General features: G+C 30.1%; 2 protein-coding genes and 1 long non-coding RNA gene across 3 annotated transcripts; all 3 read right to left on the reverse strand.

The window, feature by feature from the left end:
* Positions 1–18,581: 18,581 nt before the first annotated feature.
* LOC126735168 (uncharacterized) lies at positions 18,582–27,622 on the reverse strand. The gene is made up of 3 exons (XR_007660340.1): positions 27,499–27,622; positions 25,158–25,243; positions 18,582–18,724 (listed from the first exon to the last, which is right to left on the reverse strand). It is a non-coding gene; the product is annotated as an uncharacterized LOC126735168 (long non-coding RNA).
* A 16,430-nt stretch (positions 27,623–44,052) lies between these two features.
* LOC126735156 (uncharacterized) lies at positions 44,053–49,114 on the reverse strand. Its single transcript, XM_050439101.1, has 8 exons — positions 48,606–49,114; positions 46,827–46,996; positions 46,512–46,709; positions 46,220–46,353; positions 45,332–45,734; positions 45,100–45,232; positions 44,864–44,994; positions 44,053–44,427 (listed from the first exon to the last, which is right to left on the reverse strand). Exons 1-8 carry the CDS (start codon positions 48,664–48,666, stop codon positions 44,095–44,097), a joined length of 1,563 nt encoding a protein of 520 aa, XP_050295058.1. The 5' UTR covers positions 48,667–49,114; the 3' UTR covers positions 44,053–44,094.
* A 12,779-nt stretch (positions 49,115–61,893) lies between these two features.
* Positions 61,894–67,470, reverse strand: LOC126735199 (uncharacterized). The gene has a single exon (XM_050439151.1). It carries the CDS (start codon positions 67,468–67,470, stop codon positions 61,894–61,896), a length of 5,577 nt encoding a protein of 1,858 aa, XP_050295108.1.
* Between the last annotated feature and the right edge of the window lie 4,619 nt (positions 67,471–72,089).

A 72,089-nucleotide genomic window follows, 5' to 3' on the forward strand; every position in this document is an offset into this window, starting at 1 on the left:
TTCCTTACTTCAACCACTTTAGGAATTTTTTAAAAGTCCTTAGAATTTTTAAAACTATTGACATTTTTTAAACGCCTTTATTTTCCTTATAGAAATATTTTATTTATAACTTACCTATAAATTCTTTAAATTTTCTCTTTATAACATGTCAAAAATTTAAATCAGGATTTGTTTAATTTTTAAAACTAAATTTATAAAAGTTAATGAAAATTAAGATTTTTAGTTCGGGTCTCAATTTTTTTATTTTTATTTTGTAATTTTAATAAAACTCTACATTTGTTTAATTTTTTCATTAGTTTAAAATTATTTTAAGCAAAGTTAATAAAGCTGATGAATTTTAGATTTTTTCTTAACAGCTTAATTATTGAATTAATTATAAATTGATCAAATTTTGTGTACTTGATAAGTCAAGTATTATTTTGTTTAATTTTTTAAATTTACAACTAAATCTATAAAAGTTAATAATAATGCACAATTTTTACTTGAAATTTTAATTCGCAAAAATCTCCTTTCAGGTCAAGGATTTAAAACAAAATTTGTTTAATTTTTTTTTTAAATTAAAATTATTAAGAATTTTGAAATTTTAAATCGGGATTTAATTTTTTTTTTTAACTTTTTTTCGAGCTTTTGAAAAATTATTAAAGCCTTTAGTATTTTATAATTTTTATGCAATTGGTAAGTTTTTGATAAAAAATTTCCAAATTTTTACGCAAAATTAAAAAAAAAATATATATTTAACACCCTTTTATTTATATAAAATAAAAAAAGGAATAAATCCTCTCTTTTAAAATATTTCATTGATTATAAAATCTCTTTTCCCTCTGAAGAAACCATTAACAAAAATGACACTCAAGAGCACATATTTTTTCTCGTTGGCTTTCTCATATCTATTAGCAGAATCCAATAAGCATAAACTCGTCTTAGTTACCCTTAAGGTCTCACTTAAAAATTGAATAAAGTTTAGTTCAACTTAAACGGGTGAACAGTGTATCGAATATAAAGTCAGGCAGACAAGTAAAAGAGAGCACAGAGGGTGGTATCATCATCTTAAAGTGGAGAGAGAGCTCGAGCACCGAAGGAAGTCGGGACAATGAGGGGGTAATCAATAGCTCATTAGGGTTGCTAATAACGTGGCACTTAGCTGCCGGGCTGACATCGTGCCTTTATGCCCTTTAAAGGGCTGTTTTTCGGTTAAGCCCGTTCCCAGCCCTAAGAGCAGCCCATGGTTGTTAATAATAAATTTGCAATTTGTTTGCCGGAGGACGACGGAAAAAGTTTATTCAACGAGGTGTACCGAAAGGGGCGGATGTGTATTGGATATCGGCTTTTTCTTATAGTAATAAGCAAATAATGAATTAATTATTTTGGGGTTTTTGGGGATCTATTGAGTGTGGATCTTGAGATGGAGTAAAGTTAATACCTAAGTGTATTAGATAGACAAAAAAAGATAGCTTATAAAATAAACATAACTTTGTTATGATATGAGTTACAAGGCCTAAAAATGTTATTTTTTTATTTCTCAATTATAGGCTAAATTATATTAAAAGTACAGTTTTCTCATGTAATTTACTACAGTAAAAGTTTTTAAATTATTAACTTTTTTACAACTTGAGTCTATGAGTAATCTGTGAATTACATGTGAAAAATCAGAAATTAACAATATAATTAATTTTTAAAATTCACTTTATCGCTACCAAATTTTTTACCTTTTTATACTTACTATATCTTTTTTTTAAACAAGACCACTAAAAATATTAGTAAAATGAAAACATATTGCTAAAAATAGATAAACATAAAAATCCGATTTATAAAATTACATTAATTTTGAAAAATTGCACAAATCATACAACATAAAGTAATAAAATGAAAATAAGATAACACTCAAGATAAGAAAACATTCAACCAAAGTCAAAAAAGCATTAACCAAGCCCATTTTTGCTACACAATGGCAAAAGGCTATCCAAGTTGTTAGCAAAAGTTACCGATCACCAACACTAATACTCTGCAAAATTTTAGCTAATCATCAAATGACAAAAATGTCGAAATGTCATTGAAAAGCAAATGTATGTCTACCCTGAGGAAAAAAAAAACCAAAAAAAAATGAACTTTAAGGCCAATTTACCACTGAGTCTGAAAACCCACAGACAATAACGTCTCAAATAAAACTTTTTGACAAACCTGATTAAATGATTCAGAAAAGTCAGTATATATGGTATTTACTTGCCTACGTTCTTCCATTAGGAGTAAGAAATTAGATAAATAACTGCATGAAAATTTAATAAAAACATATCATACATTTTTTCCAAGAGACCCTAAGATGAGATCGTGACTTTGTGTTTTTACGTTTGTTTAATTGCATGAAAACTTCTCTAGAATACTACTAATATAACTCTAAAATTTGTTCTTGGACTGGTTTATAAAAGTTGTGGGTATCAGTGAATCTCTCTCAAGATTCAGAACGAAAAGCCTTTACTAATTTCTGTTTCCTTAAAAAAGGCCTAATATAGGCCGAAAAGGCTTGAAGTTTTATTTGGCTTGATATCTAACTGAATAAAAAAAAAATATTTCATTATGGTAGTCTATGATTAATGACTCATGTTGCACATTTCCGTTGTAAGATAAGGCATCAGACCAAAAAGTGAGCAAATAATCGATTTTTTGAGTTTCAACCGCATTTTCTTTTGATATACATGCTCAATCGCCTCGAAGTGCTATTTCTTTACCAACTGGAAATTTATATTTGTTTTTTATAATTTATTTAATCTTTTATAATTAATTATTCTAATAATATATATAACTATAAATAAGAGAAGTTTTTTATGAGACATACAAATTACCTTGGGAAATACAAATAAATGTATAGAAAATTTGACTCTAAAAGACGTCAGAAATATGATAGGAGTACACGAGACATTTAAAGTATTTTAGCAATATACCGTGAATAATATTTTTTAAATATCCTGGGGAAAACTAATTTTTGGAAGTTCTCGAACTGTTTTATATACAAAGTGACCCGAGATTACATCGCAATATTTTACTAGCCGCATATTTGCCTTAAAATAAGACAAAAACTTCATATATAGGGATCTTGAAAAGTGAATCGTTTTCATGCTTATTCCTATAATTCCCATTTAAGATGGTTTTTTGTTAATATTTTCGAAATACTTGGTCGTTATTTTTTAAAATTTTTATCGTATATAACTGTTAGTGTTACTAACTGATTTTATAACATTTTATGGTAAACTATATACAGGGTCGTTTAAAATTAGTGGTCAGCAAAGATAAAAATGTCATAATTTTTTTTCTAGTTACTTTTTAATTATTTGGATAGTAAAATTAAAAAGAACCAGTATTTTTACATAAAAGAGTACTCTTGTCTTATTTCGTTAGAAGCCTCTGGTTTCAAGAAATTTTTCGTTTGTCTGTTTTGTTTGGTATTTTCAATTTTTTTTTCTTAGCTAATGAATTATCTTTAATAGCAAAAAAGTTATGGCTAATTACCGAAATCGACTACATTCAAGAAACGCCCCCTAGCGACCAAACAGTTTGACATAGTAAAATTTTGACAACCCTAAATTATTTTTTACAAAATTTGAACTCATGACATCTAAGTCAATTTTTTTCTATCTGTTCGAAAAATACGAGTTTTCTGTTAAAACAGTCGAAATCGCACCACCCTGTACAAATTTAATGATCTTATACATATAAACTTATATTAAAAAAAAATGAAATTAAAAAAAATCTACTAACCAATAATCTTCGATATTTTTATAAAAGTAAATAAGAAAATTGATTTTTTCTTTCCACTTTTTTCACATTTGTTTTCTCTATTACTATTTTTTGTATTTGAAAATATAATTCACTTCATTACACACAATAAAATCGCATTTAGTTAAGTTGTTTATACAATGTGGTCGTTTTCTTATTCTCAGACCTGATAACCTATGGTTTGAGAATAAGAAAACGATTGATTCAAAAGTACTTGCCTCCTTCATTCTTCTATTACTATCTAAATCTTCTAAGAACTTTATTATTAAGTATTTTAATTTTCTACATAAGATAAATATCATTTAGTCATGATTTGCTATACAACTTGAAAACAAAATTAAAATTGCCTACAAAATTGAAAATAGAGAAATTATATTAATTTTTAAATTATGATTGGAGAAAATAGTGTTTCGGATGAACTTCGTGTTGTTTAGACTCTAGACGTCTCTACATCATCTACCTCCAAATATTCCCTCAATGATTTTACATTAAAAGAACTACAAGTATACCCTGATCTCTTTATTATCCTTTCCTGATTTAGGCTTGTTACATATACAGTAGCGGCCAAAAGTAGAGAAACTTTTGATTATTTTTAAAAAAATATTGATAGATTACTTTTTAAAAATATATTTTATTGTTTTAGGTGGAACACAAATACAACATAAAAAATAAATAACTAGTGTATAAGAAAATTATTTATAAACCCACAAAAAATTTTTTTTTTATTTTTTAAGCGGTCAAAAGTAGAGAAACTTAAGCAAAATATTACAAATACTTAAAATAAACCTAATATTTGGTAGCAAAACCTTTGTTTTTAATAACTTCTGCACATCTTCTGGGCATCGACTCCAACAATTTTACAATTTTTTCTTCTGGTATTTCCTGCCAGGCCTGCGATAATGCGCAAAACAGTTCTTCTTTGTTTTTAAATTTTTCGGGATATTTACGCCTAACATCTAACTCCAATTGTTCCCATAGGTTTTCAATGGGATTTAAGTCGGGGCTTTGTGGAGGCCAGGCTAAAACGTTGAGCTGTTCCTCCGCAAAAAAATCTTTAACAATTTTAGCTGTATGTTTAGGATCATTATCCTGTTGAAATTTCCAAATTAGTGGAAGGTTTTCTTCGGCGTAAGGTATCATATGATTCTTGAGGATCTGTAAATATTGATATCTGTCCATAATACCCTCAACTTTTATTAGCGGACCTAGTCCATGCCCAGAAAAAGAACCCCATACCATGACATTACCTCCACCATGTTTTATGGTTGGCCTAGTGTATTTAGGATTGAATCTTTGATGTGGGGGACGCCTTACATACTTTATTCCATCCGACCCAAATAAATTAAATTTACTTTCATCGGACCAAAGTATGTTTTTCCATTGGTTATAAGTCCAAGTGGAATGTTCTCTAGCAAATTTTAAACGAGCATGCCGATTTTTCTTGGAAATGAATGGTTTCTTTGCCGGTCGTCTGGCTTGGAGGTTTCCTTCGCCTAAGCGTCTTCTTATGGAACGGATGGATAGTGAAATGGAAGGGTTTCCTTTCTTAATATCCACGGCAGTAAAGAAAGGATTTTTTTGGGAACATCTTCTTATTACTTTATCATCTGAAGGAGTAGTCTTTCGCGGCCTTCCGGTCTTAGGTTTAATTAAAGAACCTCCACGTTCTTTGTACATCTTGATTTGTTTAGATATAACACTTTTATTAAGCTTTAAATCAATTGCAATTTGATTTTGTTTCAATCCATCTTGATATTTTTTTATAATTAGTTCTCTTAACTGAACTGACAAATGAATACCTCGTGGCATCTTACTCGACTAATACTAACACACGACTAAAATATTATTCTCTTTATTCAAAAACTGTTTGTTTAGGAATGATCGGAAAAAAAGTTTCTCTACTTATGGCCGCAAAAAAATGAAAATTATTTTGGTATTTTCGTCATGTGTTAAAGAATGTGTTTATTTTTATATCATTATAAGTAACTTAAGGTACCCAATGATTTAGTGATGAAATTAAAACTTTTTATTTAACCTATTAATTAATTTTTTAAAAAATTAAAAGTTTCTCTACATTTGGCCGCTACTGTATGTTAACCTCGAATTAATAGATAAATTAGAATTTCTATTAATCAAATATTTTTGCAAAATATTCTTTGGATAACGAATGTTTCAAGAGCGGAGAATTGGCCATTATTACTAACGATACAAAAAGGCTCCATAGCCGGTTACGGTTCTAAAATGAATAGCTCCTTATCTCCAAGTTCTTCTTACGTTACTGATGCTCTACTAAATCAGTGCTACGTTAATGACATTCTTACGGGGTGCAATGAAATATTCTGAAGTCCAGAGTCTTTATAATGTCCTAACGACTCTGTTAAACCCAGATTTTAAATGATACAAATGGTGCACAAACAATTTAAACTTTTCAATTTAGACAAAAAATTTCGCCAAATTCTCATCCGGAAAAAAAATTCAAAATTGTCGTAATAAAATATATATAGACTTATTTTGGAATCCAAATAAAGATAATTTTTTGATAACAATGCTTAATATTACACTTAATTTAACTATTACAAAGAGAAAAAAAATATCCATTTTAGCTCAAATGTTTGACCCTCTGGGGTCATTGGTAATTCTCATTTTACTTTTAAACAGTTAAGTACAGCCCTTACTCAGAATAAACCCATAATTACCTCTCGACCCCTCTGTCCCATTTCTAGTGAATGATCCGTAGGATCTTTCGTACTTAACTCTAGGTCATCTATTTATTGGAAAAAGTCTAACAGCATATTCCAAGTCTGATTCCTGTCAGCACCTGACTCAAATTCAATAATTATTTTGCAGGAAATGCCCTTATATTATAAACCCAGTTAAAACCTACCTTTATAAGAATAAATGTCTGTAGTTATGAGTTCGGGCGTCTTGTGTTGATGTTTAAAGTACCTAATCCATTGTGATTAAATTATCAGTACCATTGTTCCTGGTTAGTAAGAAGTAAGTGAAACTACTTGCTGCAAGACTGAGTATAAATAAGGCTTAATTAGGTAAACATAAAGACAGGAAAGACAATCCATAATTTACATCTGCCTTACTGAACAACTGTTCGATTTTCCTACCTTTGGACTAAATAAATTGTTTTATCAAAAATTACAGTAGTACAAATAAATGCTCAATAAATTGCTCTTACAAAGAATCTTTTATTAAATATCCTATTTACAGCACCACACCTTAATTTTCTAATATCGCTTTTCCTCTTATATAAGATATTTAACAATTAAAAAAAAACAATCTATTACACAGCTCCTTCCATAATTACGTTTTCTCTTTGGTAATTAAATCCGTAACACTAAACCAGGCGTAGAATCAATACCCACAAGATTTCATTTATTCCCAAGAAAACAATACGTAAATGCGTCAAAGCCACGTGACTTCACGCTGCTTATGATTACACAACCGCTATTTATTAAAACAAAAGTTCTCGATTACCTAGTGGGGTAGAAGGGGAAGCATGTAAGCTAACCGAGGATATTCCACCACCCCCAGGTGGTTACATAAAGTTACCTTTTTCACCGATTGACGTCAATCGGAACAAGTAAAAAAAAAAACACCGTTCAGAATCCGAGCAGTTTACGTGAACGTTTTCTTTGTTATTTTCACACAGGAAAATCTCGTCTCTTTCTTTCGCGCTACTATAGCGTCTTAATTCTAAAATTTGATGACCAGGCATATTTCGTCGCAAGGCTTTCGAACAATAGGGGATTATTCGAGATCTTGCTTTAGTCTGTAAAGTAGATGGCACACTTGCCTTTTGTGTTCCCATTGTGTGTATGTTCCTTTTAGAAACATTAAATAAGTCTAAATAATCCTCTGCTTAATGGACGTGCTTATTTTTGTGATATTTTTGAAATATACATATGCATAACTTAAATGCACCTAACCCACTTTATTTTATTGCATTAAAAACTTTAAACTTTTGTAAATTAGTCTTTATTGGGAGTGCTGTATGAAAAACAGCGATAGAAAAAAGTTATTCAAGATGGCACTGGGTGATGTTGAGTTCCCGATCTTATCATAATGCGTTTGCACGATGAATCACAGGGCAAACAATTACCAGTAAAAGTAACTGCCTAGTATTATGCCCCATATGTAAATTAACAAATGGTAAACATAGAAACAAAACTACTGGTAAAGCATAAGAATTCAAATTTTGTAAATACAGAGATGACAAAGCAATTGAGGGTTACAGGTCAAGACAGTAACATTTTACATTTAACTCGTTAAGGAAAAAATTGAAGATCCTAGTATTGAGTTATTTAATCACAAGTTTGACATTCCACGACAGGTTTCTTAAACGTAACGGACATACAAAATAACGAACATTTTTTCCATGCTATTTCTAATTCCTGTTGTAGGATTCTTAGTCAAACATTGCAACTCCTCGTTATCAAGAAAATCCGCAACCTCGTTTACATAATCTGTGCGTTATATAATAACTAGACGAAAATCCTAGGAAGAACTCCCTTAGGGGGAGCCATTTTTATTGGACCCCTTTTTTTAAATAATATTTCTAAGAATATTGATAAGAAATAATTGAAATATGCTTGTGAGGGATTTTCTGTAAGAAAGAGAATTTCTTAATAAAGAATTTCAAATACGAACGTTTTTTATAGCTAAAGACTTTAGTAGATATGATATTAACATTTTTAAATTAAATATTCTTGTTTTAGTATAAAAATTGTAAAAATAATACGGTTTAACAAGGTCAAGGAAATTTAATAAAAAAAATCATTATATGCATAACTCTACTGGATATGATACACATAAAGATTCTTAAAATGAGCGGTAGTAGTCTAAGATTCTAATAAAAAAAACTTTCATTAAATGCATAACTTTAATGGATATGATACCTGTTAATAAATTAAATATTCAAGTTTTATTATTATTACAATTGAGGCGTTCAGTTGCAAAACTGCTTAAATCCATTTTTATTCAAAAATGACATATGTGTGGCGCTGTCTTCTTTAAGACGTTTGACATAAGGTGTCAAAGTTATTTGGCCACAAAACTTGATAAATCCCAAAGAAATTGCCTTCGAAAAAGTAGTAACGGTAGCAAAACTTTTTTAATCCTATGTAAATAATATTTCAAAAGTATTTTAATCCATTAATCTGCAACGTTTTCAAAACTCTTTTCTTCCATTTACACTTATACCACAGTAATAATACGCGGAATCAAAACTGTTTTGTTCCGCGAGATCTTACAGGCATGTATTCCACAAATAATATTTTTATAGTTTAGTTTTGTTTTGACTGCGGTATAAATAGGTACGTTGATTTTGTTTGTGCAGTGCTTGAAAGTTAATTTGTGCTGTTTTTGTTAAAAATTTGTTAATATAAAGAGTCTTACACATATTGTGATATGGAAGACTCATTTTGTCTTGCTACACCTGGTAAAGGCTGAAAGAAATTGCGTAATTCATCAAACTGGAAGAAAGCAAAAGATAAAGTTCAAAGGTAATATTTTAAATACATTTTTAATAGTTAGGTAGGTAGGTATTTAAAATATTTTTTTTGTTGCAGGTATAAGCCTAAAACTCTTCCTAGACACCCCAAAGGTCATCATAAAAAAAGTACTTTTACCTCTGAAAACTTGTCTATGCAAGATATTCGAAGATTTCATGAAAAATTCTATGAAAATACTACGAAAATTGCGCAAGATAACTTTATTCTTAAACCTACAGAACCAAATGTTCCAAAAAGGCACCGTCCAATGAAATGAACTCGAGATAATTCCGTTTCGTTAAAACATTTTATTAGAACTAAAGATGGCACTTTCCAGATTTGCAGTAAAGCCTTTTTATCTATCTTGGACATTTCAAGGTTTCGGGTGCAAAATATAGCTAAAAATTATTTGATTGACACTATACCACCCAAAGAGAATAGAGGAGGGAAAAAGGATAAGTACAAAATATGCCAAAAGAAGAGAAAATGTAAAAGCATTTATTTTATTGAAACTACACTAGGAATAAATCTCAACGACAGTATATGCCAAGTGATCTATCCTTAAGGCAGTTGTGGAAAATATACTGTGATGAAAACAGCAGATTGGCTGTAAAATATGACTATTTCCGGGAAGTATTTACAAGGGATTTTAATATTAGCTTCAAGAGTCCTGCCACCGATGCTTGCTCGGAATATATAAGACTTAAAAGCTTAATAACTGCCGAAAATAACAGGGATAAGGCAAAGCTAATATGCATGCTACGTGTTCATAATCTAAAAGCAAAGGCATTTTATGAAGCACTTGGAAAAAACCTGAGGAAAATACTTTAAAGTTATCCTTCGACTGTCAAAAAAATATGGTGTTGCCCCGAGTCCCGGATCAATCAGATTACTATTCCAGGCAGCTCTATCTATACAATTCTTCAAGTATGTGAAGGAAATTCCAATGAAAAACAGACTAAGGAAAGTATCACTTCATACAGCTGGACCGAGAATGTGTGCGCTAAGGGCTCAAATGAAATCTCTTCACTAGTTAATCATAAACTTTCTATGGTAGACTTGACTGATGTTACCTCAATCAAACTTTTTTGCGATGGGTGTCCTGGCCAGAACAAAAACGTAACAATGATGGGTATGCTTATGTATTGGCTGTATCACTCTAACTCTACAGTGACTGAAATTATTGTGACATTTCCTGTGGTTGGTCACTCTTTTTTATCGGCGGATCGTGTTTTCGAACGAATTGCAAAAAGAGTTAAAAAAAAGGAAGTTATAGTTCATCCTGATGAATATAGGAAATTTTTTTCAACAAGAGTTTTCAACTGTGGTTGATATCGAAAAAGATTGTCAACTTTTTAACTGAAAAAAAGCTATAGAATCGGTTATAAAGCCACCTAAGCAGTGGCATTTTAAGTTTGCTCCATGTAAAAGAAATGGAATTCAAAAGGAACTCAAGCAGTGTTCATAAAGGGGGAAGTAAATTATAAAAGCGATTTTGGGTTATACAAATCCGTTTTGAAAAAAGGAAAAACCTTGGCTACCTTAAATTTGGAGCCTCTTCCTAAGGAATGGGCAGTAAAACCAGCCAAGCTTAAGGATGAGGACGCTTTATTAAAAAAAATAGTTCCATGGTGCGGTAGCAAAACTTGTTATATCCCTATTATTTTTGTCCATAACTACTTCTTTTAAACAAAAATTTACTACTTAGTAACAAGTATTTAAATAAACAGTTGTCATAAATGTGTATTTTCATTTTAAACCACAAAAATATGTTCTTACAAGAAATCCGAAGTTTTTCTCTTCTCCTGTAAAATTGGTTAGCACGGATCTAAAAAGTTTTGGAATTAGGCGCCTCATTTTTTTTTAATAATTTAGATTTGTGACGAATTAATAATTATTTACTTATTTTGTTGGCCATTAGGTCACTATTTCAATAAATATTAATTTAGAAAATACTGTTTTATACGCTTAAATATTTTAAAGAAGAATAAAATAGAATTTTTTACGTATTAAAAAGAAATCTAATTATCGAACACAATAATTTACTCGAGGATAGTAGTAATAGATTTTTTCTGTATATACCCAGAAGCTGAGGTTTCATCTATCGACCTCAGCTCTTTTCTTTTCAATACAACGTAACTTAATTTTTTATTGAAATTAAAAAGAACAAGAAATTTACTTATTATATAAAAAAACTTTATTTGAATCAATGATGTGGTATTTAAATAATATTATATATATATATATATAATATATATATAATATAATAATAATATATAATATATATATAATATATATATATATAAAATATATATATATATATATATATATAAGTAAAATGATTTATCCAATTTTCAATCAATTTAAAAAATACGCAATTCTATCTCTCCATAAGATCAACGTAGCATGGTAAAAAAAATATTATGCATAACTTTATTGTATATGACAAACACATATTTTTCGTATTAAATAACTTTGTACACAGATTTTTTAAATGACCAGTTTGACGCAGTCTAGTCTAATAAAAAATTCTTATTTTATGCATAACATTAATGGATACGGCACTCAGTATATTTTTAAAATTAAATATTCTTATTTTTCTAAAAAAATTGTAAAAATAACCCACTTTATCGTGACTTAAAAGTGTAATAAAAGGATTCTCTTTGAACTCGCTAACTAAATTTCAAAGCATGTTCGGAATATCACCGAAAAATATCGAACGAAGATAAAAGTCGCATTAAAATTATTGGCAATATCACGTAAGGTAGGGTTAGCTTTATCGAGCTACACTGCAGAATACCAGAGAAAAGGAGTTATATACGTACTGCGACAGAGTATATAAAAGATTTTTGTGGAGTTTTGCAAAAGAATTTTTATTTTCTCTTTATATATAATTTATAAGGACTTAAAATTTATGCCAACTAAACAATAAATGTTTTAAGGGTTTGTTGTTACGTTATATATAATTTATAGCCTAGAAACGATTTCAATATGGAAAAATATATACTTTTTTTAATTTATGTTTTGGGCATTATATTTGTGAAGCCATTCACTTGATATTATAGATATTACGTTTATTTATATATCACTATATAATTTATCTATTTCTAACTGCATCATGCAATAAATTGGTTAAATTAAATTCCTATTCTTAATAACTATTTTGTATACTTTTATAGAAAAGTATAACTTAAATTTAATAGTGTCAATTAAAAGCAAAATATTTGTAATCATTTTTAATATATTATTATGAAAAACACGAAAATGATTCACCTAGTTTTTGTACTATTTTCTTTGTATTTTGTACATAAAAGTTTAACTTATGTTTAGCTTAATATTTGTCTAGTTTTTAAGTAGTTCATCTTGTTTATGGGCTCCATTTTGATCCTAATTTAGGTTATATTGTTGTAAATCTTTGTATTTTACATTTTCTAGAATTCGGATACTTGCTTGCTTTGACTGTCAGTATTCTCTTGAAACAATGAAGAAAATTTTAAATATTTCCTTTTACCTTGGAAACAATGAAACGACAACGCGAGTTGGATAAGAATTTTTAACGTGTTATCAATAAAAGTGTGTTCCTGAATTTTGTTATAATATTCCTAATAAAAAAGCTATAAAGTATTTTCTGCGAAAACTCTCCACTTAAAAACATCAAATCCCCGCTCTAAAAAAAAATTTATAAAAGATCCCGGGCTTTTTGCCAGGTGCCGTTGCCGTATTCCCCAAGTTCTGTACCGAGATTATTAATAGGTGTTTCAATCGCTTGTGCTCTCCCTGTTTGTAACAGTATTTCCATGTTTGGAAGTCGATAAAACGTTTTCTCCGAAACAGGTTAAAGTGTTTTCTTACTGGCGTCTTTTTAATGTTAAAAAGGCTAAAAGAAAATCCGAAATTTAATATTAAAAACGGTTCGAATTTGTCGTTGAACAGTAAAAAATATTTATTCTTTAGAATAAAGTGCATAACGCTCATTAAAGTTATGCATATGCAATGTTTGAAAATAATAGAGTTTGGAACCATGCAAAGCAAACGTACCTCAGTTCGAAATATTTATTCATTATTTTAAATAGACTTAGATATATAACAAGGAGGATATTAAACTTAAATTGAAAGTCTCATAAATGCAGCGTCTATTTGTTGGGTTACACGTTTCTCCTAAATAATAATCAGGTACAAAAAAAAACCACATATGGAAACATATAGTTAAATTAGCAATTATATATACAGTATCGTGTATAACACTTAATATTACTAAAAACCGATGCATTGTTAATATACTTATTTCTTCAACGTTTATAAACTTTAAGTGCAAAAGTTATACAAGAGCTTCTACTACAGCGGTGAAAAAAGCTCGAACTATTTGAATCAAAGAAAAAATAAAAAATCATTATAAGAATTATTAGAATCATTATAAAAGATTATAATTAAGTTTCTGTATTTAACTCTAACCTCTGTAATATCTCTTTAAGAATCTTGTGTTTTACATAACTTAAGAAATGAGGTAGAGTCATTTGAATGTAAACTTTTAAGAGAGTAGCTAAAAATTTATCCATTTTTAAATCGACTAAGTTGACACAATTAAAACAAAGTAATTTACTGAGTTTCGACGGTACCTTGGCTGTAATTTTAATTTTTTAACCCATGAAGAAAATCTTTTGAATCACAACTTAAAATTAAATTTTTCGTATAAAATTGATTTAAAAATTAGAGAAATCCTGATCGTCAAAGTTGAAAATTTTCTCCAAACTATAGATATATTCAACAAAAATAACCTTGGAGCTAGACCTATTTATTTTTTAAATTCTAGATTGGACCAGAATATGACTTTGAATTATAATGCTAAAAAATGTAAGTACTTAAAACCTAAAAGAATGAAATAAGAAATACGAGTATCACCACTAAAATTATGCACTTTAGAACTTTAGGTCATATCAAATAGGACCATTTTAAAAATCTTTGTACTAAAAAAATATTTGATATAGAAATTATGAGGGTCATATCCAAGATTGTTATGCCCAAAATAGGAGTCCTTTTATTAAATTTTTGTCGAATATAAATACAAGTACAATATCTACTTAAATTAGGTACGAAATTAACTTCTTCTAATAAGCTACAAGTTCTTTTAACAGAACGTTAAGAGATAAAGACAAGGACATCTTATTTAAAGACATCATCATATCGGATAAATCGGGTTGACAGTTGGGTTTTTAATTCCAAAACGTTTGCTCTACAGTCTGCGGAAAATAAAGGAAATGAAAGGCGGACTCTTTTTAGAGTTAATCGGCGAGATCCCTTTTAAAAACTACGGCTTTTAACATGATATGACAGCACCCGGTTTAGCGAATATAGAGCAAAAAGTGCACACTCGGTTCAGTCCTCGAGATGTTCCCGAAGATTCGCTCGGATTGGTGGAAAAAACAATTTGGATTTTTATCTCTTTTTTTTTCTTCTGAGGAGGAGGCATCGTTAAGAAATATGAGAGGGTTAGAGGGATATCATGTTAATTTCTAGGATGTTTCTGGAAAGTTCAACGAGAAAAATCATCAAAATATTCCAAGATCTCTTTAAAGTATTTTTAGAATAAGAGTAAAGTTACATTATTTTGTGCTTAACATTTCGTTTAAATTTTAAAGGAAGTCTGAATATTTCAAGAGAAATTGGGAAAAAAAGCCAAAATTAAAACAAAAGTAGCAATGTTTCAAAAATCCCGAAATTTTTATCTTTATTAAGAAGAATGATAAACATTTCAATTCAATATTATTTTCGATGTAAAATTTAATAATTGCTTATAATTGATTTTTAAATTATTGGTGCCTGACAATAGAAAATTATTTTAATTTAAATAATTTAAATTTTAATAATATACCTTGTACATGAATAAAATCCGAAATAATTAAACTATTATATAATTAAACTGTAGAGTGATAAAGCTTTAGCTTAATTATTGATAATTGTATAATAAAAAAGAGATATACGATAAAATTCTGTAGTATGCTGGAATATTGTGGTAAACTCTGTAAAATAAAAAAAAAGATTTTTGGAAAATATCTTAGCTAAGAATTTAAATTAGGGATCAAGGGTTTTTTAGAGTAAAATAAATAGGAATTTGATTTTTTTTATATTGTATAAGACGTATAATAATAATATTTATTTATTAAAAAAAATCGCATCCAAAGGTTAAAAATAATGTACAAGCAATAGATAATAAAATTGAAAATAAAAAAATATAAAAGTACAAAAAAGACTAACTATCAAGGGAGCAACATATACATCGAATAAAAGATAAAATTGATAAACAGATCAAAAGCAGGACAAATAACTCAAAAGTCATCGATTATTTCAACTCAACTGTACCAGTCAAAAATGATTGATGAAAAAATAAGTACATTTATTATCAAAGCAATACAATTTAAAATGTCAACTCTGCAGAAATACCTGAAATCATTATTCATAAAATACGCATGGCATTATAACGTATAAAAAATCGTCATTGCCTAGGAGAAGATCGAATAACAGCAGAATAGTTAAAAATGGGTGATGACTTATTACTTAAAATCCTTTAAATACTATTCAATTAAGGTATTATTAAAGGAAAAACAACATCAAAGCGAAAAATAGCGAAGTTATAATATATTATTTAAAAAAGGCGATACTTCTGGCATAAAGAACTATAGATTAATCAGTCTATTATGACACCTAGCAACAACTCACTAGCAAATCAGACTTTTACATTAATAATTTTATAAGACTTTTTATTTAATAATGAAAATATGTGGTGTTTTATCTGTAAAATTAATTTTGCAATAATAAATACATGATTTATGGTTTAGGCTTTTAATAAAGTACATTTTTTTTCGATTTTGTCTTTCGGCATATAAATGATATTTATGGGAGAAATTAAAATGTAGTAAAGTTCTGTAACTTTTTGCTTTCTACAGAAAGTTGAAGTAATTGAACTGAACTTCTATCATTTCTAGTAAGAAAAATATATTGGTTCGGCGCCACATACGAAAAAAAGGTAAGAGAAGAATTTTGTAACAAATTGAACGAGGAAGTCAAAAATTATTTTTAATTTAAAATATCTCGGTGGCGTACAATTTTTTTCTTTAAAAAAACTGAGATCATTACCCGTATGCATGCCAATAGTAAACATTAAATTCTTAAGTGCATGTCAAAAAATGCGCGATAACTACCTCTTAAAACCCTTCAAATTTTATTTGAATTTCTCGAAAAACGAAGCATTTACGAACATACGTTTATATAGCAAACGAGTCATTATTTTTCCAGGCAGAATCACCCCCTGAAGTTTCTCGCACTTATTTACTAACACCTTGTATAGCAGCGTGTAGATGTGTGAGGATTTTGATAGATAGACAAATCAAAATAGAAATAGAAATAGATATATAGAAATTATCTAACTAAGTTTGGTTTTGTTTAACGTTGGAAGGTTATTGCCAAGTTTGACTTGTCCTATTGAGTCACTTTAAAGATTCCAAAACAGGTATTTGCAAAATATTGCAAAAGCGTTTAAAAATAAAATTTTACTAGCTTCAATTATCCAGTAAACCACTGCATTTTTTAGTTTTTCAAATGTATCAAAAACATTGACACAAGCTGTGGAAAGTAAACAGGACATGAAGAAGCATTTCACAACTTACATCAGAAATGTTTGGTTCAACAGTGTTTGAATTTGTTTTATTTTGAGAATGAAAATGATGCTGTTGTGACAAGAAATGTTTGCTTTTATTTGTTTGAGTCACATTTGGGATATAGTATATGCATTCTCTGCCTTACTATTTTATTATGTATTTGTTCTGCAGAAGAGAGCAGTAAAATATATTTACAAACCGTCCATTTTTTATCACTGGTAAAATTCTGATATTGGCATCTATTTTTATAATGAAAAACGTCTGCTTATTGCATCAAAAATATTACTCCGCTATCTATTCTACCAATGTTTCTAGATATGGTACATCTCACCTCGATAGGTTTGCCAATCCCGCACTATGCGTTAACAGATAAGTCTTTTTTCAAAAAAGTAGTCCATTTTTTTCGAAGAGACCTCTTAATAATAAAAATTCAGCGATTGGAGGGATACAAAGCTAATGGTCTCAGATTATGTTAATTTTCTTTAAAAACTATTACACGTGTTTCACCCTAAGGCACCATCAGATCGGTAAAGCTATTCGTTTAACACCACAAACATTTAAGTTAAAATAAAAAATAAATACATAAAAAATATTGCTGACGATCACATTATAAGTCTTTTTTGTTCAACACTAAAAGGATTTTTCATCATTTGCCACTTATCTTAAGAAGACTTAGAAACTACAGGAGGGTCAATTGTTATATTTTTTTTTAATTTCATTTGATTTGTACAGTATTAAGAAATATTTAGGACACAGATTTTGACCAATTTTAGTAATTACTATTTAAAGGGTTTTTACTATGCTTTGTTAAGTGACATTTAAATATTTAAGTGATAACTATTTTTTTCACAGCTGCCATTTTAGCTACTCTATATTTAATTCAGCTTTGTCAACAACATTTTATGTTATATATTAATAAATCATATCTGATTCGGTTAAGAAAATAAGCACTTTTTTTAACATCGAGGAACGCGAACTTGAGCATAGATTTTGAGCAACTATTAAACAACCAAGGGTCTTAGTCACGACCCTGATTCGAGACAAAATAATTAAATTTCATAAGCATGAAGAAAGCCGGACGGCCTCTTTCGCCATCCTCAAAATAATTAAATTTCACTAAAGTCATACCAATATTGACTTTGAATTTTAGCTTATGTCAACAAATTTGAGCGCCGCGCTTGCCTCCTCACTCGAAAAATTAAAAACTAATCTTGAAGGGTCCGAAGTTTTCGCGTGGCGTTTTAATTACGGCCCCAAAAATTAATAAGTTTTTCTTTGCTTGCGACCCCCTTTGGGCCTCCCCCTTTACCACCACACTTTAGCCACGAATCGTTTCGAAGCATCACCCGAATTTTTGAAGTTTTAATTAACTTGTTTTTTAACCGTTGTTTACGCGCGTCCGCGGTTTTATTATGGCAAACTTCGTGACAATGTCTTTTTGTTTTGATAAATTTCATTATTTTGGAGGCGTTTTCTTGGGACATATTAAAACCGAATTATAAAAAACAAATAGTTATTAATACGAGGAATAAAATATATTCATATCCATGAATATTATGCATTCGCCAATTTACTATTGTAACTTCTAGGCTGGAAACCGATCAAAATCAGCGAATATTACGAGGCATAACTTTCACAGGCAACTTAGAGGTGTACATCTGCATCTAACACACGGAGTCGCAAAATGGAGGCGGAAGGCCCACTTTAGGGAAATAGAATCCGTTGCACCCGAGAATAACTGTATTACCCTTTCATCCTGTCAGACCCCTCTCTGTGAGTGTGTGTTGCTGACAGCAGTTTCTGGAAACAACAAAATGCACGAATCGAATGTTAAATATAATCATTTTTAAAGAAGGGAATTAAAAACCTTTACAAAATTTGTAAAAAAAACCTAATAAAAGATCGTGTCCATTTAAGTTATGCATTTTTAACCAGTATTTGATGCATTTTTTCTCAAATAGCGAAAATTAACTTGTTGCTGGGAGATATATTAAATAATAGTTTTTCTTAAAAGATATATCATTTTTAGATTCTTGTATGTTATGCTACTTAATATATATGTAATTTTTTTATATAAAACATGCATAACTTATGTGTATACAATTAACTTTCATAGCAAAACTTCAAAGCTAATAAAGGGTTTTTATATAAATTTAAAATAAAACTGTGCGTCGAAAGTGCTTTCCATCATGCAGCTTGTTTGACCCGTGACTGCAGCGAACAAATACCACCGACAAACTGACAAACAGTATCTTTGGCGCAAATTTAATTTCGAGATCAAAAAGAATCCGTAAGTGGATATGCCGCCAAATATACATCAGAGCGGCGTGTTAAGCTGACGAGTACGGGTTTTTTTTGAGGTTATGAGTAGTGTGTTTAATGGCTAAAAAATGATTTTTTTTTGGGGGAGGGTTAGGTGTAGTATTCATGATAAAAGTTATACTTTCTATTAAGTCATCGTCAGTGACGTTTTTTTTAACTGTGTAAAAAATTCTTCGTTTGCCATAAAAAATTGAGATTTTAATACATTTAATTAAAAAAATATATATCTCGTTGCTTAAACAAATTGTAAAGCTTATAGGGATTTCTTAGTTACCTGTTTTGTTGGATATCACGTTACAATTTCAGTAAATATCAACTTACTCTCTCATACGCTCAATTATTGAAAAAAATACGAAAAAAGAATTATTCACTTTACTTCTTTTCCTAAAGAGAGAGGTAGAACAGAACATTCTTAATAATAATTTAATATTGGAAGTATATTTTATTCATGTATATCGGTATCACACCTTTTAATATAAAAAAGTCATATTTTCATTTTCTTTGCTACTCAAAACAGTACATCAATGTGAAACAAGTGTTAATGAAAAAAATCTTTGATTGAGTGTTTTTAAAAAAAATCAAAGAGATGCAAAAAAGATAAGCCATTTTATAATTTAATTTAATTTTCTTTTATTTACTTTCATAACGGTGGCATAAGGTACAGTTTTCTTTTTCAATAAATAGGTTTTTCGTTCTTTTCAATTAAAAAATAGAAAAGTGAGGTACGATATTAAAAAGAAGATACGAGTTCAGAGGTCAATAGATAAAACCTCAGCTCCTGGGTATTTAAAAAATCTGTTATACTTGTATTAATTGAATTTAAGAATTATTGGAATGATATTACTAAAGTTTTAATTTCAAATTTTTTCGAAATACGTATATAAATCTATTTTTTTTTATAATTAAAAGTTTGAGAGTATTTTCTAAATTAATATAACTAATTATGAATTCATCACAACAATATATCTTTTACGTTGCTTATTCCATAATAAAAAAATTATTTTCTCCGTAAAAAAAAAGTTGATTTTTCTTCAATTTCCTCCGAAAAATAGAAGCTTCTAATATATGCCAGGGCAGTTAGGTCAAAAAATGGCCTTTAGGAGAAGTTTTTGCAATCAAGCCGAATTTTTCACACATGGTAGTACCCATCAATAGTACTTTGTAAAAAAAAGTTACACCTTCTAGGAGGCTTGCTTTTTCTGCCATGTTGAATTAAAGATGGCGGATGGTACTATTTTTTAAAATATCGTAACTTTCTTATTTATTAACCGATTTTTGTCAAGTAAAAATCATTATATTTGCTTCTCACTAAAGAATAAAATAAAAATATAAAACTATTTTGACATGTTATATTTCTGTTAAAAAAAGTTTAAAAAAAAATGTACACTTTTCTTTTATCATCTTATTTTACGGGCTCAAAATTTTTCTCCAAAAATTGAGGTGGCAAAAAACTATAGCAAAATACAAAGTAAGTAATAGGAAAACTTAAACTGTACGATAAATAAATTATCGCCTTTTTGCCGCACCGCTCCTGCCGCCCAATCTATTAGTGAAAAGTCCACCAAGGAGGAGGAACATTGTAGACGTCAATCAAAAATTACGCCTAGGGTTGAGTTTCAGGAAAACACATCGCTGGTCTTCTCGCAAGCAGACTTCCTATCAAATTCTTCGAGCAAAGAAAGGTTTATTTCTTGCCTAGCCGAGAAGTTGAAAGAAAAGGGTATACAAGTCACACATACGAAATCTGATTGTGACAGAGTTCTTGCCTTAACCGCAATAACAGAATATCAATCGCAAGATGTAGTAGTCTTTGATAATGATACAGATCTAATTGTAATTTTAATTTCCTTAGCAAATAAGTCTAACCACCAGCTATATGTTTGGGCACCCAGCACGAGTAAAGCTCTTGATAAATTTCTAAATATTTTTAAAATTTAAACTTTGCTCTCAGAACAGATCCGTGAAAACCTTTTATTCATTCATGCATTTACAGGATGTGATACTATCTCGTATCCATATAAAATGGGCAAAAAAAGAATATTTGACGTATTAAAAAATAATCCTGAAATGTATGATTTTATCAAAAGTTTTAATGCCCCTTATATGAATAAGACTGTCCTAAGTGAAGTTGGACAAAAACTTATATTAAAATTTTTTCCCGTCCAAAACTGTTAAAATCTTAATCAGTCAAGACTTCGTTGCTATCAACAAATCACCTCTACACAAGGTTTAGGATCTAATTTTGATTTGGCAAATCTTCCTCCTACAGAAAACTCCTGTAAGCAACATGTATTTAGAGTGTATTTACAGTTACAAAGCTGGAGAGGAAACGAGTTGGACCCACTTGAGTGGGGGTGGTTTTCCAATGGCAATGAGCTTTTTCCAGTAATATACACAAAACCCCTGGGGCCCGAACACCTAATGGCTACTTTTTTTGCAAATGCAAAGATCTATGCACAGCAAACTGTATTTGTGCTTCGTGTAATCGAAAATGCGACATTTTATATAAAAAATGCAATTTAGCTTGTATGAATGCACCCAGAATTGATTTGGATAAAGTGGAAATAGATGATGAAGTTTAAGTAAAATGTAACCAAATAAGTCGTTATAACTTTTAACGATAAATAGTTATATATTATTGTTAGGCAAACGTTTTTCTAAAAAAGAATATCTACCAATATATAATGTTCCTTATTATTAAGAACAACAATGTTTTTTTTTTTTTTTTAAATGTTTATATTTCTTTTATAAGTTAAAACGTTAAAACCAAACTGTTTTTGTTATAAACATATTTTTGTTTTTTGTGTATTTGTTACAAAATATTTTGGTACATAAATCAAACAAGAAGTAAAGTTACATCCTGCATAAATTTTATTATTTTTTTTTTTGGTATTTTGTAAGCGCTTTTTAACTCTATCTCCTAAAGTACCTATCATAAATTTGGCGACTGTTTTAAAATTAAAACAAAAACGCATAAAAGACTCCACATATTTTAACTTTCTTTGGTAAAGAGTACGGTTGGCTTAAAGTTGAAGAAAAGCTTTTCGATTTTTTTATTTTCTTATTTTGGCAGAAATATGACCTGTCAAAGTAGTTTTATATTTTTGTCTTATTCTCTAGTTAAAAATAAAGATAATGTTTTTTACTTGACGAAAATCTGGTAAGAAATAAGAAAGTTACGATTTTTTTAAGAATAGCACCAGCCGCCATCTTTAATTTAACATGGCGGAAAAAGCAAGCCTCCGAGAAGATGTAACTTTTTTTTACAAAGTACTTTTGATGTAGCACGTAGTACTAGCACCTGTAAAAAATTCAGCTTGATTGCAATTCTCCTATTTTTGCTAACTGCCCTGGCGTAATAGAAGCATTTGATTAATCGTATAATTTTAACAAAAAAAAATGATTATGAAAATTTTTGATTGCTGCATAGTATATGGTTTCGTAAACTCAATTAAAAAACTAGAAAAGGATAGAAATAAAGTGAAATTTTTCTTTTATAATTAGACCAACTAAACAATATTAATAAGACTGCAGACAATATGAATAAAATGAAACCATGATATGGAAAATAGGAGAAAAAGTTCAATTCTCATTTACATATCCTTATCTCAGTCCGTTAATTAGCAGAGGATGGGAATAAAGTGATATCTTTTAGGTATAATTAAACACTTTACGCCAGAAAAACTGCATTATCAGTCAATCCAAACACGGATCTATTGGAATATTCTCGCCTAAAATATGTCAATTTAATTGTTCAGAAATACCTGCTAAAATGTTAATGCTAAAATTTATAAAAAAAAGGAAACCGGGCTTGGATTTGTAAAAAAGTTGAATATAAAAGATGATCAAAAGTTACTTTAAGTCATTATTTCATTTGACCGGTTTAATTTAAGATTCAAGCTTAATTTTCTTTTTTTTTTAAGTTTTTGCAGCATTTAAACTGGCGTTTCTGTACAATTAAACTAAGATATTTTAAAAATAGTGCCTTAAATCAAAATTTTGCAGGAGTAACTTTTTTTTCCGAATTAAATGGAAAATCTAACAGTTAACTTTTTATAAAAAAATATCCTGTCTCACTTTGAAAATTAAAAGAGGATAAGAATAAAGTGATATTTTTCTTGTATAATTGGACCAACTAAGCCCGAAAAATACAATTTTCAGACGACTTAGACTCTCTTAATAAAATAAAGCCATGGTATATAAAATAAGGGAAACATTTCAATTCTCATTTACATATCCCTCTCTCAGTTTGAAAATTAGAAGAGGATAGGAATAAAGTGATATTTTTCTTGTATAATTAAACCGACTTAACCCGAAAAATACTATTTTCGGACGATTTAGACTTTATTAATAAAATGAAACCATGATATTTATGAGCAGCTTTAGTTGGATATCGCCACCCATTTGTGTTTTTTAGCTTTATACAAAGTTTACTTTATTGATAAATGAATAAAGCCATTTGTTATTATCATATGAAAAATAGATTCGTAAATGCTAAGGTTCATCCAGGTAGCGCATAATTCGTTTTTATAGAATAAGTAGCCCGTTAATCTTTAAGAATATAAAGATGCGATATGCCAACATAATGTGAATATCTGCATGAACATATTTCATAACCATATCTCTAATATTAACCGGCTTATAAAAATTGCATTTCACTTAATACTCTACAGTTAAACTTAAAAACATTGTGTTAGAATTCGTTTTGATTTGTTTTCGGTTTTTATGTTAAATTCAATTGTTAAGAGCGCTTTGGGGGAAGAAATCATGTTATCTGCAAATTTTAAGTTACACTGCTTCAAATTTTTCGAGGTAAATCAAGAGACCAATTATGCCAAATTAAAATGAGAAATTTGTGGATATTATATTTCCCCTTTTTACTGCATCTTTAATTTTTCCTTTTAATAGAAATGGGTCATCTGCGAAACGACATAAATTAGTAAACTTGAATCCTTTCCTCCATATAAACGAATCACAGAAAATTCTTTTTATATGCTTTCTACAAACTTTCAAAAATTTCTTAATATTTCCAAAAAAAATCAAACTTATTTAAAACAAAAATTGCCTTAGTAAAACAAACTCGCATTATATGCCGCTGGCCAAATATAAAGTACCAACGATATTACCGCTCTAGGACGTCTTTATGCTCTTCGTAAATTTCATCTAAACGTCTTTATTTCGCATTGTTGCCAACTATAGGATGCCTTATGCTTTATTTACAATTTCATTACTATGTCAAGGTTTTTAGCCTGCTAAATATGCCTTTTAAAATAATAAAAATCTCGAGGCATAAGGGGGTCGGTTCCGTTAGACGGTGTTAAAACATTTCGGCAACTAAAATAATAACTGTAGTGGCAATAACCTGCGAAAAATAAACGTTATGTTAGAAAATAAAACGGTAGTTATCAAAGTAACGATCTTTCCGAGCTGAAAAATGCTTTTGAGTGTTATTTTAGGAATAGAGGGCTTTCTTTTCGCCCCTGTTCGCCTCTTATATTTATAGAATAGTGTGAGTGGGTATTTTTCATCTTTATTGATATGAAGTCTGTTGCAGGGAGTAAATACGTACAGCAATAAACGGATGTAATAAATTGTTTTTAGCAAAATCTAGCGTTGGGATCCTTATTTTTATTTTCTTGGGTATTTTAGAGTTACTAGGCAATAGTTTTTCTAATAGATAAATCTATAGTAGGTGTATATGTCATGTATTAGAGATCAATTTGATACGACTGTTAAACCCATTTTTTAAAAATTACATTTTTATTTAAAATCTGATTCTTTCATTAGTTTCAAATAATTTCTTGAAAAATAAATAAAAAATTATCATTCGAAACACTTACTGCTATAACGTCAAATAAATTCTTTAATCGCCTGCATATGTACTTTATACATAAATGCAGGTATTTCTTACCTGAAAAGAGGTTAAAACTGCCAATATTGTAATATCTGAAAAGTAGGCTGTCACTTTTGCATATTCTTCAGGATCAACTTGCATGCCTATAAAACAAAAAAATAAAAATAGAAAACCTTCATTTAACATGGAGTTATCCAGACACTCTCTTATTACTATTTTATTAATATAAAGTGTACTACTGAGAATTTTCTTTGTGCTCATGTATAAGCCATACCTCTAACTATTAGCCCTTATTATCTCCCACTTATTTAAATAATTTTTATTGAATTTATTTAGCCCATAATGTTTCCCTATATTTTACCACATTGTTGCAAGCCTGTAAAGTCCTTCTGGTTAAAATAGTTTTTTTTATATAAAAATTAAATGCATATTTCTAAAAGAGTCTTCATCTCAAAATTATGAAGGCTTGTCCTTTTTTTACTGCTTAGTCATCACCTCCAATCCAAGACTAAATTTGTGGAGAAAAAGCTAAAGCTAAAAAGTTATTATAAATTAAATAAAATAAAACTATTGATTATTCCAGAGAGTCAAGTGCTACTTCCAAATTACTTGGGTTTATTTTCAAATCTAATGGAACCAATATATTTCTTTAAAAGATTGATTTCAGTAAATTGGTTCTACTTGGTAGGTAGGAGAAAAAAATATTAAATGATTATTAACTGTTCATCAGACCAAATTTTGATGAATACTTATGATTCCATTTTCTAACTAAGATAATTCCAGAAAAAATTTAGAACCCGTAAAGAGGACTTATTCGTCGGCAGAAATACATTGAATTTGCTTGGTATTTAAAACTACTGCAGCAGTTTAGAAATTAAGTAACTATCTACACCATTTAAATCGATAACTGAAGAATTACAACCTAAAAAAGGAGCTGTAAGGAAATACCTCTTACGTATGTACTAGAAATACTTCAAAAATACATTTATTAGATTTTTGTCCGCCCTTTTATAACATAAAATGTTCCTACACTCTTATTTTGATCAACTTGTATTTCTGCTTCAAATGAACCTATTATATTCAGAGGTGTTTTACTGCCATATGCTAAGAATACCTTTACCTGGATTCTTAACTTGGATAAATACATTATACATTTCTATTTCTACCGCACCTAAAATACATGGAATCTGAGTATCATCATCGATTTAAAAAACATATACATATATCTTTTTAACGTAACTAATTATTTCGTTAATCCTAATTTTATAGTTTATAAGTTATTTGATTCATTTAACTTAATTGTTGTAGTAGGACATAATTAGTTTTGAAATTAGTAAATTAGAGGGTAAGGTGTAGGTTAGTTCATTACTTTTGTAGTTTTATTCTATACTTTGTAATAAATTCATATTAGTTCTTTTAGACATGTTAGAAAAACAGTTAGCAATAATTAATAATTAGAAATTAATTTCGTAGATTAATCATTAGATTATAATTTTGGACCTTTAGGCTCTTATGGTTACGGTTAGTTATTCATATATATGTTTTACTAGTAAAATTATTTATTGTTTTGACTATAAGTTTATAAGGTAATTTACATTAAATCTAATTATTATTATTTACCTATTAACAATTAAATATCTTAAATTATGTATTTTTTTACAAAATTTATACTTATAATATGTTAAATTACATAAAATATCAAATAATTTAAATAAATAATACCTATTTTTTAATACTTGATTAATCTGTTTTTGTTCACAAAATGATCTAAAAACAAACTATATTTTGCTTTTATTATCTAACATTGAGTCCACAGCCAACCCATCCAAATAAAAAGTGTCCCAGACAAAATAAAAAAATACTACTGGGGACGTACTGAAGATACTACCATTTTTGTCAATAAGGTTGTCTGTTTTATTTTTCACGTGTGTAAATTTCAAAAATGTAATTATAGCGGTACAAAGCGATAAAAAATCGTATAGATTTACAATTTTAGTTCCCAAAGTTTCAGCGTTACTCAAATATATATATTTTTTAATTTTAGAAAAATTAAGAGCTAAAAAACCTTGTGCAAGCCGGCAATATTTACGTATTTAACATATGTAGAAAAAGAGTCTTGTATTTTTGCCAACCATCGCCATTTTTTTATTAATATTTTGACCATATTCAATATTCTTTGTATAAATTTTCAAAAAAGAAATCGGTTTTTACACGTACCTTTAATTTTACCGGACCCATAATCCCAAGTAATGGATACGTACACACATGTATATAGAATCTTATTCTATGCCCACACCGAAAAATATAACTACTATTATTATAAATTTAGTTTTGGTGATTGAGCAATTTAAGACCCAACGATTTTTAGATTTTTTTGTGGTATGTTTAGGAAGCTTACCTTAAATGTTATTGGTTAAGACATAAATATTTTTGGATGAGCCATTTTTTAGCAAAAAAAAATTATGCTATAGATGGACTACGATTTTCCATGTTTCTATTTTGGACACAAATATTAAAGGTATACTAGAGTGTTATTACTTTTAAAAAAATATAATGATTAAAAACACAACACTTTTTTTAAGATATTTACCAAATTGCCTCCTTTAATTTAGAAACGTTTTTTTGACGTGTATAAATAAATCTCAAATTATTGACATTTGACATACAACTTATTTAGAAGAATTAAACTAGTCATTACAGCGTTGCCGGATTGAGTTGGGTTGGGTTGGTTTTGGTTAAGTTGGGTTAAACATATACCAGTCCTTACACTCTTAAATTTTATATATCAAATGAGAGCTCCCTACCAATTAATTTTAAAAATTATGATACGATGAAAATATTTTAAATAAAAAAAATATATAAACAGATGTTTCATGCTAAAATATAAACATTGAACAATAGAAAATTAAATTACAACTTGTAAGTTTTCCAATTGAAAATCGAAATTTATTCCTTCCATTAACTCTGTTAATAACTGCCGAATTTTATCTAAACTTTATGGACTTCTGTCCAGTATGGCAGCACTGCCTCATGTCCTCTTGCAAAATTAACGTATTGGAGAGTTTTCGCATGTTTTAAAAATGATGTCATTTAGTATGATGTTTTTTTGATTTTTTAGTCAAAATATTGTTAATCTAAAATTTTTTTTGTTTTAAAATATTCTATAAACCGTACCCTTTCTACTAAGTAAAAAATCTTGTGCAAAATCGTTGGGTCTTAATTTGCTCAAGCACCTTTAGTTTTTTTTATGGTATTTTATTGGGTACATACCTTTACTGTTACCCAAATTAGGTGAAAATACCCAAACTGCCTAGCTAATGGTGCAGTGATTTTTATTTACGGAACACCGTAAATTCCATAATTTCATTAAAATGTACTATGTTAAAACCTTCAAATAAACGTAACTACTTCTGCTTTCGCATACGGAGGCCAGAAACCGAAAGTATATCATTTTTATGCGAACATAAAACCGAGTTTATTTTAATTATTTATCGGTGACTGACTCCCTATTCCTTTATTCATAAATCATCAATAATATACATATACTTTACTTACTTCTAAACTTTAAGCAATATATTATTATGAAATTGCAAACTACATATAAATATCTTCTCTTACTCATACACAACCACCCTGATTGAACAAAAGCTTGACTGGCATGTTGATATTTGCGAATACCATATATAAAGCGAACACAAGAATTTTGTAATTTCTGTATTCGGCTCGATACAGCTCTAGTTAGACAGAGTGCGTAAACAATATCACAGTAGTTCAAATGTGATAACATTGGAACAAGGAATCGCATAACAAAATTTTAAATTTTATTGATAATATGCCATTGCGGGTAAAGTAATTTTAAACTGAAATATACTTTAGAGGCTGATTAACATATTCAACACTACGAAGTTCATGATCCATAGGAAAGCCTAAGTTTCTCGGTAATTTTGTTTATTTACAAGGTGTTATTTACTTATTTAATTAACTTACAAGGTAAAAAGGCTTCAGGCAGCTTAGATACATATAAATTAAATAGAAGTCGACCAAATGTGGACCTCTGCGGAATATACAGTTACCTCCAAAAGTATTTCGACAAAATTTATTTTTAACAATAATCTTACCTTACAATATAATAAATAACATATGCTACCTGATAATAATCTTAAATATTTCTTAAATACTACTGAACAATCCTATACTATTATTTATTAAAAAAAAAACAAAAACTAATAACTAAAATTTTTAGAACGAATTTTATATCTCAAAATTATTTGGACAAATAGAAAATTAAATATATACAATAAAATAAATACCACACAATTATAAATTAATACTTAGGAGGAAAACCCTTCGATTCTATGACACATCTAAGTCTGAACAAGTTTACTAGTGACATATACAGAGATTTTATTCCATTCATTTAAAACTTGGTCAATTAGATCTTGCCTATTTTTATATTATGTACTAGAGCCTTAGATTTCAATGCCTGCCATAAGTTTTCAATAGGATTAATGTCCGGTGATTGAGGGGGAAAATCCAAAACTTTAGGTACTTTATAGACTAGCCACAATCTAACTATTACCGATTTATGTTTTAGGTCGTTGTCTTGAAGAAAAGCATAATTTCTAAACCTAAGTTCAAAGCACTTTGGCGTAAATTGGTTTTTAAAATATCCAAATATTTGTGTTTGTCCATAATTCCATCAATTGGGCAGATATTTCCTACTCCACTAGCTGCAAAACATTACGGAACCCCTTCCATGTTTCACGGTGGGACAAATATTTTGAGATTGCCTGGTTTACGCCACACTATTTTTTTTGCCATCTGATAAGAAAAGGTTTATTTTTATTTCATCCAAAAAAACCACGCGATTCCAAAACTCAGGGGGCTCATTTATGTATTTTTTTGCGAAAGCTACACGTTTCTGTCTGTTGATTTTACTAACATGTTGCTTCTTCCTCGCTATTCTGCCATGAAAATTATTTTTTCTTATAACTCTCCTAACTGTCTCAGATCCAACTTCTTTTCCTAAACTTTTTTGTAGTTCCGAAACAATTTTCGGGGCACTAATAAAGAGGTGTTTTTTTATCTCTCTCATTGTAAAGTGTTCATCACGAAGAGTCAGCTTCCTTGGACGACCAGATCGATGTTTAATTCCCACTAAATTTTTATCTTTAAACTTTTCACAATATATCCAATGGTAGAGCATGATTTATTTACAGTTTCGGCTATTTTCCGATAAGGTTGGCCCTTTTTAAACAAATTGATTATAACTTCACGCTCAGCAATAGTTATTTCTCTCGATTTCATTTTTGTGTATGAATGCGCACGTTATTGCATATTTTTCTATACTACTCGACATGTTGCCTTAAATGTAAACGAAGATGCATACTGATTTTTACTTACATTTCACCTTTTTATTAAAAGAATTTATACACTGTCCAAATACTTTTGAAAGATTGCATATTTTATTAATTTTGTATATACATACAAAATTAATAAAATATGTATAAAAAAAATTATTAATATATATACATTTGCAATACTGTTTGACTATGCACATCTTTTTCATACTAAATATATCGTAATTATATAAAAAATATTCATAATTATTATTGGGTTGCAGATTTTATTTATTATAATTATAATATAAGAATATTATTGAAAATACTTGTCCATATACTTTTGGGAGTAACTGTAGCTCGTAACAGATTGAAAACAATACAATTTGCTTTGTTGAAAACTGCTTGACTAGATGTTCAGATAATAGTTGTACAGCATTTTTTGTTAGACCAGCATAACGTAAAAGAACTATGACATAGCCGTATCAAATGCCTTGCTAAGGACTAGTAAACTAAGCTTTCCGCTATCCTTCTGACCCAAAAAATAATCTGTGATACTCAAGAGAGCCGTACAGTAACTATGACCTTTCGAAAACTCAGACTTAAGCTTGTAGATACTGACTTTATAGTACCTTTTCCAAAATTTTTCATAGAATGCAGTTGCGTGATATTTTCAATAGAACTACCTTTTAGTAGTGGTACAATGTGGTCGGACAAACACATTCTGTAATGACATAGTTATTACAGAATATGTGTTAAGTAGAGTAGGATAAATAGGATGCATAATATACTTCAGTGGCTGTAGTTTTAATCTGCGATAGAATATTATGTAGTTTAATATCATTTACAGAACGAAAAATAAAACTTTGTAAACTTACTTCCAAAGTAATTAAAAGCGTCACTTGAAAGTAACTAAATCTGTCACTATTTACCAAAAAAAAAACATAAATCTAATAATATATCCGACAACTTTAGGGAAGAATACTGATTCAATTTAGGTATAACGGCAACATTTTCATCCATTTTTACAACACTAAACCCCCGCGCGGAGCACAGTAAATTATATAATTTATGTCGAAAGGAGATAATTAAAATGTTATGAGCCATTACTTGACATTTACTGCAATTAAGGTCGGAATGACGTCATTAAACTCATAACGGCTCCGGCGAAAATGATAATTTCGTGTTTCGGTATAAGACGTCGGACCCTTTTTCTTTTCGGGGTATAAGATGCTGTATAGAAAATTGCCCCGTTGAGGGATTTTACGGGGATGAAAATAACCCGTTTCGGGGTCCAGATGAAATAAGCGGTTTGATATTGGGTTTCGGGGAGAAAATATAAAAATTGTTTTAAATTGGTTTATATTTTGAAAATGTTTATTATGGTATAATAGACTGGTTATTAATGGATTTGAGGCCTAAATAGGCTATTCTGAAGCACAATAAGCAGATTATTGATAAGCTGATTTACTTATTTTAGTATTATTCTTAAGCGGATGTCTGGGGATAATTTATTGCTTTTAATTTATGTCAATAAAATTATTAAATACATTTATTTTATTTTTTTTTTAAATGAAGAAATTATAGTCCCTAAAAAAAGGATTTAGGAACTAGTTATTTTTCTGCATTGTGTTGACTAAAATCTTGGAACATAAACCTGATTAACTTTTAAATCATACCTGGTGTTTATTTTAAGAAAGGCATATACTACTCTGATGGAAATTTATCGGACCATCCTAAGACTTCCCAGTAGCTTTTTGGTTATGAAGAACCTAACACCTCCCACTGACTCATGTTCTTCTCCATAGTAGTAAAATAAATGACAAGATTTTAGGGTCTTAAGACCAAGACACCTTGCCTTCTGACCTCACTAACTCCGCCAATATCCGATCTTATATTTTCTAAGTCACTTTCTATTTCAGTAAACCTTTTGTCTGAAAGTAGAGTTCTAGAGTCAATTACAATTCTGAGAACTGTTTGTCTCTTTTCTTTGAAAGTCAGTTACAATTTTGAGAACTGTTTGTTTCTTTGAACGTAATTTTACGTGTGTTCCCTCTTCGCCAGAATCCTAAGGAAAGATAAATCAGTGTAAAAGTGCCTACTCATCTGGGATAGTTTCTATTTAATTTTCTTTTTAATATGAAATAAAAACAATTCCAGGTGCTGAAAAAATAAATAATTTCACATTTATGTATGCAAACGTTATTATGCATTTTATAGGGTTTTATTTAATAAAGGAAAAAAAATTAAAAAAGCTAGACTTGGAAACAAGAATCAGCCAAAACAATAGAAATACAAGGCGAAAAAAAGAAAGTGAAGGGACGACTATCTAAATTTACTGTAGAATCCTGAAAATTAGTTAAATATAATTCGAAACATTAACAAAAAACATTTTTTTTTTCAGCATTTGACCATTTTAGACACAAATCACTTGAAACGTTGAAGTTATTCCAAAATGTCTAAAATACCTATTTTTTTATAAAATCAAATTATCTTGCATTTTTGTTCCAAAAACAGATATAAAAAGACCTATTTTTTTAATCTATTTTTGAGTCAAAAATTACAGAATTTTTTTCTAGATACAACAAGCAAAATATTTAAGAATTTTTTATAAAAAATATTTTTCTTGCTTTTGTTAAAAAATAGCTAACAAATTTAAAAGCTAAATAAAAACTTAAAAGTAAGTTTTAGTGCACTTTTATAATTTAATTGTGCAGTATAGATGTCAATGTAATGAAAAAGCCAAATTTGTGAATTTTGGACAATGTTGAAATCGCATTTGTCGAAACTTATATGATCATAAACTTTTCCAGAAATATTGTTTTTTTTTTGTCAAAACTACGAAAATTGTATTTTACATAAAAATAGATTATTTAAACCAAATATATATATATATATATATATATATATATATATATATATATAAAAGTTTCTTCTCGGAAGTAAGGATGATTCGTAATTTAATATTTAATTTATATAGTTTTTGGCAATTAATTATATTTCTTATGCATAATGCATAATCTAAAAGTATGTGGCACACGTTTTCAAAAGAAATATGAAAAGACTAACTTAACTTGATTAACTATACTCTTTCATTTTCCGCTCGACATTTGACTACGAAAATATAGAAACTTTTTATTAATATTTTGGTTTAAAATTGAAAAAGTTTAAGTTTAGCTTCCGATATTAAGCTAAACCAAGCATAACAACTTAGTTACTGGAAATTAAATTTTGTATACAAAGATAATTTTAATTACTGTCTGTATAAATTTTCAGGGATCTTTTTTTTTTTAATTTTGGGTTTGTAGGTCCCTTTAAGTTATCTGACACCTTGTTAAAATAGCTATAGATCTGGTAACTAAGTATTATTTTATAAAATCGTGTGTTATACTGAGGTGGTGGAATTAATTATATGTGCGTTAAATCTAAAATATTTTTGATACAAATACCTTGATCGCGCCTTAAAAATTATTTTATTATATAACAGTAGACTATGAGGTAGTCTTCTTTTATACATCAAAAGCTATCCGAATTCTTTAATCTTTGCAGTTACAACAAGTATTATACATATTTCCTTATACCACCCATTAAACTAATACAGTCTTTTTGTATACATTGAGTGCGCATCTAGTTTTAATATATTATATTACAACATTTAAATTACGCCAAACTTGCGTTTGATTTCTAGTAAACGACTTCCTTTCTTATGCAGTTACTTATATGCGATGATATTCTCAAATCAACATCTATATCCAAATTCAAGTTCCTAGAAATATTGGAATAACATTGGAAAATACTTTCTTAAAAGAAAGTCTTTTCTCCACAAAATAAAATGCTAATCTTGTTTTAAGAGCGATGTATTTTGTTGCGATATATCATCATTATTATCGGAGGCAAAATTTAGTTTCATAATTAAAAACAATCAAAACCTGTTCTGAATTGCGAAACTAAATGTTGTGTTTGATGATTATATTTTATCTCATGGAAATGTATAATTTTTAAAAAAAGATTGACATTTTACTTTACGCAGAAAAGACTTAAGATAGTATCTTTCTTATTAGCCATTCACCCCACTTCCAAAATGGACGTCTTCACTAAAATAAATATTGGCATGTTCAACTTTTTCTGTATCCATAACAATATTAAGCTGATTTAATTTACTGCTTAAATTTTCTATAAGTACGCCCGAATAGGATAACCTGATATTTTTTCGGACCTTGGATGCTTTTCAGAAGCACTAAAATTTGATATCTTCGTTCATCTTATTATTAGCTTCCAAGATTTCTTTAAGTAAAAACGAAAGATAAATTGTAAGTCATCAGCATAAAGATAAATACAAGTGCAAGTAAGTACACAGATATGAAGTGTATAGGGTGAAAAGAAGAGGTTAAGGATTAACCCTTGTAGAAGCTCATTAAGATTATACATTGTATTAGATTCTTCCCATTTTATTGAGTTTTACAGACTGTGGCCATCCCGAAAGATATCTACCCATCAAAAGACAATCATCAGCGCTGAACGTTAAATATTCCAGAGTTGCTAAAAGTAACCCTTGATTAAGCTGGTCAAAGGCTTTGAATAGACAATCATAGTAAGCTTACCATGATCAGCAGCCTCCAGAATATCATCTGTGACTTAAGGTAAGAAGGGCAGTAGTACAGCTATGACCTTGGCTGAATCCTGACTGTATAGGTGAAAATGTATGGTGTGCTTCGGCATAACTACGTGTTTGAAAGCTCAAAACCCTCTCTACGATCATTATCATGGTTGGCAGAATGCTTATGAACAAAAGATACTTGAGTTCTTCAGGATTTGATGGTTTTGGAATCGAGAGTAAAAACAAACTTTTTCATAGGTCAGGTAACATGTGTTTCAATACAGAAATTAACTAAGTGTAGAATTATTGGCAATATATTTGGACAAAAGTAGTTGAACATTTTAATTCCAATACCATCAGTACCAATTTTCTTAGATTTTATGGAGATTAATATTTTTTTAATGTTATCGATGTTAACTAAAGAGAAATTAAAGTCACTTGCAGTTCTTTCTTTATTTTGCTGGTAAGAAATTAAGCTATCTGGATCAGTTTCCACTGCAATTGTAATCTGGTTCCCTAATACTTTATACGCAGCGCAATCATTAAGAGTTGAATAGAAGTCCATATTTTGTTGGAGAATGTGTATATATAGATTTCTAAATGGGGAAGTCTTTATCTCCAAGAAAAAATCCATCTAGATCATTTAGTTAAATGGATTATGCATTTCGGCTGTGTAAACAGCCATCCTCAGATACAAAACATATGCCGAAATGCATAATCCATTTAACTAAATGATCTACATGCATTTTTTCTTGGAGACAAAGACTTCCCTATTTAGAAATCAATCATTAAGAGTTTTTGGTTTTTTTGATTTATAAAGTGCTTTGTTTTTAAGGTACATTAAGTTCTTAATTTGTTGGATAAGCGTCAACGAGTATAAGCAAGGTAGGTATTAAGTAATTTAGGTTTATAGTTAACATCGGAGGTGTGAAAAATGCTACTAAATGATATTGATTAAAAAGCGTTGCATAAATATTAAAGGTTAAACTGGCAAAAGCTTTTGTACTTCAAGTAAAGAGGTTTTTGTTGTGTGGTTTTATTTTGCATATTATTAGTAAGTGGTTTGACATATTGAGGCTATATATTGACGTCGACTTTTTATTTTAAATAAATAGTAAATAATAATATAATAAATATAAATAATAAATAATTAAAAAAATAAGAAATATTTTTTATAGTCAAAATTTTAACGTAAAATGAGAACTATTAGGGTAGCATTCGTTTGACAATATCCAGTCGGTTCATTTTTATCAAATTTTATATATTATAAAATTATTTTATAATATAATTTATATATATTAGGTTTTTTTTTGGAAAATTTTGAATTTTAAAATGTTTTATTTAAAATTAATTCTAAGAAAAAAAATGTTTTAAAAAAGGTGATTACATGACATGATTTATTGGCACCTTTTTGATTTTTCCTGCAAAGTTTACCCAAAAAGCAATTATCTAAAACGTGATTTATTTAACCACAAATTCCTGTGCTCATGACTTGTTTTCTTAAGTAATAAAACAAATCAAATTTTTATTATTGTTTTTTTGGCAATTATTTTTGACATTTCACCTCAGATTGATTTAAAAAAAAATTCATGTCTAATTAAAAAAAATTAAATAAGTTTTTGGCAATTTTTTTATTTCTCTCCTAAAAAAATTACCTAATTCATAAAAAAAAATTGATCCTTGATTAAAAATTCAATATTTCAAAAAAACGCTCTAAATCAAATACTAAATTATAAAAATTAAGTTTTAAATCAGGTCTCAGTTCAGATGAATTATTACTAAAAATTACATCTTGCTTTAACACCATACAGGTAACAAACCAAATCAAATATATTACCAATTTTTATATTTCACAAGGTTTACTAGGTCTTGTATTTTATCCTAAAACATTATCTAATACAAAAATAAAGCTAATTATGAACCAAGTTTAGCTAATTTAACTAATATGTTTTAATAAATAATATATATATGTACAAATATCGATAAGCAACAATAAAACAAAAATCTTATAATAATTAATATTAGGCTATCCCATAATTGCCTCAATTTTTTAAATATTTTCAAAAATAAAGATCATGCATTTTTTCTTATTGAATTGTTTTATTTTATTAATGCCATCAATTTCATAGAGCAACAGATTAAGAAACTTAAGGAGTTAAGCAAGTTATATATTTAAGATGTAAAAATTACATGGTTGTTTATTTTATATCTTGTATTATGACAATGATCAACATATATATCTGTTTTTTCTTTTCTATACATAAATGTACAAGTTGAGATAATATAAAACTGTTGAATATTATTAATGTTACTATTACATGTTTGATTTATTGGATACTTAATTTTTTTATAAGTTACCTTAAAAATATAATTTTGAATGGTTTGTGAAGATTTTAAGATTGTTTTATATGTTTCCCAACAAAGCTATAATTATATAACTAGATTTTGATTCCACTAGACTACACACCGTTTTTCTAATAAAATTTTTCTTAAAATATAAAACTTGTATACAAATTTTCTTAGTCTTGTTACTATAAAATCTTTATGTTCTGTCCATTTAAGATTTTTGTCAATGATGAGTTTTAAATATTTCGTTTTATCGCAAAATTTAATAAAGGCGATTTCGTTCAGATATATGTTATCAAAATTAGATCTGTTCAAGTTTCGTGAGGATTATGCTATGAACTTAGCCTTCATAATTTTATTTAAACCAGTACTTACTTTGCCCCTTATTTCTTCCCCTAGTACATTGCACGAATGCTCAAATTCCTCTTGTATCCATTAATTAAACAGCAAGACAAGTTTGAGATTAAAAATCCCCAAAAAAAGCGAGAAAGAAAAAAAGCAATAAACCGTGGGTAACATTTTGTCCACAAAGCGATATTTCAGCATATAGTGCTTGACCGCAGAACAGAAAAGTGAGATTTATGCAGTAATATCGTCGGCGTGTTGTCTGCAGTGGCGCGCTCTGTGATCGATGGGCCAATTACGCTCCCCGTTGAGCTATTTACGCTGATTGAGACCTTGATTGATCACCGCCAAAGTGCATCCGCAGGATCACGTCTATTTGACAGGCCATTGTGTGTCGTCCTAACGGAAACTATCGGCCAAGAATTATTGATGTACACGTATACCTGTCTGCTTAATTTTTTTCTTCTATTTATTCACCTTAAAAGGTATTTTTTGCTAAGTTTCTTCTTAATGGGTATCATATAGGCTTCTCATACTAAAAGGACATCCTTCATGAATATGAACGGTATCATTCAGGTATTTGTTTTTATTAAATCCAATTAAAAGATAATTTATAATGAAAAAGTAGTTTTTGCAAAAAAATTCGGATATTGTGAGGAAAATTTGTAATTTATTCTAAAGTTACTATGATAATCAAGGTAAGAATGAAAATTTTAAATTGTTTATTTGTTAAACAAAGTTTTCTTTAAAATAAAAAATAAAGTCTTTTTTTTAAAGAGAAAATTGAATTATATAAAAATGTACTAATATTATGAATAACTTAATAGCACACGACAATCATCTTTACTTCAAAAATATAGAGTTTATGAAGGACTTGCGAACTGACAAAGCTCCTAATAACCCTTAAACTCTCCTTTCTTCTTCACTGTTTCTACCATGAATTTTTCTCTCCCCCTTCTCCAAGCCTGGAAGAAGTGCAAAACAGATCCATTTTTTCGTTTAATTTGAATAAAATTATAATACACAAAACCAATAATATAAATTTCAGAAAATTATTTAAAAATGTTAAAATAGAATAATTTAAGTTCATGTAAGCTTTCTCACCTGAAATACATCACCAAAAGTTGAAAACCTTTAAATTTATAATCAAGTATCTCGCAGAATAGAAACATTAGTAAGCTTGTCAATGAAATTAATAAATTTTATAAAAGTTTCATAATCTAATACATAATCTTATAGCACATGACTATCATTAAAATATTAATTACCTCATTCAAATATTTGTTCCGTTTGTCTTCATCTTTTAATAAGCTTTCTTGTCTACTGATTTTATTATTGGAAGTTTAACTGTGCTTATGATGATACTTCTTCAGCCTTCTTTAGGATGTTTACTATTTGGTTATTTGTTTCCTCCAGGTTATGGTTACCGAAACTTGGAATTTGTTCAAAATATTCTGTGTATTAAAAAAGATTTTCTAAAGATAATTCTCTGATCTGATTAATTTTCTTAGACTCTTCTTTTTTACTAGCTTAACTCCTTTTTTCCTAATATTTATTACCACTTTTCCTCTGACAACTTAATGGATACTTGAACCTCTATACCTCTGAACACTTATTAAATACACTGACGGTATTATTTCTTTTCCACTCGATACGTTTTTAGTAATACCGATTTACTAGCAGATTTAAAAAAAATATATTTATAATATAGAGGTTATATATAGAGGAATTGCAGCAGTCGTTCGCATCTTTTATTTCTTGTATTTATTCTATGACAGCCTATGATTATTTCTCCCTCGACTTTTTTACTCCTACTTTTGCACTGAAGTCACCTACTATCATTTCACAGTAACCTTTACTTGCAATAGCTTCATAGAATATGTCAACCTCCTCATCACTATGTGAACATATTAGACATAGGCCTGGTTATTTTAAGGTTATCCATCTAACTCAGTTATATAATAACCCTGACTACTCTGAGGTTTCTGTTGTTTATTTTCACAATACTGTTAGTATGTTTTCTATGTATAAGAAAGCTGACTGCACCTACGGTATTGCATTACCTCATAGTAAAATAGATATTTTGTCTAACCTTTGCCTTTTCTTCTTTCTTCGCGAATACCAATGCTATCCCATTTTATATCTTGAAATTCTATCATTTTTTCTTGTGATAACGTGGTTCTAGTGTTATATGTTAGTGTATGAAATAGTCATCGTCTTTGGTAGCCTAGCCCTATCCAAGGATTCTTAGCACCCTTCGTTCTTCACCTTTTCCAGTTGGTGCCAAGATAACCGGAGGTTTTCGAATTTCCGGAAACTCTGTCTGGAAAATCCATTTAGTAGAGTGGCCAATAACCTACCACGCTAGCCTTTGTGGTTTAATAGGTGCGATATAAAGTAAAAAAGAAGTTGTAGGCTATGAGTAGTATTATTTCGGGTCTAGAACTGATTTCCTGAAGTTATAGAATAGAGGAAGAACCAACCAGTGGCTCACGCAGGCAGGGTTGCTAAATCCTTAAAATATTTTTATTCTTTATTTGGACCACAAAGATGCAGTAAATGTACTAATAAAATGCATAACTCTATAGCACACGATAATCATTTTTATCTTAACTTTCCAATTTAGGTATTAATAATGATTTTCGAAGCACATAAAGACTCCTACCATCAAACGCTCTTCTCTTCTTCGGCGTTCTTACCAAGAATTTTCTTCTCCATTTTTCAAGGCTGCACCGAGAAAAATTTCTAGTAACCATTAATAAAAACTCGATCCTCATAACTAGGAACTTAAGTAAAATAGGCGCTAACTTAAACTTTGGTTCCGTTAACTTCGATGATCTAGTTAATGATATAAAAATAAAAAGTAATACTTACTGGTTTCCTCGTAATCATTAACACACGTTGCATATACTTTAATGGCTACTAGTTATGTTTACTTGATATTTAGTAAGACTGACTAAGATATTTAGTAACCTTTAATAAGCGCCATATATCCTTTTTGAGATTCTGGTTGTGGTTACCTGATTATTAGTAGAGCTAACTAAGCTATCTAATAATCATTACTACCGCTTCCTGCAGACCACCAGACTGGTTACCAAATCTTTAGTAGTACTAACTAGCCATATAGTAATGGTTACTATAATTATCATAGTGGTAATAATATAGTTCTAGATATGCTGACATTGTAATCAAATCAATTTTACTAAAGTATTTAGTTGAATTGGCTTCATAATCACAGTAACTCTTAGCCATTATCTAGTAACAGTAAGCTGCTTTTTTAGTCATTATAACCAAGCTATACAGGTTGTTCTGTTAAAAGTGAGAAAAGCTTTTATATAATGTGGATAACAGCTGGTATTATTAATTCAATAAAATACCAACAGATGCAAACTAAAAACCTTTTCCAAATTTCAATGCCAATGATAATGAATTTCATAATGATTTGATAAGTCTGGCGAAAAAAAAGTGCTACGCTTCGTTTTTTTGAAGATACAAGGTTTTAATTTATTTTAAATATCAACTTATTCATAAAGCACAATAGTGGGAAAAAAGGTATTAAAATACACATATAAAATAAAAACTTTTTATTTCTAATTATTCAATAACAAATTAATCATTTTTTTTTACAAATTTATGTATACACTTTTAAAACATAAAACAATAATCCAAAAGTTCTTTTACATATACCTGATATGGAAAGAAAATACTTATTAAGTTGGAATTCTTTAATTTCATGTATTATTTAAGAAACCCATTTAAAACAAATATAAGAACAAAATACAAATTATTACAAAATCTAAAGAAGAAAAACTGATTTTACTCATCAGTACGTCAAATAAGTCTTATTATTCCTGCTAATTGCACATAAAGTATCAAAAATGGCTAATTGATCAAGAAAACAACAACTCTCTTCCTCACTAAATTTAATTTCAAAAGAAAACAAATGCTCATGAAATTCTGAAAGAACTATATTAATACAAATAAAACATATTTCTTCCAGCTCATTAATTAAAATAAATTTAATTTTCCTAAACGTGATCCCTCTCAATTCCTCAACTGCAATAATATCATTCTGGCGAAATAACTTACTTTGAATAGTTACAAGTTTAACTGATATTACTTTGCTAAACAATTTTTTCTCAGCATCTGGAACATCTGACTTTGTTAATAAGTTGTGAAAGTTGGGCACAATATGAAGAACATCCAAAGCAGGTTGTTTTAAAAATTGAACAGATAACTTAAAGCCTTGTTTATTAGCAAATCTAGCTGTTAGCTGTAATTGATGTTTAATAGCCAAAGTAAGGGTTATATTTACACGAGAAGACACAACATTTGCGGCCTGTTTTAAAACTCGATGTTTGGATTCATATCTTAAAGTACTTGTTTGCAATACCGGTCCGATTATTTTGAGAATGGTTGCATAATGAACTAGGTTATGGAATTTTGGTCGAAGGGTTGTGTTAAACATCCTGATGTATAATGAATTAAAATTAAACACCAACTGATCTAACTTTTCAACATTTGATTCATCTGTATATTCACACATTAATATTCTCAATATATCTCTTAAATACAAGTACAAAGACCAATATTCATTAGTTTCTGGGATTAAGTCCCCAAAAATTAAACCAGCATTTAATATGAAAGTTTTCATTTCTGAAGCACTCATTTTTAAATGCCTTTTCTTTATCTGTTCTTGGGATATTGTAGGTGGTTTATTGTTATTAATACTATAATCAAAATATGCAATTTTATGATTCAAAGTTTCTAGTGTAAACATTTTATCATTTAAAATAAACTGATTTAATATTGCCCCCAAAAGAACAGGAGCAACTCCTTCAAAAATATCATGGGCAATATCTACACAGTAATTTTCAGTAACATGGAAAAAATTAAGGTCATTAAATGATGAATTAAACTTTATTCCCGTTATGAAAGGGATGCCAGTAGCAAGGTCTTCATTATAATTATCAATATTTCTTAAGGATATAAGGTCATTTTGACAATTTTTCTGAGTCTCTGACTTAAGACAACGACAAAATCTACAAAATGAGTTTGCAGAAAAACTAGGCTGAAATCCAAGTAATGAGTTTAGGGCTAAATTATCACCTATTATTCCTATTACTCTAAAATAAATGGTAGTTTTTTTACCTTCCAAATCTATAGTTATTCCATTCTGTTGCAGTAAGTTTAATTCAAAAATTAATTTTGCAAAAATAATTTTTTCCCCAAACCTTTTAATATCTGTAGCATGATAAAGAAGTGCAATAAAAATATTTTCCAATTGTGCTTTATATTTGGACGGCAAACAACCTATTGTAAAATAGATAACTCCAATTTTGTGAAGCCCTGCATGAGAACCTAATGGATTTCCAATTTCTACGTCATCATTATATAAAAAGAGAGGCAAAACAATTTCGTTTTCATGAAACATACAAGTTTTTTTTTTCCAGAAAGCTGTCTGAACAATATTGTAGGTTCTTTTTCCTTTCAGTTTCTTCAGTTTCTCTAAATAGTTAACTGTTAGGAGCAAAACATTTGGAAGTTTAAAAAATTGTGTGAGAACAATGTCTATTGGAATATAATGAGCCGTATAATTTTTGGGAATGACAGATTCTTTAGCTCTTTCAAAATGTTGACCAAGAATAAGAGGTTTAGGTGCAATGTAAACATTACTTTTTTGAAGATATTTGAATCTTAAATGTTCTGTTGCTAAACTTTGAAAACAGTCATTAAACTCATTAAAAAAACTATTAATTTTAAAATTATCCTCTGCACTTATGCCATATTTCTCACAAAGTTCTGTGAATACAAATTTTTTAAAGATGTTCATAGGGTTATTAAGTAATACTGTAACATAGCTGATAGCATTTTGAATGTCTTTTCGACAAGAAGAATTTTGTGCATACAACTTTGTTATGAATGAAACATTATTGTTTATTAATGATAATTTAAATTCTTTTAAAAAATCAGTATTTATTTCATAATTTTTAATCTCAGTCTTTAAATTAGAATCAGGTATGTCAATATTATGATAATTCCCAATGAGCTGATCTTCAAACTTATTATTTTGGTTACTTAAACTACCAACACTTGGACTGCAATGTTGAGGTTCATGAATCTTAAAATGTTTCCTAAAACTTTTTTGGTTTGGGAAATGTCTAGAGCAACTATTTTCTTTACAATAATATGTATCATTTTTTTGTTTATTATGAACAATAGACAAATGGGTAAACAGAGCACTAAGCTTTGAAAAAGATGAGCTGCAGATGAAGCAAACTGGCATTATTATTTGTTAAATTAGTCTAGAAAAAAAAACTGTACATGAATCCAAAAAGTTTATTCTTCTTTAGGTTTGTACCAATCATTATAGTTGTAAGTAATATTTTATGTCTGCTATAGCAGCTTCGGATGATGGGTTTTTCTTTTCAGATTTTAAATTAAATAGTATCTGATGAATAAAAATCCAAATATGTTCACTTTCTGCAGGATAGTCAATATCCATGGAATTAAAAAGCTTAAATAATAACTCAAGAGTCCTTAGAGCTGTATCAACTTTGTACCTTATATCCTCAACCACAATGTAAAAATCTTCCTTCCCTGCACCACATACAACTACTGCAAGGGGCTGTAATGTTGTTCCATAGCGTTTCAGTTTTTCTTGCCTTTGTTTGATGCGTTGTTCTAATTCATCGAAATTCTGAAATAATAAAACTGCTTTAATAAAAAATCTAATATTAACAAGGATCAATAATTCATCAAGTATTATCTGTAAATATCTTCTCAAGCACTGGTATTAGAAAAAAGAGAGCCCTGACCAAAATTACTAACCTACTAATTTTAGTGGACATTAAATTTAATGAAGTGGAAGAATTCATAAATAGAAAAATAAAAATTAAGAAAGTAATTTTAGGGATGGAGTGCATTTGTAACATCCCAAAAAAAGTAAAATCTAAAATTCTACTAATTTCATTAGTCAACAGATGCATTGTGAATTATTTAATATTTAATTTGACCCAAAAATAAATATGAAATTTTGGATTTTTTTTTTTTTAATTGCATTTTAGAACATTTTTGCAAATGTTACGAATATTTCACTGAGGTAAGTAATGATGTAACTAACATGTGGGACTTACATGTATGATTAAGAAGAAACTTTCTAAAACTTCTGATCTGGATGGCCTCCAGTGCAAACCTTTTCTCGAACTTTTCACATTTACTGTTCGAAAAAGATATGGTAACAAAGTGATTTGTTGGAGTGCTGGATCTAGAATTAATGAAGAATAATTAGCATATTTAAAGTTATAATGGAATAAAAAAATGTTAAAGCAAATAATTTCTCCTCACCAAGTTAAGAGTCAGTATGGCCTACCTTTAAATTGAAAATCTCTTGAGTCAATTTTCTTTTCCTCATATTCCTTAAATAGAGCAGGTGAAATTTTTGGCCATGTTTCATATAGTACTTTTTTATGTTTAGGAAATTTGGTCTCAAAATCAAGTTCAATCTAGAAGAAAAGATATTCGTGCATAAATTCTAAAGTATTTAAAATTTGTAAAAAAGAAATTAATTAACAAGTTTTTTTAATAGTACATAAAATGCTTACTAGTTCAATACCATAGTTTTGGCACAAACAAGGATATGTTAGAAAAATGGTTGATAAATCAACTCCCAAAAACTCTTTTTGTCTTATTCTATATGTATTAATCCATGCTTCTTTAACTTTTTCTAAAGGCTCAACAGCTAATTTTATAAAATTATGACTTTCTAACAACTCCACTGTTTTTTCAGGACTTTTATAATTTACTTCTGCCCTAACCATACAAGAATTTGCACCTCTCAAGGCTTTCTTGACATTACAAAATCTACTCCAAAGTTTACCACGAGGATTTATCCCTTTCTTATTTTTTCCTCCTGGTATATAGGGGATATAGTAGGCTGCAGCCTCTTCATTTATAAAAAAGTCTTCAATTTCCTCTGATACTTGCATGAATGTACTGGCTCTTAATCTACAATATATTCTTTATAAACATAATAATATAATAGTTAGTGATAGTAAATTAAGATCTCAATATTCATTCATCTGAGCTATACAGAGTGTCTGCGAAAGGTTGGGAAATCTCAAAACTGGGTATACTACAGACTATAATATGTGAATTGACCCAAACATACCTTAGTCCAAAAGTTGATAGTTATGATAAGTTATTTGCCGAAATAATGTAAGTGGCGCCCTCTAGAAGTTTGACCATAAAAAGTAATAGAGCCTTGTTTCTCATTATAGAAAACCTTCATATACTGAGTTTTATGCCAAAATCTGAAATGCTTCTTAAGCAATAAAAATTAAAAATTAAAATTGTAATTTTGACACCCTGTATCTTGCAAACATACTTTTAAACTTAAATATGTTTGGGTCAATTCACATATTTTGATCTGTGGTACTACACAATGATTATGAAAATTATATTAGTTATAGCTTTTTTAATTTAACACTTACTCAGGGCCAAATACTGCCATCATCTCATTAATAAGTGCTTTTACCAATTTCTGCCTATGGTCATTATTTAAATGATTTTTATTGGCCAAAACAATCTGACCATCAATGCTTTTTTTTAAAGCTGCCTCAATGCCCTAAAATAATATTCTCTCAAAGTTTACCAGAAAAGTAAGAAAGATATAGGAAATATTAAAAAATAAATATGCAATTACTCTTCAATTCTGTTGGTTAAAAATTAAAACAATCAATTTAAACAATCAAATTCTGAAATAGTATAAACGATAAAACCTACCCCACAAAAAATACTTTTATAGGTTTTTAATCTTTTAGGTCTGCATATATCTTCAGATAAAACATTTTCATTGTTAGAATCTGAAACATCTAAAAAGCTGCTTGTAGATGGAGTTTCCATTAAGCATCTGGATGATAAACTATCAATATCAGTTTCAGAGAAACTGATCTCTTTATTTAGGTCTATTAAGAGAGGCTCCTAAAAGATAAGAATTGAAATGTAATATTTATTTTACTGTCAGAGACTCATAAAATTAATTGTACTGTAATTATTATTATTATTAATAACTCATGAAGTTGATTTAAGCCAACTCACCTCTAGAGGAATCACAGTGATATTAGTTGCATCAAGTGGAATCTTGTCTAAGCTTCTTTTATAAGCTGTATAGTGTTTTTGAAATATCAGTTTTGGACCTGCTTTGGTAAAGATTTTGTTAATTGTGTCTTCATTGATTAAATCGAAACTTTCATCAGTTATACTCTCATCTAAAATAGCCAGATAAAAGACAAGAAAAGTATTTTAGAATTTCAAACAAATCATGTGGTTAATTTTTGTTTTCAGAAAAATCTTTCCCTTAATTAATAATTTAACACAAACATTTAAATTGTTATTGTTGAACTTAAATGTTTTTGTACTCGGCTTACCTTGGTCCACATCATATGCTTGGCAATTGAAATATCCATCTCAAGAATTTTAATTTTTTTACTAGTAGTAGTAGTACTAGTAGTAGGGGGTTTAAGAGAGTTACTTATAGCAATGTTTTAAGAAGTGACATTATCAATTCTATTTTTATCAAACCTATATTTAAATATACGTCTATATTATTATTAAAATATTATTAGAATATGCTGTATGAATCTGTATTTCAATATAAACCACATGTATAGCCATATTTTGCCTTACACTACAGCTATTCTATCCTCAAATTGTTTTATCCTAAGAGATACTTTGAGCCTTATGCTTTAAATAATATAAAGTATTTATACCTCCCACATACTTGACATCCTATGTTAAGCCAAGAATAGTCAAAGTTTAGATACTAACTGAACTAATACTGACTATAATGGATTGGACCTTTAGCCCTATTAAGAATGGTTTTTTGATTTGTAAATATTGCTGAACTTGTATTAATTTTTTATTGTTATTGACTAGTTCAAGTAATTTTCAATTATCTATTCCTACAAAGTGACCATTATTCAGAAGATGCTCAGCCAAACTTGACTTTTCAACTCTTACCATAATTCAACATGAGCTACATGTTCTTTAAATCTGATATTATTGATCTTGTTTGCCCTATGTACTTCTTATCAGAATCCTTACAATTAGTTTCATAGATCCCAGACTTTTCATTGGTCTTCATTTTATCTTTTGGCCTTCCTAAAAGGTTTCTTAACTTGGCCGTTGACCATAGCAATGTCATGGAATTATTGATAAGCTGATTCAAAAACATAAGTTTAAAGTTAATCTTAAAAAGCTTAAACTTTCCTTGCAATATGAACATATGATCCTACCTTGACAAAAGACTTTAATAGGGTTTTTAAAGACTTAGGTCTAAGAATAGTCTATCAATGTTCAGGTTATAGTTTAATTAGTATTTAAACTTTGTGAAACACCTGTGAAGAATAAAATAAGGAGTTTTAGTTCCAGGTTCCAACCACAGGGCCTAGCCAAGAATAGCTCTCAAAAACACTCTAAAGATTGTCATTTTATAAAGCTATTTTTTATGGTGTCCATAACAAATGAATCCATCCCTTGTAATATTATGGTTTTAGTAAAAATAAAGAGTGTGGGCTATGCCACAGATTACAGGTTTAATTTGATTAATTACAAACTAGAAACACCTGGAATATCTCTGTTAATGTAGGTAATTTAAGCTGTAAAAACTTAGGATGTTGTTTAGAAAAATTTAAAATTTATAAAATGAAGAAAAAGTAGTATTTTATGGAAATAAATTTTTTTTATGAATTCCTAGTAAATTGTTAAGATACCTAAATAAATGGATCTATAGGGCAGCCGTACACAATTCTTTCAGTAGTGGTCATTAGAAAGCATAATTTCATAAATAATTAGGTACTATAAAAAATGGTTACCTACCTCGAAAAGCTTGGAAAAAATCTTGCAGCCCCCAGGCCTTTAAATGGTTTTCAAATTCCATTACAAAGTATAAAATTCTTTCTTTTCTTCAATTCCAAGTATAAAATTAAAATAACGTCCCACAACGCGCATCAAACGCGGCACCGACACAATCGAGAAACAAAAGGAAAAGAAAGAACAAAAACGACGACACGAGTCACTACCACGTTTTGATCCCCCACATCAATCATGGCGGACAGGCGGAAGCGGAATTCTGAAATGACAATTGACAACAATGAGTGCCCGGGAAATATAAAATTTGTATGATTGGATGGACTCACTATGAGGATTTAGTTACTGTTACTAGATATTTTAGTAAGTTTTACTAGGTAATTTATGCGTTATAACTAAGTTTGCATATAGAATTGCTTAACATGACTTTACTGTAACCATTACTACGAACCTAGTTATTTTATAAATTTACTAATAAAATGGTTGGGTTAACTTACATACCGCGTAGCCAGTAATAAATAACGTTTAACTAGACCAGTTCTGTTATTGTTACACGAGGATTTTATTAGGGCTGCGTGTAAAGTGGTTATACCAACTAGAATACCTTTAACTAAAGTTTGTAGTAAGCCCATTTTTCTCAGTGTGGAAGTATTGTTAAACCGATTGTTTTTGGCCAAAAACTATTTTTTTTTTAAATTTTAACAAAACTATTATACTCAAAATTGATAATATAATAGAAATGTATACTTTTATTACTGAAAAGTTATACAAAACGTAAAAATTGAAATAACTAAAAGTTGTGTAAATCTTCTCACCTGAAATTCACACGCAGCAAAATTAAACGGCTCAGAATTTCCCTTCAAATACATCCTAAACACAAAAATTTCTAAGCAAATCAATCACCAAATTATTATAGCACTCTGTGTATATAATGCATAACCATACAGCACATATGACGATCATCAAGTAAAAGTTAATTTGGATTGGTCTCAATCAATCAAGAAAATTGAATTTGCATTTCACTCCAGTATTACATACCTTTCTAAGAGAAAACAAATTCGACAATGCCAATGAGTAAAACCTTACTTCTTGAAAAACGAACACGCACGTTTTATTTTTAAGGCACTTCTACTTTTATTCGTAGCATAAAAGAGCATTTACTCATAACAAGTCATTATTTTATTGTCCATATTACAATGATTTAAAACACAAAAATTAGGTTTTCGACGAAAAGTTGGGATATTAGGATCATAATTGTATTTTAATGGTTGTACGAAAATCAGTGTAAAAATGAGATTTTTTAGAATCATAAACGACTTTTAAAGCACCTAATGAGTCCTACGATTTTACTTTTTTTTTCTTCCTTACAGTTTCTACCAAGAAGCTTTTTCTCCCACCTCTAAGCCTGGATGGATTATATTTGAACTAAGTGATTATTCTCAAATGTGTAAATCCAAAGAAATATGAGATTACTATTACAAGTATTTTTATTCTTCTAACTCATCATCATTCTCAGATGAAAATATTTGAAATATGGCTGTTTTTTATGAAAGAACCAGAATTTATTTATTTCTTTTTTTAAATTTAGTAAAAAAAATTGTCTTTGAGTGACTATGCAATAAGAAAAAAATTAAAAAATGACACAATTTTAAAGCTAAAAAAAGCTCTTCAAGTTTTTAGAATTAAAAAAGAAATCGGAAAAAAAGATGGATAAGAGATGATCAGAATTTAATAAAGGAGACCGAACACTAAATATTTTGGATGCTTTTTTTTAAGAACTCAATATTTTTTTGGCAATTTAATAAACGTTGATTTTTTTGCGTCAATATGCAGAATTTTTTTTTTTTGAAGATTATAAAATTTTGAAATCAAAAACCCTTTTATTTTTGAAATTTAACTGATAAAACCATTTAAATATATTTTTTTTTGGAAATATAAAAAGTAATTGTGAGGATTTTTGAGTTGGAAAAAAAATTAACAAACATTGCGAAAAAGACTTAAAATTTTTAAATTTAAGCCCTCAAAAGTAAAAGGGTGATGAGTAGATTTAGGTAAAGGTGCAAGAAAACTAGACTTTTTAAATTTTTGATATTTTTGCTCTAATTATATCATTCAGTATTCCCTAGGCAGCCCAGCAAAAGTGATATTCTTCTCTTCGGTTTACAGGTTTGGATGTCCCTCGTTATGTATATTTTATGTATGTTTCATTTTCATGAAACCAAGTTTTTAATTAATCGGTTTTTGAAAAGTTGATTTTTAAATTAATCTCAAAGCATATTTCCACTAGTTCCTGTAATATCTTCCTAATATCTTTCAGTTTGGCTAACAGTATCATTGTAGGATCCGCGAAGCGCAGATTCATTAGGTTTTCACCATGTATGTTGATATCCTTCTCTTCGTAATGCAGTTCTTCGAAGCCATACACCAAGACGTTAATAAAGAATTTTGGCGATATTGAATTGTGAATTCTCGAAACAGTGGGCTGCCAAGGCGGTTGTGCATATAGGTCTCCTGACGGACCCGTCATGCCCCATCGGGGTTTACCAGAGCCCAACGGCCTTAGAGAAACCAATAAGACTCTCTGGTCTGAAGGACTTAAAGTCACTCGGTACACTGAAAGTGTTACCCAAGTATTTGAACCTGGCGCGCGTGAGTGCTGGGCACTCCCCGACTACATGGTCAACGGTTTCATCCTCCTCACAGCACCATCGGCATTCCGGGTTGTCCGCAATACCGATAGTATGGAGATGGCTTCTTAAGTGCCAGTGACCGGTTAAAAGACCTGTCACTGGCCGAATTTCGCGTCTTTTTAGGCGTAGTAGATTTTTGGTGAGACAGACAGAGGGCCCACCTATGTGCGCTTTGGCCTGTCTCATACCAGGGGACTCAGTCCATCTTCGGTGGGTCCACTTGTGCAGCAGACCCTTCATTGACGCAACGCATTTGGCGATTCCAACTATGGGTTCCGGCCCCATCGGCACATTCGCGGATCCCAGTCTGGCAAGAGAGTCCGCTTCCTCATTACCTGCATGGCCTGCGTGGCCAGGTATCCAGACGAGCTGGACCGTGCAGCTAACCTGTACTAGTTTTTTTAGGACTTTTATGCACTCTAGTACAAGCTTGGAGCTTACCTTTGCGGTCGTGATAGCCTTAATGGCAGCTCTGCTGTCCGAGCATATTGATACGACTGTATTGCGGTGTCCGCAGCTTAAGATTTTCTATCCGCATTTTAATACAGCGAATACTTCGGCCTGGAAGACAGTGGCGTGCTCCCCGAGCATGGCGATATTTTTTTTGGCGATATTATATCTCCCTGTTCTAGGCCTCCATGGGATTGTATTGGTGTTTTTGTGCAATTTTTTCTTCAAAGTAGCGTCTTATATCATATCGCATGTTTAAGGTTAGAGTATCGGTAGTATAGAAGGCATTTTTGTAATAAATGAATGACTGTATCCATTTTGACCGTGTCAAGGGCTTTCTAAGAAACTACAAAGGTAAGAACGGTTTCAGAAATATAAACTTCTGACTTACCTTTCTAAAAAATATCTCCTAAGAATCTAAAATTCGCTATTAGAAAAAACTGAATTGGATCCTGATTCCTGACTCACCTCTTCCAACTAAACGCCTAGATGACTTATTTAAAAGTTATGTAAATAATTGAGTTAGGTATAACTACTCAAAAAAATTACACTGAAATATAATGCATAACTTTATAAGACACGATTATATATTTTCTTTAATACGGGTCCATCCAGGTTGACTAACCTTTTAAAAAAAAGCGTCAGCAAGTAAATGAATAGCCTATGTGGGCTTCTGACTTAATCCCCCTTCAGTCTAATCTTCTTTTTGAAGATATTTATTTAATAATTTTTCAGATGCAAAGAGCCTCTCACCCATCCACTGACCTCAAACTCCATGAATTAGTAAAAGGGTTCGAGAAATTCAATGCAAAGTTTCGAGGCCCATAAAAAACAGAACTACCTTTCGGATTTAGGGGCATTATGGTGGATTGAAGAGGTTTATGTTAAAACGTCCCCCGAAGGCTTTGTGTTCGGACCTACTTTAGACCCACATATCAACCTGTCTTTCAGGGTTACTGTTTGTGTATGTTACCGCTTTCGCCCCGGAATATATTGACTAACTTTTTGGGGCATACAATGCCACTTAATCGAAATTTGTAATGGGAATTTCAATACTGTCACCTCGTATTTACCACCTATTTTCCATCTGCGTTTAAATTAAAAAGCATAACTTTAACTCCCGAAAGTGTTTTCTGGAAGATAGTCTCGCCTGTCCCTACTCGAAAGACTAATATTACAAGCAGAACCGCAAACGGGCACGAAATTTGCTTAATTTCGCCTAATTTCGGTCATATTCTCCTGTTTCTCTAATTATCTCAATTTTCGGCGCCCAAGTTCTCCCTTTAAGTTGAATTTATATGAATGCTCCCTAGTTTAAAAGTCGTCGGTAATCGCTGATGTTTTGTATGGAATTAACGCTGTAAAAAGGGTTGATAAGGCTTAGTGTAATTTTTTAAATTAACCCTTAATTTAAGAAAAAAATAGCACCTTAAGTGTAGTTTTTATAAGTTAATCGAGTGTTGCCTTTTCAAGTTCCCCCGGCCGAATACATCTGTTACGAGTCAACGACTCTTGATATCTAAGGATTTTTTAAATTCAATACTACGTCTACAGGAAATTCGATCAATTTTGCCTGCTGACAGCACCTTTTTAAAAGGTTAGTAAAGCCAATCTAGTTAGAACCGTATAAAAGAAAATACGATAGTCGTGCCCTTTTAAGTTATGCAACGTGTTAGAAACTTGATATTATTAGTTACATATAAAGAGACACTTTTAGGTTTAAATTTTCTTGGACTTAATTCATTTTAATCGCCAGCTTTCATATGAGCATCCAGGATTACAGTTTGGTTATTACATAGGTAAATTAGAGGCAAAATCTGATCCAGTTGGTTCTAGTACCTTGATTCTTGAGAATTTCTTATAGCAGCATTGAAAAAGGAGGGATTTTTTTGAAGTGTGTTTTAGCAGTTCTCAAAAAACCCATACTTTTTATAATAAATTCCCTTTTTTTTAATTTAATTGAAATTGTTCATAATCTTTAAATATGCTTTCAAAGCATTGAGTACAAGCTGCAGCAATAAAAGGGATGTCTTTAAAATTAGGCGAATTGGCTACATCAAATCCTCTCAAAAGTTTCTTGGACCTATTTAACTTATCTTGAATATATCTTTAGCTGAATAACACCTGGTATAATAGAATATTATAATAAATATAGGTGACAAAAAAACCAAACAGAATCCATTCTCGTCCAATTCCCGGGACCTTCGGCCCTTTAAACTCCAATAACGCGTAAAAAACATAACATAATAGGAAAACTGAAATCAAGCGCATTGTTACGTTGGGTGGGAAAACTCGTGGGAAAAAAAATAAATAAAAAGCGGAAAAAGAAGGGAAAATAAAGAGGTTTTCGGTCGTTTTCATTTTGTATCGGTTTTGATAAGCTGCGCCCGTAAATATATCCAATAAACTTGGGGCCACAATGGACCGTTTCACGGTAAACGGGGGAAATAGGGGGGGCGGAGGGGCGAATTATTGGAAGGCGTTGGATTGTCAATGGACCGTTGTGATTCGATCGTCGGCTCGGATAATTTTTTATTTTATTTATTTATTTTTTAGTTTTAGCTTCTTAATGTTCTAATTTTAGTTTAGACCAAACTTAGTAGATTTTTTCCTGGTTTACTAGAGTTACTTTTTTAAAGGCCCCCTTAGTTATAATAAACTTTTTTATATGAAGAAATTATACATTTTTCCTGTACTTGTTCATTGTAAATATAGTTCCGTTTTTTTTTTGTAAAAGAACTGGAACTAGTTCAAAACTTCCAACATGGTTCGGATACAGCATCATCAAGGAACACAAAGTTTAAAAAAGCAATTACTTGAAATATATAGAAGATAAAAAAAAATTTACAATGCCTGGAGAAAATAAAAATTGGGTAATGATGAGAAATTAATTAAAAAACAATGTGTGTGTATTGTCAATATAATTTAGCCTGAAAGTCATATATATTTGTAAAAGCTTCCTGGAAGACATACAAATAATTCCTAGAGCCGCAAAACCATAAAAAAATATTCCAAATCTCTGGAAACACATTTTTAGAATAATATAACAAAACCTGGATCAAATAAAAAATTAAGTGCAAAAATTTAGACACTATAAAAAATTAACTAAAATAGAATTTTTTAGCATAAAAGTAAATACTTTAAATGACGAGAAGATAAAAATAATTATAACAATGAGAGGACATTTATTTTTTCTTTTTTAGTTTTAGTTTCTGTCTTTTTTATGTCGTTTTGGAAAATTTTTTTAGTGTAAGGTCATATTTGTTTTGTAAAAAATGTATGAAAGAAATAAAAAACTGAGCCGAAAAATTTAGAAGACATAAAAAAAGTTGATTAAAAAACAATTTTTAAGCATAAAAGTAAATACTTCATACGATGAGAAGATAAACAATATTACATCAATAAGAAGGTATATTTTTGACTTTCTTAATTTGTACTTCTATTTTTTTTGTGTCGTTAATGAAGACATAAAAATAATTTCTACAATCAAAAAACCATTAAAAAAGTACTTTAAATCTCTCAAAACATATTTCAAATAATATTTACTATACGTGCAAGAAATAAAAAATATAAGGTTATTTTACGTATATTATCTTTATTTTTACTAAATATATTATTTTATTTTGTATATTTAATTTTTATCTCTAATCATGTCGATGAAAAAAGTGTTAAAAAACTTGAAAAATTGTTTTAAATTTCTAGAAAACAAACTCTCTGGGAGACATGAAAATTTATTTCAAATTCCTGGATGAAATATAAAATAAAATTCAAAATTCAGGAAAGCATAACAAATTATTTAAAGAACAATATTAAATATTAAAATAAATACTTAAATTATATTGGCATAACTTAAATGAATAAGATATTTATATTTTTGTTTATGGAGTACCTATAATAGTAGTTATAACATCTTGTAATGGTATTATGTACAGAAATGTTACACCACATTTGATAGAACTTAAAATAAATAATTGCGTACTTACCTGCTTGCAGAATATGGTAATTCTTAACACTACTGCTACTATCCTTCGGATACCTTCAATTAAAAATATAGATATATGTATATACCCTTTTTAATTCCTCGGTTTCTTCTAAATAACTGGGTTAAATAGTTTGTACAATGGCATACATGGCATACACGAAAAAAAGATTCATATTAACAAAACTTTATCTAATATAACTGCTATATACGTGTAAAAATAAACCTTAAAATACTGGTAATAATAAAATAAATAAAATTTTAATAAAAAAAAACTCACAAACAATTAACAAGTTCTCTTAAAAGCCTTTTTAATTAGTTTTTACCGAATTCAGCCTTTGTGTTGTGTTACAGCGTTCTAATAAAACAAAGTTGTTACAATTACGTGTTGTTACAATTATGTACATACGTTATATATGTCGACTAAAAGTTTCTACCGTGTCATAGACATGTATAACGTATATTAACCATAGATTTAGGACACTTAATATGATTTTTGTAGCGCCATAGTAATTATTATTAATAATTGCTAATAATGCTTCATTTTAAATTTATTTTATTTTATATTTTAGCATAACAAAATATAATTAACTTCTTTATTATATATTACTTTTTTCCCATTAGTAGTATGCATATTGTGTATATCAATTTTCGCAATTTGCATTTAAGACTAGTTCTAATACTGATAATGCATTGTACGAGATTAAGAATTTTCTAATTGAAAGTATTAATAAGAGCCTTTAAGCAGTTTTTCGAGACCTACGTAAGGCATTCGATACTTTGGCGTATCATATATTATTAAACAGACTTAAAAGAATTGGCATAAGCTTTAAATCTATTAATGTCTTATTTGTCGGAGAGATCAAAAAAACCAGTTAATTATGTTTTTATCACTTTATTACATGTAGATAAGGAAACTCTATATTAAGAATAGTATGCGTTATTTTGAGTAAAAAATAGTTTAAGGCCAGTCTATTATTTCTAAATATAGAGAAAACTTATTTCATTAAATACTGGAGGTCTTAGAAAGAAAGATATATTAGTTCTATATTACCCAGATTATAATTTGAATTTGGATTGTTTATGAAATTGTAAGATTTAGTTACCTCGGTGTTTATTTTGATCAAAATTTGAAATAGACTGTACATATTAATTACAACACAATGAAAAAATATTTATAAATTTTATGAACCTAGACATATTTTAAATAAGAAGATAATTAAAAGTATTTATTATTTTTAAGTTTAGTCTATAACTACTTATAATTTGAATAATTTAAATAAAAATAATTATTTCAATATTATTCTACGTTTAAAAAATTTTTTTTTTTTTAAATAGACTTATAAGTTTGTAGTAAAAGCTCTAAATTAATATCTGAAATATCTTATAAAATTATCATTTATAGTATAAACCTTATACCATAATGGATATTGATATAGATATTTAAATAACAAAAATCTGCATAACTTTAACGGACTTTACATAACCTTTTGTAAATACAAACATAACAGCTTTTTTTTTTTTAAGTAAAACAACTAACATCATAATCAAACAAAAAAATACAAATATATAAAAATTCACGGCAATTCCTTCCTATAAAGCTATAATATTGTATCAAAATATTCATATTATGAGTTTTTAAAATAATTTTACAAACTATATTATATACTTAATTTTTTATAAGTTTTTTAAAAAGTTTTAACTTTAATACTCCATATTTGAATACGAGCTATTACTTAATGCTATACCATAAATTAAAAAATAATGAGTCCTAAAATGTACAGTTTTTAAGATATAGCGTGTAACGTTTCATATCATTTTTAGTTTTTATTACATTTTTCGAAGACTGAATATCGGAACAAACTAATAACTTAAATTATTTTACAAGAAAAACATGTCATTAAATTAAGGAGAAAATTATGTTTAAATAAATTCCTGATCACTTATAAATAAGAAAGGCTTATTTCACTTTTGATGCAGAAATTTGCCATTAAAAAAAGTCGCAGGTCCAGACAAATATCTTCAAATCAATATATTACTTCCTTCATATTCTTTGATTGCACTTTGAAAAATATATAAAAAAGTAAATGTTTAAATAACACAAACTCTGCAGAACCTAACTGGACTTAAAATAAAAAAGTTTAAAACATTTTAGGAATGTAGTCTATTTTGATATGTTCTCATTTTTTCCTCTTATAATTTAATAATATAAAAGTTATTACTATCAAAATAATAAATTTTAATTTCCCAGTCGCTTTGTACTATTAAAATGGTAGAAATGCAATTAAAACGGGACGCAGCCTTCCGTATAAAAAGAAATAAATCAAGGTAAAATACTGAGAAACTCAAATTCACTACATTGTCTCGGCAATATAATGATACAAAGTTATGCCGAGTGGGGCAGCTTTTATTGACCTTTTGAAAATGTGCTTTTTACCTTTTGGAGGGTGTCTTTCAATTATTTAAAAATTAGATAAAATTATGAGGGATATTTTAAAAATTATGTTATGTTTTTTTTTCAGGATTTTCTCTTCGATGTTTTTTTCTTTTTAAATTAAAACAATTTGTTTGGTTATTTATTTTATTTTTTACCAATTAAAAAAAACAATCTTTTAGAACATGCACCAATAAATATCCTAACGATGGGCTATGCATATTTAGTATACTTGCTGCCATATATCTAAATATACCTTTAGACTAGATAATAAATTAAGAATATTTCTGTTTTAGTTTAATGAGATATTTGACTATTAAGCTATATTCAGAGATTTAGAAAAAAATATGTCAAAATAATACAAATGTACATTTTGAATTAATTTAATTAATGAAACGTTTATAAAACATATAGCGACTTATTAAAGGGCTTTAATATGCCTGAACCTATAAGGTTTAAAAAAATTAGCATAATTGAAAAACTCAATAAAATAAGGCAAAAAACATTCGTATTCATTATTAATAATCCATATCCGTCCCGATTATATAAATAAAAATTTATATGCATCAAAAAAAGTACTTCCCCTTAATACCCTTCTATATTTATAAATAATAATAAATTCGACAAAATGACAATTATTTCATTATCTTTACAAAAACCTCTGAATGTGTGCGATAAATTGAGATTAATAGAGAAATAGCTAAAAGTAAATGCGGGCTCATGTATTTTTGCATAGGGGTGGCTGCTATCTATCTCAAGTAAATACAAACTTGAGATCTGAAAAAATACGAAGAAATATTAAGACGTAATTATTTATATCGTTCAATAAAAAGAGGCGTTTTTTATGTTTTTTATCAATTACTTTATCAATTAATTTCAAATTTTTCCCAAATTTTTTAATTTTTTCCAGGCATTGAAAATATATTTGCTAACCTCCCGTGTATATTAAGTGATGTATATTCAAACTTTTCTTCGGCTTTTGTTTTTAAATTATTTAATGCGTAATTAATCATAGATTTACAAATTTACCAAGAGCCACTATATACAATTGATAAGTAATTTTTTGAGTATGTTTTAATTGTTCTTTATTTCAATATATTTATAACTCATGATGCATTCATGAGCATTTAATTTAATTTTTTAGTTATTTATCAACTAATCGCAAATTATGCATATAAAACGCGACGGTTTTTGCCTGCTTACCTACTGCAAAAATTGATTTTTGTCAAGTAAAATCTAACAAATTTGACCATAAAAGAGAAAGACAATTTCATGCAAAAAGAGCCTTATTCATTTTTTTTAAGGAGATACTACAGCACTATTTATAATAAGTACATCAGAAGCACTACTAATTTAAATTATCTTCTTTTAGCAACTTTAAGCAGAATTTTTTATTATTTATATAGCCTTTAATAACTTATTCATAAACAAAAATATATATATCTTATCCATTTAAGTTATGCCAATATAATTTTATGAAGTATTTATTTTAATATTTAATATTGTTCTTTAAATAATTTGTTACGCTTTCCTAATTTTTAAATTTAATTTTATATTACAGCCAGGAATTAGAAATAAGTTTTCATATCCTAAAAAGTTTGTTTCTAGAAATTTAAAACGATTTCTTAAGTTTTTTAACACTTCTACCTACTATATACTGTAGGTTTTATTTATGCTTTATTTTGATTCCATATTTAATTTTATGGCAGAGACGGTATGGATGAATTAGAAATTATAAAAAAAATTGACATAACTTCTTCAACTTAATATTAGATTATGTATTACGGAAGATCTTCTTATTTGTACTTTGGTTACTCCAATAATGCAAAGAGTTTACTTAGCTGGGTCAGCTGATGAAGTGGTATTTATTGATACGAGTGTATCGTGAGTAATATGTGCATAGCTGTAATTTTGCATACAAGTCAATCACAACATCATTATACTGTTGCTTTCCAAAGAGCTAAACATTATCTTAAGAAAAACTTGCAACAAGTTGTTTCAACCAGTGATAATTATAACTATTCATAGTAGTTCAAAAATAGGTATTTACCATATCGATGAAATATTCTTACTAAAGACAACAATACAAACAATTATTCTGAGTCGTCAATAGGAATATTCAAAGATATTGTTCTACAATGATGCAAAGTGTTTAACATGTGCGAGTAGAATTTATTACTATAACGTTTGAATCGTATCATAAAAAAAGATTTTTCCAATTACTAATGGAAGATCAATTTATTATTGAAAGATAAAAAAGCAAAATAATGTCTTATAATAGACGTGAATAATTAGAAAAAAAATTAAAAATAAAATGATCTTCAAACTGAACTGCAAAAAATGTGGTACATGCAAACTGAAGTTATCCCAATTGTCATCGAGGCAACAGGGTTATTTTCTAAATTCACAGTCAACGTTATAAAAAACAAAATCTCCTGAGTATGCAGAACAATCAAATATTTTATTATTATTATTATTATTATTATTATTATTATTACTAAAAACACTAGTTATAAAATAAATGATCGACACTTTTTGAGTTAAAACTCGTTTACGACAATGTGTACTGCTTAGTTTTTATATTATCGTGGTAAGTGTTAAGCCCTCGACCGTTAAGCAGAACGGAGAAAAAAAAACCCCAGGATACTCTTCTACAGATGATTTACTACAAATGAAAAAGCAACGGACACGGAAAAATGATAAATCCATAAAACCGGCGTAAAATTTTTGAGGGAACCATAAATAATTTCGGGAATCGGCCCGCTGAGGTTGATAATGGAGCCGGTATCCCCGAGCGGGACTCCGGTGTGCTGGAAATTAGGGGGATATTGCCCCAGTGCACTTCAATGTGTGATCTGGGTGTTAGTTAATATTTACTGGATATTTTTGGGGCTTTGAGGTGAAACCGTAAGAGTTTTTTTTCGTAGATAAATTGGGTAAAGAAGCCGTTCAGGCAAAAAAATTGAAGGACCATGGGTAAAGTGGATTTCTCAATGTGTTTTTATATATATTTTTATGATAATTGACACCTTTTTTTATTTTTCCTTCATTAAAATTAAGATATATAGGCATATTCAAGCACTGCTTACTTTGGGTAAAGATCTCAGACCACTGCACCGTTATAGAAAATATGCAATTAGAAATGCAGATTTTAGGTCTTGTATATTTTGGGATTCTTGTGGTGCCCCTGGTTGGGCTAAGATATTCCCAATATCGGTTTAATAAAAAGGCTACTCAATTTTACAGTTTGCCTTTAATGGTAATGGTTTGAGTTACATGTTTGATTGTTTGTTATTCTTAAACTTAAGCGAACTAAAAAATACTTCTTCACAGCCTCTTCCCTTCGATTCTCCGGTCGACTCGTCGCGATCGCGCAGGTTAAAGCGGAGAGCTTCGATTGGCCTGCCCGGTCACGTGACGCAAAAGTAGAGTACATATTGTCTCGTGTCCTTGTTTCTCGCATTACGCAATAAAGGATCGAGTAACGCAGGAATGATAAATTAAATTTAGGTTTTATACAGTGTCGCACCATTAAACAAATAACTTAAATTAAATAAAACTAATCATACCGCCACCCTTGAAAGTACCCGGAGTACCTTTCAATAAGCTAAAGCTCGAAATTTAAGTAATTAAAGAAAATGAATAAGTATAAGTTAAATTTAACAAATTAAACTAAGATATAAGACTTAAAGTTAAGATTCACAAGTTCAGTTAGAACAAACTAAGCTAACACTGACAAAGGGTTTAGTCGGAAATTGGAAGAGGGCATACCTTAACGATACTTCGTTTTAAAATGTTTCCATTAGAAATCCGCACACTCACCACACGCACCACTCCATCCTTTCCGGGGTGAATATCAGTGATTCGACCAGCGGTCCACTTGGAAGGGGGGTTGCTGTCATCCTTGAGCAAAACCAATGCGCCAAGAAGGTTGGGACTTTCGCTTTTGAAGCGCCACTTGTTTCTCTCATGGAGGGTGTGGAGGTACTGCTCCGACCATCTCCGCCAGAAATGTTGAACCATAGACTGGAGCATTTGATATCTAGTAAGCCGATTCATTGGGGTCTCCTTGAAGTCAGCATCGGGAACCATATTGAGCGCATGTCCAATAAGGAAATTCCCGGGAGTTAAGGATTCAAGGTCTAAAGGATCGTTGCTGAGGGGCAGAATAGGACGGGAGTTCAATATTGCCTCTACCTGAACCACAAAGGTATAAAACTCTTCATAGGTTAAACGGTTATCCTCAGATAAAATACGCCGCAAATGGTGTTTGAATGATTTTACTACACCCTCCCATAAACCCCCAAAATGTGGTGATCTAGCAGGGTTAAAGCGAAAATTAATCATATTGTTTTTAAAATAAGCTTGAAGCTCAGAAGTATCATAAAATTTGAATATTTCTTGCAATTCACTCCGTGCTCCAACGAAATTCGTTCCATTGTCAGAGTACAAATGTTTACACAACCCTCGTCTTGACACAAACCGTTTAAGCATAGCTATAAAGCCTTGAGAGGTTAGATCGCTGACTACCTCTAAGTGTACAGCCTTGGTAGCTAGACAGACAAAGACGCATAAGTAGGCCTTTATAAATCTGCGGTTTCTTAACTTCGATTCCTTCATAAGAAAAAATCCAGCATAATCTACGCCGGTGTGAAGGAATGGTTTAGAAGGGGTAACTCGGGGTTCAGGTAAGTCTCCCATGAGGGTAGCTAAGGGCTTGGGATTTACTTTATAGCAAACTACGCATTTTCGAAGAATAGATTTTACGGCTGATTTTCCATGAAGAGGCCAAAAGGATTGCCTGACAAACGATAGTGTTGATTGTACTCCTGGGTGAAAGTTTCTTTTATGCTCATGAGTGATAATCAAACGGGTCAAAGGGTGATATTGTGGTAACAACATAGGATGTTTGGTTTGGTAATCGAGCAAAGAATTTTTTAATCGTCCACCGACACGCAGAATACCTTGACTATCTATAAATGGGTTCAAGGATTTTAGTTTACTTTGAGGGTTTACATTTCCCTTAACTTTAAGGTTTCGAATGTCGTCAGAAAAACATTCAACTTGGGCCATGATGACTAGAGTATTTAATGCATTCTGACGCTCTGTGGGCGTTAAATGTCCAATTTGACGAATGGTCTTGGGTGATTTTATATTCTGAACAAATCTAAGGCAATAGGCGGTTACGTTGACTAGCTTGTTGTAGTCTGAAAATTTGTCAAACAAAGAATTTCTTTCTATATGAGCTGAAGTAAGGATTATGGACTTTGGGTTCAATTCTAGGATGCCAGGATCGGGTGGTTTACGTTTAAAATTCAAAATATTGGTATTCTTTGGCCAAAATTCTGTAGGCTTCGAAAGAAATGAAGGTCCATGCCACCATAAGGAACAAGATTTCAGATCTTGAGGATTGGTGCCTCTAGATATTATGTCTGCTGGATTTTCTGTTGAAGATATGTGGTGCCAACTGTTTATATTGGTAAGTTGTTGAATTTCAGAAACTCGATTGCACACATAAGTCTTTAACTGGCGAGGTTCCAAAGAAATCCAACAGAGAACTATGGTAGAGTCGGTATAAAAATTTATTTTGTCTGGGTTGCAATCTAGGGCATTTAGAGCCTTCTTCATCAATCGTGATAAAACTAGAGCTCCGCAAAGCTCGAGATGGGGTAAGGTTGCAGCCTTTAGGGGAGCTACTCGACTTTTAGCACATAAGAGGTTGACTGCAATGTTGCCAAGTGGGTCGATTGAACGCACATAGATAGATGCTCCAAAGGCATTTATTGAGGAGTCACAAAATCCATGGAGCTCTAAGAAAATTGCATTTTTGATGGTTACTTGTCGAGGAATTCGAAAGTAGTCTACTAAAGATAGATGATAAGTAAAATTTTTCCAAGTTCGAAAAACATCTCTGGGAACAGGATCGTCCCAATCGACCTTGAGAAGCCATAACTTTTGTAAGAGCAGCTTTATTTGAACTATCATGGGACCTAAGAGGCCCAACGGGTCAAAGATTTGAGAAATTAAGGAAAGAATGGTTCTTTTTGTTACTGGTTTAGAATTGGAGTTTATGGTTGAAGTGTATATAAATAAATCTTGTCTGGGATTCCAGGATATCCCAAGGGTTTTTGTACTATGCTCATCATTCAGAATAAAATGTGTGTCATTAGATGCATCTGGGCTTAACTCTGATAACACTTCGGGGTCATTTGAGCAAAACTTTCTTAAGTCAAATCCAAATTTCTTAAGAAGAGCAACAAGATTCTTTCCAAGGACGATAAGCTCTTCTTTGGTATCAGTTCCTGACGCGATATCGTCAACGTAGCAGTCCGTACGTAACACTTGACTTTCATGGGGGTAGTTGTTTTTAGAACGATCAGAAATTTCCTTGAGACAGCGAGTAGCTAAATAGGAGGAACTTGCCATACCATAAGTGACAGTATTTAAGGTAAAATGTCGAATATTTTCGTTGGGGTTGTCCCGCCATATTATACGCTGAAGGTTGCGTTGACATGGCTCTAGTAAAACCTGGCGATACATCTTGGCGATGTCACCGATAAGAACATAATTGTGTTTACGGAATTTCACAATGATGGAGAACAAATCGTTTTGAATATTAGGACCTATTTTAAGGGTGTCGTTCAGGGATAGGCCCGTGCTTGAGACGCAAGAGGCATCAAAGACTACTCTTAAACGGGTTGTGGTGCTATCAACCTTTTCGACACAGTGGTGGGGAAGATAATAGCATGGATACTTAGAATCAATTGATTGATTAGGTTGTATTTCAGACATGTGGCCCAAAGAGATATATTCTTTAATAAAATCTATGTATAATTTCTTAATTTCTGGGTGCTTGTCAAATTTCTGCTCCAGAGAATAGAATCTCTTTAAAGCAGGCTGCAGAGAGTCACCTAGATTAAAAACATTGGGTTTAGTAGGTAGTTGTACTATGAAGCGGCCTGTTAAGTCCTGATGAGTGGTTTCTTGAAAATGATCTTCACATTCGAGCTCTTCTTTAGAGAGGACTTGGGGTACTTGCTGAGTGGTTTCTTCTGTCAACCAAAATTTTTCAAGACAGCCTTGGAGGTCATTGGTGCAAAACAATGATTGGCTATGGGTTTTATACGATGATGCATAGGAAACATTTGCCAGTAAAGAAAGTGGTCCGCTTACTACCCATCCAAGCTGGGTCTCTTGTAGAATGGGATTGCCATTACCAGTTTTTATTTGCCTAGAGCAAAGTATATTATAAAATAAACCAGCTCCTATCAGAAGATCAACCTCCGAAGGGGTGTGAAAGCTTGAATCAGCAAGAATGATGTCAGCGGGTAGTTTTATGCTAGAAATGTCAATGGGAATTTGAGGTGTAAGCTCTGTGATTTTATTAATCACCAAGGCTGGGATTTTAGCTGAAAAATTATTGACCATGGACTTTATTTGTAACTGGACTCGTTTAGTGAGGTTTGTGACGTCAGGGCCTATGCCAGAGACTGACATATTCACAGATTGGTATGGTATATTTAATAGCTTGAATAATTTTTCACTAATAAAGTTTGATTGGCTACCATTATCCAAAATGGCTTTGCAAATAATGGGTTTGTGGTTTTTGTCATAAATACATAAGGATGCTGTAGAAAGAAGAACAAATGAGTTGGGATTTTGGCTGGCACAATACAGGTTTTGGGTTGCTTGGCTTGTACTGGGTAAATCTGAATACCCCGAATTATGGGAGAGGGGTGCATTTGGGGTTTCACACATAAGACTATGATTGATTGGATTTTGTTGTTGGCTACCAGGACTAAAGGGTGCCTGCTTCGTTACGGTTACATGAGATTGATGATTGGCGTTATTGCCTTGCATCATAGGCTGTCCAGAATTGAAAGTATTTGTATAATTTGAGTTTGTTTCTCGTTTAGGCTGTAAAAGGTTAGGTTGCATATATCTTGATTGGGATTGATGAGGTTTACCAGTTGAGTGGATATTAGAATTGTATTTAGAATCCTGATTAGATTCTCTATGTAAGAGGGTATGATGCCTCGCTTGACATCTTCTACAACTGTTTGTTGAATGACATTCTCCATGTCTGTGGCCTGGACGCAAGCAGTTTGTGCATAGATTTGCTTTCCTTGCCTCAAAAAACCTACTTGATACAGACAACTCTAAAAACTTTCTGCATGAATAGATAAAATGTGTATCTTTACACATGGGACACACTACATTAGAGCATGAGCGTAGAGCATTTTGGGTTATTAAAGTTTTACGTTCATAGGATTTTTCAAACTTACTAGGAAACTTTTTATTATTTAGTTTAAAATCCAAAGATTCTAAAAAGCAACATCGCTGAGATAAGAATGTTAAAAAATCCTGGATTGTTGGAATTTCAATATCTTTAGTGAAAGTTTCCCATTCCTTTCGGGTTGAAAAATCTAGTTTTGAGTTCAACAGATATATGACAGGCGTGCACCATTGTTTAACTGGTTCCCCGAGGTTTTGTAAAGATTTAAAGTGGGTTTGGAATAGGTCTAAGAATTTTCGTAGCTGAATGTGGGATTCGTCTTTGATAACAGGCAATTCAAAAATGCATTTAATGTGGGAATGTATGATTGCCTTTTTATTTTCATATCTTTCTTGCAATAGAGACCATGCTGTAGCATAACTATGCTCGGTAGCTGCCAATGAGCTAATGATTTGAGCTGCCTCTCCCTGTAGGGTAGATTGCAAATAATAAAATTTTTCCACATTGTTAATTTGTGTACTTTTGTCTATTAAAGAGAAAAATGTGTCCTTAAAGTTGGTCCATGCCTCATAAGAGCCATTAAATTTAGGTAGGGGTATAGGGGGCAAACGAGGACCATATGGATATATTGATTGAAAGGTGGGTAAATGTGGGATTGAGCTTAAGTCTGGCTGCACACTTGCATTAATAATTTTATCAACTCTTTCTAGAGTTGCTTTGGCATTGGATACAGTTTCATAAAATAAATTTTCAAATTCAGTACGCTCTTGCTCTTGGCTATCTGATTCTTCGAAATCATTAGCCAAGCACAATTGCTCAATTTTTAGCTGAATAATTTTAAATTCACTAAGAATGGGCTCAATATTAGTTAAACGGGTGCTCAAATCTATTTTTAATATAGGGTTGTCTCGAGGATTGTCTAAATCTATACATTTATTCTCTAAAAATGTTTGAAATCTACTTATTTCATTTGTTAGTGCATCGCGTTGAGCTACAAGAATATTATATTCCTCTACCTGAGCTTTAGATCGCTCCTGGGATGAGTCATTTAGACCGACATTACTTCTTTGCTTTTTGTTTGTCATTTTTATTATTTATGGTAGGCTTAATGAGGTTAATCAGAAAGGTAAAGGCTAGTAAACCAAAGAAGAAAAATATAAGTATTAAATTAAGTGAGTAAATCAGTTAATTGGATAGACTAAAGGCCTGTCTAAGGCGGGTTATAGGCAGCTATGCTTTATATTGTTTGAATTAAATAACATAACACATACCTAAACACTAAACTAGTAACATACCTCACTCGGTAGATTTGTTATTAAATAGTGGATAAGAATAAAACAAATATGTATAAATTAAAAGAAGTGGTTCAAATGGCATTAATATTGCATTAAGGATAAGTGGGATGATGGAAAATGGACTAACCTTATTTTTCCTGGCTCTGAATTCGTCAGCTTCAATTGTATCAATTATTACAACATATTTTACAATGCAATGCTTGGCATTTTCGGGTTTTCACGGCGGCCATGTTCCCCGTTTGCAACTGGATCGCTGGTTTACATGGCGGCTGCCGGCGTTATTTCTTGGTTATATCCGTCTACGAAGGACCAATGTATATTTTGGGATTCTTGTGGTGCCCCTGGTTGGGCTAAGATATTCCCAATATCGGTTTAATAAAAAGGCTACTCAATTTTACAGTTTGCCTTTAATGGTAATGGTTTGAGTTACATGTTTGATTGTTTGTTATTCTTAAACTTAAGCGAACTAAAAAATACTTCTTCACAGCCACTTCACAAATACTTCTTCTTCCCTTCGATTCTCCGGTCGACTCGTCGCGATCGCGCAGGTTAAAGCGGAGAGCTTCGATTGGCCTGCCCGGTCACGTGACGCAAAAGTAGAGTACATATTGTCTCGTGTCCTTGTTTCTCGCATTACGCAATAAAGGATCGAGTAACGCAGGAATGATAAATTAAATTTAGGTTTTATACAGTGTCGCACCATTAAACAAATAACTTAAATTAAATAAAACTAATCAGGTCTTGTGTTCAGATATTAGGGTATTTTTTGTGCCTATCTGTGAACTCACGATTTAACTATCTTAACAACCAAAACGCCTTAATTTTAAAGATGGCCATTTAAACGTTTTTCTGATGACTTCACAAAAAGGTTCAAAAAACTCAGGATTTTCGAAATATAAGTGATATTGCAAGCCTGGCTTTACATAATCTTTTATAAAATTTATTATATCATTATCGAAATTATTTTGGGATATTTGTAAATTAATTCGTTTCTTTTTTTCAAACAAAATTTTAATTTTGGGAATTGCCGGGGAATGTAAAACAACAGATATTATTATTTGGTTTAACCCGTAATTAACTGGTGTCTCAACGATCGGTATACCTACAATAGGATTTTGTTCAGCATTGGTATGAACAGTGTCGTCATTTGCGTTATCGTCATTAGGAATATCAGGTTGCACTATATCGTCTGTGTTTTCGACGGGAAGATTTTCAGGGCCTTCGTTTGTTTGGGGGCATTGATCTGTAGGGTCATGTTGCACAATCATTGAAATATTGTCTTGGTCAGGGTTTTCATTTTCTGGGTTTAAATTTTCAGAATTTTGAAGAGACTGATTAAATTCCTCAATATATTTACTTAAATTAAAATTAGTATCCGTATCATTGGTGTGGATTTCTACACGTGAAAGGGCGTCGGCATTTGTATTTAGTTTACCCTTTTTATAATAAATCGTATAATTATATTCATCTAATTTAATTCGCCAACGTAGTAATTTTGATGAAGGATCCTTTAGTGAGAATAACCATTGTAAAGGTTTATGATCCGTAATTATGTTGAATTTTCGTCCGTAGAGATAAGGCCTAAAGTACTTCGTAGCCCAGACAATACAAAGAAGTTCTTTTTCTATGGTTGAATAATTGACCTCACTATCATTTAAAGTACGTGATGCATATGCGATTGGTAGGTCATTACCAATTGGTCCTTGAGAAAGCACAGCACCTAGTGCTATATTGCTTGCGTCCGTTGTTAAATTAAAGGGTTTGTTAAAATTTGGATATTGTAAAATAGGGTCGTTCATTAAAAGATTTTTACAGGTTTCAAAGCAATTTATAAATTCAGCGTTATGTTCTATAGTGGCTCCTTTTTTTAAACATTTGGTTAGAGGTTTAGTCAATTTAGCGAAATTATCAATGAATTTCCTGTAATAGCCTAATAATCCTAAAAATCCCTTAATTTGCTTAGTAGTTTTTGGAATAGGATAATTTTTAATGGCTTTAATTTTTTCGGGATTTGGTTTGACACCTGAAGGGGTAACAATGTGTCCTAAATATCCTACTTCTTTTTTTAAAAAATCGGTTTTATCTAGCTGTAATTTGAAATTGGTTTCACGAAGACGTTGGAAAACGGCGCGTAATTTATCGATGTGTTCTTGTAAGGAGGTAGAGTAGACAATTATATCATCAAGGTAAACGGCACACTTTTCGTTTTGCATTCCACGAAAGACATTGTCCATTGCGCGTTGGAAGGTCGCGGGGGCATTTTTCAGGCCAAAAGGCATACGCAGAAATTCGTAGTGCCCATTCTCACAACTGAAAGCAGTTTTCGGAATGTCCTTTTCGTTCATTGGAATTTGGTGGAAACCACTCGCTAGATCGAGGGTTGAAAAATATTGACATTTACCTAGCTTATCGAGAAGATCTGTTATATTGGGTAGAGGATACCGCATATCGATGGTAATTTCATTCAGTTTTCTAAAGTCTATTACGCATCTCCACTTTTGTTTTCCGCTAGAGTCAATTTTTTTTGGTACTACCCAAATTGGTGAGGACCATGGGGATACACTGGGTCTTATAATATTTTGCTCCAGCATCTTTTTTATTTGACGCTCAACTTCTTGTTTGTGAATAAAGGGATATCTGTAAGTTTTCGAATAAATGGGTGTTTCATCTGTGGTTTTAATTTCGTGTTTTACCTGACTTGTGAACGTAAGAGGAGTATTTTCATCATAAAAAATATCAGAGTATTCTTTACATAATTTTAAAATTGCAAATTTTTCTTCTTGATTCATATGATCTGTTCTGATTAGTTTTTCCGGTTTAAAATTAGAAGATTTATTGGTAAAATTATCGATTAAGTTAAAATCAATGGATTCTAATTCTTTTCTTTCAAAGGGTTCAACTTTTATGGGTTCGGAAAAATCTAATAGGATTTGATCAGTAGAGCTATTTAAGATAGTGGTGAGGGCTATGCCATTCTTTGCAATAGAGAGACTTTCTGGGATTTCACAATTTCCTATTTTTTGATATGGAATAATGATTTCACCATTTTTGATTGAAGTTTTAATTTTTATAACTTGTTCGCATCGGGGTTCTACACTTATTTGATTTAGGTTTCGTTTTGTGTTTTGGAAAAGTAATTTTATTTCAGCATAAGGAGTACGTAAGTAACCATTGCCAAAATCTAAATTTGTTTTTAAAATTTCAAGATTATCTACTCCTATAAGACCATCAAAAATGTCATGGAATTTAAATAAAAAGAATTTTAATTGTAAAGGTTCGGGTAAGTTAAAAATTCTGGATGTTGGTATAAGAGTACTAAATTTATGAGCTGACATTTCTTTTCCACGAGATACAATAAACGGGTCTTCTATTATATCCTTTTTGTAAAATTTGTTTGCCAAGTTAGGGTTAATGAAAGATCGAGATGAACCGCTATCAATTAAAAATTTTAAATTATGTTCTGGAAATATAATGTAGGGTAGTTTACTGGTAGTAATTAAATTAAAGCTTATTATAGGAGCTACTAAGGATTGGTCTCCTCTGGAGGCTGTTTTGTAAAATTTTCTAAAGTTTCGGGTTCTTGTTGATCGTCATATGCTTCATAGTGAAATTGGGAATTATTTTGATGAACCTCATCATCAAAAGTTGTGGGTTCTTTTGAATCGCAATAATAATTATCATCATAATCATCATAATATTGATTAGTCTCAGTATTATATAATTCTTCTGATACAAAATTACGAGGGCCTGAGGGCACAAAGTGATTTTGTCTAGTTTGGAAGTTTCGTTGTGATTGATTAGGGTTATAAGTTTGCATAGATTGATTATTTCTAGAATTATGGGAGAATTGTCTAGAAGTTATGCTCATAGGCGTCGGTCGAGGAAGATCTTTTTCTCTCATTTGATTTGGCCTAAAAACGTTTCGATTTTGGGGTGGTCTACCAAAAACTTGCAAGTTTGTTGGCAGAGGACGTTGAGATAAAATTCTAGGGCGTATAGGAACTGGTTGAGATGGAAAAACATTTTGTCTCATAAATAGATCATGGGGTGTACTTGAGTTAAAATTATTATGATTATTTAAATTTGGTTGGATGTAGTTGGGTTGTTGTATAGATTTATTAAAACTTTGATTATACTGAGGTTTATTAATTTTATTATTATTCTGAAAGTATAAGCTATTGTTTTCTTGATTTACAAATTGAGAAGCTTCGGCTAGGGTTCTTGGCCGCATACACCGAATATTTGTCCCTAAAGGCTCTTTAAGACCTGATACAAAGGTTTTAAGTGCTAATTCTGAGTACATTGTACGTTTTAAATTTTTAGCAACATCTGTAATTTCATGACTATCAATATATGAACAAAGTAAATTCAATAAATGCAGTACCTTATCATAAAACTGATTGGGATTT

This window comes from Anthonomus grandis, chromosome 4 (assembly GCF_022605725.1).
Source record: "Anthonomus grandis grandis chromosome 4, icAntGran1.3, whole genome shotgun sequence".
Classification (NCBI taxonomy): Eukaryota; Metazoa; Arthropoda; class Insecta; order Coleoptera; family Curculionidae; genus Anthonomus; species Anthonomus grandis.

What these genes read in the sequence shown, in the direction of transcription:
- LOC126735199 (XM_050439151.1), bottom strand. Translation starts at nt 67,470, where the DNA reads ATGACAAACAAAAAGCAAAGAAGTAATGTCGGTCTAAATGACTCATCC.
- LOC126735156 (XM_050439101.1), bottom strand. Translation starts at nt 48,666, where the DNA reads ATGGAATTTGAAAACCATTTAAAGGCCTGGGGGCTGCAAGATTTTTTC. An exon ending in TTTTTTCCAAGCTTTTCGAG is followed by an intron (nt 46,997 to 48,605) that starts GTAGGTAACCAT and finishes TGGCTATTTTAG; the next exon opens with ATGAGAGTATAACTGATGAA. An exon ending in TCACTGTGATTCCTCTAGAG is followed by an intron (nt 46,710 to 46,826) that starts GTGAGTTGGCTT and finishes CTTATCTTTTAG; the next exon opens with GAGCCTCTCTTAATAGACCT.